General features: G+C 46.1%; 3 protein-coding genes across 6 annotated transcripts; 1 reads left to right on the top strand and 2 right to left on the bottom strand.

Moving 5' to 3' along the window:
• Nucleotides 1-19,059: 19,059 nt before the first annotated feature.
• Nucleotides 19,060-32,537, bottom strand: SMIM11A (small integral membrane protein 11A). Of its 3 annotated transcripts, none has more exons than XM_030202175.1 (3): nt 32,447-32,537; nt 21,674-21,893; nt 19,060-19,242 (listed from the first exon to the last, which is right to left on the bottom strand). In XM_030202175.1, the coding sequence occupies exons 1-2, from the start codon at nt 32,462-32,464 to the stop codon at nt 21,723-21,725; spliced, it is 189 nt and encodes a 62-aa protein (XP_030058035.1). In that variant the 5' UTR covers nt 32,465-32,537; the 3' UTR covers nt 19,060-19,242; nt 21,674-21,722. The 3 variants fall into 3 exon arrangements, with proteins under 3 accessions (XP_030058035.1, XP_030058036.1, XP_030058037.1); XM_030202176.1 differs by having other exon boundaries at nt 21,695-21,893; XM_030202177.1 differs by lacking the exon at nt 32,447-32,537 and adding an exon at nt 25,216-25,348.
• LOC115469481 (UPF0160 protein MYG1, mitochondrial-like) lies at nt 25,475-26,829 on the top strand. Its single transcript, XM_030202174.1, has one exon. It carries the CDS (start codon nt 25,514-25,516, stop codon nt 26,675-26,677), a length of 1,164 nt encoding a protein of 387 aa, XP_030058034.1. The 5' UTR covers nt 25,475-25,513; the 3' UTR covers nt 26,678-26,829.
• A 9,676-nt stretch (nt 32,538-42,213) lies between the features above and the next one.
• KCNE2 (potassium voltage-gated channel subfamily E regulatory subunit 2) lies at nt 42,214-49,694 on the bottom strand. 2 transcript variants are annotated; one of them, XM_030199672.1, is made up of 2 exons: nt 49,615-49,694; nt 42,214-42,661 (listed from the first exon to the last, which is right to left on the bottom strand). In XM_030199672.1, the coding sequence occupies exon 2, from the start codon at nt 42,647-42,649 to the stop codon at nt 42,284-42,286; it is 366 nt and encodes a 121-aa protein (XP_030055532.1). In that variant the 5' UTR covers nt 42,650-42,661; nt 49,615-49,694; the 3' UTR covers nt 42,214-42,283. The 2 variants fall into 2 exon arrangements, with proteins under 2 accessions (XP_030055532.1, XP_030055531.1); XM_030199671.1 differs by having other exon boundaries at nt 49,560-49,688.
• Nucleotides 49,695-71,549: the final 21,855 nt, after the last annotated feature.

The raw sequence follows: 71,549 nt of genomic DNA, 5'->3' as shown, positions 1-71,549 counted from the left end.
TGTGGCTAGTGAGGATCCCCAGCCGAAGACTCCTGTCATCTCCCTCACCCTGGGAGGGGTCGCTTAACTGCACTCCCCAAACACCCCCCTAGTATCTTTTAAATCCATCATTTCTTCGTCAGCAGTGACTCATACCACTGCTTGCGCCAGAACCAAGCCTTTCCTCTGATGCAACTTCCTCTTCACAGGACCAGGAACAGGAAGTTGCATCAAAGGGAAGACTTTGGACTGCCGCCAGATACTGGCTAGTGAACCACCTGTGCAGGACAGAGCACTAAGGCAGAAACCAGGCAAGATGGCTGGAGCTGGAGACAAGTAGAACTGGGTCTGGGGATAGGCAGGGCTGAAACTAGAGCTGAAGCAGTGGCGTTCCTAGGTCAGCTGCCACCCAGGGTGGATTGCCACTGCGCGCCCCCTCCAAGTACATCACCTCCACCCCCCCCCCCCGGCGCATTGCTCTTACTTCCTGGGGGTGCTGGGAACAGTCATGTGGCTGTTGGCTCCACCAGTTCCCTGCCCCAGAACAGGAAGTAACATCAGAGGTAACAGGGAACCTGCGGAGCCGCGCAGTTGCTCACTGCCCCCCCCCCCCCCCCGCAGCGTGCACCCAGGGCGGACCACCCCCACTGCCCCACCCTTGATACGCCACTGAGCTGAAGATGAGCAGGGCTGGAACTGAAGCTGAGGTCAGGAAAAGCACGTCAAATCCGAATAGGAGAAACACAAGACCAGGCATGCACAACTCGGCAAGGAACCTTGTTGCAAAGACAATGCATGAGAGTCCCATGCTTCCTTTTAAAGGCCCTCGCTAATGATATCACAACCTCTGGTGGCTTGGAATGCACTGAAGAACACAGCAAGGGCACCAGAGAGAGGTTAGAATACTGGGACATTACAGCGAGGCTTGGAGAACAAGGAAACAGGCAGCACAGGCATCAACGCAGGAAGGAGGTAGTCCGGAGAAGCTGCGGTGCCTAACAACCGGAAGGAAAGGTGAGTCTGGACGTGGGCGCATGCCATGGCTGTGGACAATGGTGAAATTTTTACTGGATTAAACAATGGTTTTTGACCAGCTTTTTAGAGGTTAAAACCTACTTTCCTTTGGTCAGGGATATACTGTCAGAAGGATATACTGTCCTGACTAAAGGATGGAGGTTTTGACTTCCACAAGCATCCCAAAATGCATTGATTTACATCTTTATTGGATATCACCTTAACTTTCTTTTTTTTTTTTTTTTTTAATTTTGTTATCCTTTCAATGTGGACATGATTACTGCACTACTTTGCCAGTGTCAAAAAGAAATTGTAATTCAAAAGCCCTTTGACCTTGGTGCTCTTTTTTTCAGATTTTTTTTTTGTTACATTTGTACCCCGTGCTTTCTCACTCATGGCAGGCTCAATGCAGCTTGCATGGGGCAATGGAGGGTTGTGACTTGCCCAGAGTCACAAGGAGATGCCTGTGCCTGAAGTGGAAATGGAACTCAGTTCCTCAGTTCCTCTGGGCCAAAGTCCAGCCCTGGGTGCACGCTGCAGGGGGGGGGGGGCAGTGAGCAACTGCGTGGCTCCGCAGGTTCCCTGTTACCTCTGATGTTACTTCCTCTTCTGGGGCAGGGAACTGGTGGAGCCAACAGCCACATGACTGTTCCCAGCACCCCCAGGAGGTAAGAGCAATGCGCCGGGGGTGGAGGTGATGTGCTCGGAGGGGGCGTGCAGTGGCAATCCACCCTGGGTGGCAGCTGACCTAGGAACGCCACTGCTTCAGCTCTAGTTTCAGCCCTGCCTAACCACTAGGCCACTCCTCCACTCCATAATTTGACCCCTAGTTCAGGTACTTTCTTCCCTTTCTCCATCAACGTTTCTCTCTGTGAGCATAGTAGCTGTCTTTGCTAATTTTTAATTGAGATTCACATTGGTGATCAGGGTGGCATGGGCCCATTGTTGCTTCAGGCCCACCCAGTCTAGAGGCCTCCAAGGAATCTCATTGGCGTGCCTCATCCCTCTCTTTAAACCACCCCTCCGCCCTCCCCATCTTCCTTTGAGCCGCGCTTCCTACCTGCACCAGCTGTGCTGCAGTGAGCGCAGGCTTTCCTCTACCGCATCCCGCCCTCGCTGACGTCACTTCCTGTTTCATCACCACCAGCGCAGCGCGGGGACAGGGAGGAAGTGGATGGACGCGGAGCATAGAGGGAAGCGTGCAGAGCTGGACTCGCTGCCGGGATGACTTGGAGGTAGACCGGGAAGGAAGAGAGGAGCAGATGCCGGGCGGAGGAAAAGTTAAAACAAATAAACCTGTAGGAGGCGAGGGGGGTTGCAGCCGAAGTGGCAGAGCTGAGAAATCTCCCCATGGAGAGGGGCGAGGAGAGGAGGAGACATGTCAGTGGCATCATATCCCTACCAGTCTCTTATGCTCTCTCACTCACCATGAGGCAGCCATGGCATAATTATATATATAAGAAATCATATTAAGGGTTAATTCTGTTAAAATCTGGGGTTTAAAAGTGGTGTTTGAATTCTAGCTTTTATTTGCAAGCAGAATGAAGGAATGCCAGATGGTTCATATTATTTGAAAGTCTTGCCGGGCTGGGTCAGAAAGGTCAGAAAGACCCTTGTGAGGGATGGATTGCTAAATGCTGGCACAGCTGTAAACTATTATGAATGAACAAAGGAATGAGCCAGACATGCTGAAGTTTAAAAGGCTGAAATACTATTTCAGAAGTTCTTGATATGTAGATTTTGTTATAAGGAAATAGTTAGATTCTAAATAATTCTAGATATTCCTGATGTTTAGATATGTCTTATAAGAATGCTTACTTTAGAATATGTTGTATTCTGTGTAAATTAATAATTCTGTGTAGGATGTTTGTTCAACTCTGTGTTACTTTTAAAATGATCCTTTGTCTGCTGTTTAAGGCTGCAGTGAGGAGATCAACATGTGTTTTGAATTAACTATGGTCTTAGCTAGTTCCTGTGTATGGAGCTGATAGGTGAAAAATGTCAGGACTAGTCAGCTCTCTTCTCCTTGATTAATTATAGGTAAAATGCAGAAATGGTCTTGGAAGCAATAGCCTGATATGTATGCTATTAAGTAAGACTGACTTTTGACCTCTTTAATGAATGCCAGAGTTTAGTTAATAGGTAGTATGAAGCTGATTAGGAATATGAGAATAACCAATGTTAGATGGGGCCTCTTAGTCTCTAAGGGAATCCAGTTTAAGCTATAGATGAGACATCAATCATAATGAGAAATGTAAGAGACTGGAGACCAAATGTCTGGCATGAGGGGCCCCAGGTCACAGGTCAGTTTAGGATGTCTGGAACCTATGTAACTGATATTTCAAAAGTAATGATTGGTTGAGGCAAGGTAGCCAATCAGTTTCTTAACCAATTGGGAGTAAAGGGGGCTAGGCTAGGAGGAGGGCTTAGGACCCTATTTAAGTGGGAGCAGAAGCAGTTTACGTCAGAAGGAGCTCAGAAGAAAGAGAAGGACAGAAGGAGCTCAGAAGAAAGAGAAGGACAGAAGGAACAGACAGAAGAAGGAGAAGACAGCATAAGAAGAGAAGCAGCTGAGACAAAGACACAGAGAGCTGAGAGAAAGACACAAAGAGCTAAGAGAAGAGAAGAGAGCTAGAACTGATGTCCTGCTTTGTTTGCTGGCAATAAAGAAGATTTCTCTCTCATACTGGTGTGTGCTGTCTGACTCCTGAAGTATCACAAATTCCTATCTCAATTCCTGCAACAATTCTTGGGTGGCAGCGGTGGGATGAATCCTGCATTAATCCCAGCACCCAACTGACTGGAGAACATTTCGCCGGGTATGTATTCTGTATTTTGTATTGTAATCCTAGCTAGGAAATTGTAAAACCAGCCCCTCAAGAAAATTGAGGAAGGAGAATCTGATCAATTCTCAGCAAAGGCCCTAGTACCTTCTAGTCGCGGGGACTAGAAGCGAAAACGCTTGAGCTTATCTGTATTTGAGAAATCTGAAATTGTTGGGTGGGATTTTCTGTATGGAATGTGTGATGCGTGAATGCTAACTGAGTGCGGACTTCTTATAGCTGCATTTCCAATTAACGCGAGTTCAATTGGTCAGCAACGGAAGGAAGCGATTGTTGTCTGTCTACCTAGTGTCTCGAGAGTGCGGACCCCTTACTGCACTCTCAAAAATTCCCTCCCTTTTTGTGTGTTGTAACTGTAAGCATTATGGGTGGGACATCATCTAGACAAATTGTTACCCCCCTAGATTGTATGCTTAGAAATTTCAAAAAAGGCTTTTTAATTAATGACTATGGACAGACTTAAGCTCAGGTACTTTAAGAACCTTGTGTGAAGTTGAGTGGCCATCTATGGGAGTGGGGTGGCCCCCTAGTGGCAGCTTAGATATTGAAGTAATCCGGAAGGTCTATAGCATAGTAGTAGGAGAATCAGAATATTCTGAACAACTCCCTTATATAGATTCCTGGGACAGCCTTGTGACTGACCCTCCCTCGTGGTTGAAAACTTATATGGGATCCCCAGTAAAATTCATGTTAGGCCGTGTTCAAAGAAAGATTAGAAAATCTAAACTAGAAGAGGGAAAGAGCCCCAGGAAGCTTACCACCCAATCGGTGGCTTCCGCCCCTACCCTGTCTGAGAAACCCATACTCTCTGATGATCCCTCAGATCTTGAGCCACCACCTTATGGCCCATTGTTGGGGTTCCGTGCCACCCCTAGAGATCCACGCCGCCCAGCCCAAGCCTCTCCAGCACAGGCTTCTCCGGATAGTTCTTCCCCTCCTGTGCCAAACCTGCCACACCCTAGGTTGGACTTTTCACCTGGCCTCTACCCTTCTGTGCCACATCCTCCCCTGTTAACCTCCGAAGACCCACTTTGGGCTCCACTCCCTGACTCCTCAACTCCTGACAGCCCAGCCTCTCCCTCTAGTACCCCTACCCACTCATTAGGGGCCCGGCATCCCTTTCAATGGACTGACTCACCTGTGACCACCTCTCAGTCTATGAGTACCCCTCCCCATCCCTCAGGGGTTCAACACACCTCCACTGAATGGGTTAGACCTGCTGCAATCACCTTTGAGCATGATAGGAGGGTAGCTCCTAGCTCTACCTCAGGTTCCATTCCCACTTCCTCGAGAGTTCTGCCACTTCGTCAGGTAACTACCACTCGACCGGATCCTAATAATCAGGGTCAGGTTATACAGGCACAGGCCTACCAGTATGTACCCTTCACAACCACCGATCTCCTGAATTGGAAGACGCATTACCCCTCTTATACTGAAAAGCCTCAGGCAGTGGTGGACCTAGTGACTAGCATTATGGCCACCCATAACCCAACCTGGACTGATTGTCAACAACTTCTCCTGACCCTCTTCACAACTGAGGAGAGGCGGAAGATTTTGCAAAATGCTGAGGCCATCACGCGAGAGCGTGTTCCCGAGAGGACACAGGACCCAGAGGGATGGGTTAGAGCTCGGTTTCCTCGCGCAGCTCCAGATTGGGATCCAAATGATGGGCAGCACTATGAACTGTTGTCTGGCTATTGCCGGGACTTACTGGAAGGTATGAGGAAAGGCATAAAGAGGCCCATTAATCTGGCAAAGGTCTCTGAAATTCTCCAAGGGGCAACTGAATCCCCTGGGGCCTTTCTAGAGCGACTAATTGAAGCCTACAGAACATACACCCCATTTGACCCTGAAGCCCAAGAAAACCAGAGAATGGTGAATAGCGCATTGGTGGCCCAGAGTATGCCAGATATCCGGAAGAAGTTGCAGCGTCAGGAGGGATTCGCAGGGATGAATACCACCCAGCTAATTGAGATCGCAACCAAGGTTTTCATTAATAGAGATCAGGAGGTGCGCCGAGAGGCTGACCGGAAGATGCAGAAGAAGGCCGACCTTTTAGCGGCAGCCATTACTAATTCCACCCTTAACCGAGGTCGACTTCTAGCTAATGGGAAGCCAAAGTGGGACCCCGGACCACCAGCCAGGGCCCGAGATTCCTTCAATCAATCCCGGCCAAGGGGGAGAATCCCAGACCAAGATTGGAGAGGGATCAGTGTGCCTATTGTAAGGAAAGAGGGCACTGGAAAGATGAATGCCCCCAGAGGCGCCAGGGACTGAGAAGGGGACCAGGAGATCGAGGAAGCCGAGGCCGAGTTCGAGAGGGAAGATATGAGCCTCCTGAATCTGACATCATCGGGATAGCCGAGATGGCAGAATGGGACGAATAGGACAGACCGGGTTCCTATAAACTGGGCTCCCAGGAACCTATGGTCAAGCTAACTATAGGGAGCCGCTCAATTCCATTCATGATTGATACAGGAGCTGAACATTCTGTTGTGACGGAGCGATTAGCGCCTGTGTCTGGAAAAACTGTCCGAGTGGTGGGAGCCACGGGGGTGCAGAACCGGAGGCCCTTCCTGACAACCCGTAGATGCCAATTAGGCTCACACATAGTCACTCATGAATTCCTGTATATGCCAGACTGTCCAATCCCTTTGTTAGGTCGAGACCTGCTGTCCAAGCTTAGGGCCCAAATTTCTTTTGACTCTGATGGCCAGACTTCAGTCTCCTTTCGGCCCCCAGCATCCAGCCCTAAGGGTATATTGAGTTTCTGCTGCCCTCTTGAAGAAGAATGGCGGCTGCATCAGTCACATAGCCAAGTTGACCTACCCCTGGCAGACAGCTTTCAGGTCAGTGGGTATGGGCAGAAGATAATCCCCCAGGGTTGGCCCGAAATATTCCTCCTGTACATGTAGACTTACTTCCAAGTGCCCGGCCAATCCATCTTCGCCAATACCCAATTCCCAGAAAGGCTCTGGAAGGGATTCAAGCACATTTGAATCGTCTGTTATCCCATGGAATTATTCGACCTTGCCAGTCTCCATGGAATACGCCACTATTGCCAGTTCAGAAGCCAGGGACTGAGGACTACCGGCCAGTCCAAGACTTACGAGTGGTCAACAAATCCACTATCTCATTACACCCTGTAGTGCCTAATCCATATGTCCTGCTAGGATTGATACCTTCTGGAGCTACCCATTTCACGACACTAGACCTAAAAGATGCCTTCTTTTGTATTCGGGTGGCCCCCGCCAGTCAATTGCTTTTTGCCTTTCAATGGGAAAACCCAGTAACAGGAAGGAAGCTTCAGTATACATGGACCCGCCTGCCACAGGGGTTCAAGAATTCCCCCACTATTTTTGGGACAGCCCTAGGGCAAGACCTTAAGACTTTTAAATCTGAGCCTTCCAGGCGAGTTTTACTCCAGTATGTAGATGACCTCCTGATTGCAGCAGTGACTCAGGAAGAGTGTTTTGAGGCTACTAGAGAATTGCTGGAGCTACTCTTGGATGCAGGCTATAAGGTCTCACGCTCAAAGGCCCAACTCTGTCAGTCAGAAGTGAAGTATCTGGGCTTCTGTATTTCCCAGGGAAGTCGGAGACTGGATGCTAGTAGGAAGCAAGCGGTAGCTGCAATCCCCCAACCCAAGTCCAGAAGAGAAGTTAGGGAATTTCTGGGAGCAGCTGGATTCTGCAGAATTTGGATTCCAAATTTTGCATTGATGGCGAAACCCCTTTACCAAGCCACAAAGGGGGGTGAAAAGGAACCATTTGAATGGGGACCTACTGCTCAACAATCCTTCATTGCCATAAAGAAAGCCCTACTCCAAGCCCCTGCGTTAGGCCTTCCTGATGTGGAGAAACCTTTCTCATTGTATGTCCACGAGCGACAGGGGGTTGCTCTGGGTGTGCTGACCCAGATGATGGGATCCTGGCAGAGGCCTGTTGCATACCTGTCTAAACAGCTGGATGGAGTGGCTAAAGGATGGCCAGCCTGCATGAGGGCCATTGCAGCAACAGCCTTACTGGTCCAGGAAGCTGATAAGTTGACCTTGGGGCAAGAACTGGTTGTTAAAGTCCCCCATGCAGTTCTCACCCTCATGGAGTATAAGGGCAACCACTGGTTTACAAATAACCGTATGGTTAAGTACCAAGCCAGCTTGTGTGAGAATCCACGGATACACCTGGAAACAGTGGCTACATTCAATCCTGCTACTCTTTTGCCAGCATCTGAGGGACCACCGGATCATGACTGTATCCAAACTATGGATGAAGTGTACTCCAGTCGACCAGATCTTAAAGATGTTCCGTGGAGGGACCCAGATGTAATTTATTTCACAGATGGAAGCAGTTATGTGGAGAACTCCAAGCGATTGGCAGGCTATGCTGTGGTGACAGAGGACAAGGTGATAGAAGCAAGAGCCCTGCCCCAAGGAACTTCAGCCCAGAAAGCAGAACTTGTGGCCCTCATACGAGCTCTGGAGCTAGCAGCAGGACTGGTGACTAACATTTATACTGATTCCAAGTATGCTTTCACAACCCTACATGCTCATGGAGCTTTGTATAAGGAAAAGGGACTCATAAATGCTGCAGGCCAACCTGTTAAGTATGGACCTGAAATACTTCAGCTGCTAGAGGCTGTGTGGGCCCCTAAGAAGGTAGCTGTCATTCATTGCAGGGGACACCAAAGAATAGATACTCCAGTGGCCCGAGGGAACCGCCATGCTGATCGGGTGGCCAAGGAAGCTGCTCGAGGACCCCCAGCAAGTACTGTGACCCCCCTGTTCCAAATTCGACTGCAAGAATGGACACCTATATATACCCAAGTGGAAGAGAAATGGGCTCAAGAAGAAGGTGCAGTAAGGAGACCTGATGGCTGGTTACATCTCCCTGATACCAGAGTTCTGGTGCCACGCCACCTAGCTTGGCCTGTAGTGTCTCAAGCTCATGACCTATCACACTTAGGGAAAACAGCACTAGCCCGCCTACTCAGTCGAGTAGTGGTGCTGGAAGGATTGGATAGTCTGGTTGCCACTGCCTCTGCCCGATGTACTCTCTGTGCCCAGAATAATGCTCGTCAGGGACCCCGTATTCCACCAGGAGTTCAGTCTAGAGGTCTAACACCCTTTGAGTCCCTAGTTATAGACTTCACAGAAATGCCCAGGAGTGGTAGGTTCCGATACCTCTTAGTCATGGTCTGTACCTTTTCTGGGTGGGTGGAAGCATATCCTACAGTCACTGAGAAAGCCACAGAAGTAGCTCGAGCTCTCCTTAGGGATGTCATCCCCAGGTATGGACTGCCCCTTGCCATAGGTTCAGATAATGGTCCCGCCTTTGTTGAAGCTACACTTCAGGCCCTGTCCCGCGCATTGCGCATTACCTGGAAATTGCATTGTGCCTATCGTCCCCAGAGTTCAGGGCAGGTTGAGCGGGCAAATAGAACCTTGAAAAATAGCCTAGCAAAGATTTGTCAGGAAACCCAATTGAAATGGCCACAGGCATTGCCACTAGCCCTCTTCCGCCTCCGATGCACCCCAACTAAAGGAACAGCCCTCTCTCCCTTTGAAATTGTGTATGGAAAGCCCCCAGCCATTTTACAGGGAATTAAGGGAGACATAGGGATTTTAGGGTCTGCCCAGGTGCAGGAGCAGGTAGCCCTCTTGGGGAAGATAATTTCTGAGCTTCAGTCTTATGTGAGAGAAATAAACCCTGTCCCCTTCCAGGCTCAGGTACATTCCTTCCTGCCAGGGGATAGAGTTTGGGTGAAAGACTGGAAGCTCCAGCCTTTGGGGCCCCGATGGAAAGGACCTTTTACTGTTTTGCTTTCTACCCCTGCAGCTGTGAAGGTCGCAGGGATAACTCCATGGGTCCATTGGTCTCGAATTAAGTCTGCTGACCAGACTGAGCCCAGCACGGATCAGACGGAGCCTAGACAGTGGAGAGCAGAAAGAGATCCAGCGGAGCCATTGAAGTTGCGCCTGACCCGAACCAAAGAATCTACTAGCTGAAAAGAAGGGTCAACTGCATACTGCAGGAGCGGCTGAACTTCGGCTTCATACTGAGACTCTTTCTTGCCGGATTCTGGCTTTCTTGGAATTTGAGAGCTTGATCCTTGTCAGTTGAGGGTCTATCCCAACTGGTATAAGAACTCAAAGACTGAGAACACTATATTAGAGTAATCTGTGATTAGCACAGACTGTTGAAATATTATTGCTTAATTAGTTTGCTGTATTTGTTTTAGATTAGGAAGAAAGAAAATGTTAGTAGTTTGGATGCTTTTGTTGTTTTCTACTCCTTGCCTCCTTGTTCCTAATACCCCAACTCGCTCCAATCTTTGGTTACACTCAGTCCAGGAACTAATTAGCCAGGCAAAGATTACTTCCCCTTGTATTGTGTGTTCCCGATTTTCTCCTTATACTACAGATGTCCCAGCTGTTCCTGTCCCTGTGCAACTCCCAGCTCTTATACCTCCCTACTTTTCGAGTTCAGGCCCTTGGAGCCAGGATTATACTTGGTGGTCCTTTTATAATGCTACTTCCCCCTCTGACTCTTCTCTAAGGCCAGTTTTTACGTCTCCCTATCCAGCTTCTGGAGTGTTTTGTTTAACAAGAAGCATCTCAACTGTTCTTCCCATTCCCTGTAACTATACTAATGTTCTCCCAGAGAAGGAGGAACCTGTGTGGGTAGTTTCTCCAGGTACTCCTATGTGCCCTATTACCATACCTGTAGATTATGACCAAGGTGATTATCTGGCTCCTAACTATACTACTGAGAAGACTATAGTGTCCCATCCTATTTTCTACTTTCATAAGTCCCCGGGGGATGAAGGGGTTGCATCATATGAGCGGTCTGTTACAATTGGAGATTGGCACCTATGGTGTACAAAGTCTCCATTTCTTCTTCGTTCCCCCTGGGATAGGGGCTCGCATTATGGGCATCCTAATCTCCATCCTGTGCCTACATTTATTGGGAACTTTCGTCGCCCTCTCCTTGGTCATTACTGGCTCTGTGATAATGTCCTCCACATGATTCTTCCCCCCACATATGATTTTTGTGTATTGGTAACCTTGAATTATTTTCCTAAAGTTATTCCTCTTAAGCCACTATCCCCGCACCGCTCTAAGCGAGAGGCTTTGTCCTTACCCTCCTCCGTTGCCACAGAGGATGAGGCGATTGAATTAGCCCTCCAGTATATTAATTCTACTTATCCTCTGACTAAAAAGAGACTTGTAGCCCTTTCTGCCACGGCCTGGATTCCAATTGGAGGCCCGGTAGCGGGTATTACTGAACTAGGTATGGCTACCCGGAGACTTCAATCCCTACTCCATGTTTTAGTTCATGAGCTGAACGTGGTAGTCAATGCATTGCAGGATCAAATTAATGAATTAAGTATAGTTTCTAGATATAACCGTATGGGCCTTGACTATCTCTTTGCAGCTCAGGGTGGCCTCTGCACAGTGTTAAATTCTTCAGAGTGCTGTACTATTGTCATAAATAGGACGCATGTAGTTAGGCATGCCATGGATAAAGTCCTACAGTTGGCCAGTCTTAATGTGGAAGATTACCGAGGAGGATTAGACCTTACCTCCTGGTGGTGGTCATTGACCTCCTGGATACGCCCCTTGTTCATTTCCCTAATAGTCTTAGTTTTAGCAGGGTTGTTGTTTTGTTTCCTGGCCTCATGTGCTTCGGCAGTATGCCGTCGGACCTTAACAAGTAGGGTAATGGTGATTCACAAGTCTATTCCTAATTAGGATCACTATAATCTCCAGAGTTTGAGTTGTGAGACTTATCTCTGCATAAGCTGATTTTAGTCTCAAAGGGGGGAATGAGGCAGCCATGGCATAATTATATATATAAGAAATCATATTAAGGGTTAATTCTGTTAAAATCTGGGGTTTAAAAGTGGTGTTTGAATTCTAGCTTTTATTTTGCAAGCAGAATGAAGGAATGCCAGATGGTTCATATTATTTGAAAGTCTTGCCGGGCTGGGTCAGAAAGGTCAGAAAGACCCTTGTGAGGGATGGATTGCTAAATGCTGGCACAGCTGTAAACTATTATGAATGAACAAAGGAATGAGCCAGACATGCTGAAGTTTAAAAGGCTGAAATACTATTTCAGAAGTTCTTGATATGTAGATTTTGTTATAAGGAAATAGTTAGATTCTAAATAATTCTAGATATTCCTGATGTTTAGATATGTCTTATAAGAATGCTTACTTTAGAATATGTTGTATTCTGTGTAAATTAATAATTCTGTGTAGGATGTTTGTTCAACTCTGTGTTACTTTTAAAATGATCCTTTGTCTGCTGTTTAAGGCTGCAGTGAGGAGATCAACATGTGTTTTGAATTAACTATGGTCTTAGCTAGTTCTGTGTATGGAGCTGATAGGTGAAAAAGGTCAGGACTAGTCAGCTCTCTTCTCCTTGATTAATTATAGGTAAAATGCAGAAATGGTCTTGGAAGCAATAGCCTGATATGTATGCTATTAAGTAAGACTGACTTTTGACCTCTTTAATGAATGCCAGAGTTTAGTTAATAGGTAGTATGAAGCTGATTAGGAATATGAGAATAACCAATGTTAGATGGGGCCTCTTAGTCTCTAAGGGAATCCAGTTTAAGCTATAGATGAGACATCAATCATAATGAGAAATGTAAGAGACTGGAGACCAAATGTCTGGCATGAGGGGCCCCAGGTCACAGGTCAGTTTAGGATGTCTGGAACCTATGTAACTGATATTTCAAAAGTAATGATTGGTTGAGGCAAGGTAGCCAATCAGTTTCTTAACCAATTGGGAGTAAAGGGGGCTAGGCTAGGAGGAGGGCTTAGGACCCTATTTAAGTGGGAGCAGAAGCAGTTTACGTCAGAAGGAGCTCAGAAGAAAGAGAAAGAAAGGAAGGAGCTCAGAAGAAAGAGAAGGACAGAAGGAACAGACAGAAGAAGGAGAAGACAGCATAAGAAGAGAAGCAGCTGAGACAAAGACACAGAGAGCTGAGAGAAAGACACAAAGAGCTAAGAGAAGAGAAGAGAGCTAGAACTGATGTCCTGCTTTGTTTGCTGGCAAATAAAGAAGATTTCTCTCTCATACTGGTGTGTGCTGTCTGACTCCTGAAGTATCACAAATTCCTATCTCAATTCCTGCAACAACCATGTGTCAAATTCTTCCAGCGTGTTTACAGTACATGCAGAGATTCACACATTTCACTGCAGGTGTAAACTTGTTTGTGGCTATTTCTGTGCTTTTGGCTGGATCCGAGAGCCTGGTTTTATAAAGTTGTAGGGGGCACCTATGCTGCATTGATTTTTAAATAGGCATCGGGGTGTGGGGGTGTTTTGTCTAATTACTATTAGAATTTTGAAAGCTCTTCTTGAGCATGAATTTAAGTCTAACGCAAATTATGAAAGAGGGGAACGGATTGATCCATGCATTGCGTATGACGTTGAATAATATGGTGCAGCTAGTCGACTCGTCCTGTGATTTCCTGCTATAACGGTAGCTCCACGGAAAGGAATGGGTGAGAGGGAAATCTAAAGATAATTTAACAAAACTTATTCTTGCATGTGTTAATTTATAAAGAATGAATTTTGCTATGTTGTCTTATCAGGTTTTATGCATTTGGCTACTGTTTTATTGGTTAAGGTTTGTTTCATTTTAGAATGCCCCTTTTTTTTTTTCTGTATGTCAACCTCTGTTGCTTTCCTGGAACCTGTTGAGGTGATTGTGTGTTTAGTTGTCAGGAAGCGGCTGTGAAAGAACACTGCCCCACTTAAGCACAGGATATAATTTCTACAACTGCATGCACTGGTTAAATACAGGCATATCTTTCATTCTGCAGACTTTTGCTGGCTTTTCAAAACACGTGTGTGTACTTCTGTTTTGAGGGGGAAAAACTATGGCTTTACATGTCTTCCTGTTTATTCAGGGTGAACAAAGTTTCTTAAGTTAAAACACGCTTTCAAAACTATGCCCGAAAGTAGAAACTCCTTCCCAACCCTGATCTCAAGGTGCATCCTTAAATAACAGATAAACCGATGCATATGAAATCTTCCACATAGGCAGTTTGGTTAAATGCCATTTCTGTGCATAAAGAACTAATTTACCTAACAAATGCCTATTTGTAAATGTGGAGGAGTGGCCTAGTGGTTAGGGTGGTGGACTTTGGTCCTGGGGAACTGAGTTCGATTCCCAGCACAGGCAGCTCCTTGTGACTCTGGGCAAGTCACTTAACCCTCCATTGCCTGCCGCATTGAGGCTGCCATGAGTGGTACAAATGTAACAAAAATAAATAAAATACCTACAATCAGTGACTGACATGAGAGCCTTACTTGCAGCTCACCTGTATTAACCTTTTTATTTTTACTTCCAGCCCTATCTTCTGAAGGGATGCCGATGGAGGAGTTAAACATGACTATGCAAAGCCCTGCTCTGAGTTGCTTCTACCAGGCAGCTTCCTATAGGCTGAAAAATCAGACAAGTCCCAAGTCCCCAACACAGATCTCACTAGGTGATGGGCTGTATGTCTTTGGGGTGCTTGTTGTATTCATTATCCTGAAGTCCCTGCTCACCATGAATACCATGCTGGAAAACCAAGCAGATGAAGGAGAACACATCACCTTCCATAGTAAGAAAGAGAAAAAGAATATTGCCCCAGACCAGGAAATGGCAAAGGTGTTGGTGATCATCCTAGATGCCAGCTATTCACGATCCTGTCTGACATCCAGCTACGCCCCTAGTTCTGTACCACTGCAAGAAAAGCAGAGTTCTCGTTGTCTTCATCCACACGTGAGCCAAGAAATGCCAAGAAAAGGGAATATCGCAGATCCTAACTTTGGTCCAGATAGTAACTTCACCAACTCTCTTGTCAGACTGCTCAAAAATCTGTGGAAGTTTTGTTACTTTTTAAAATTCTGCAATAGACATATTAGAGTTGTACTAAGACAATTTGTTTTTGTATCACCACAGTTGCATGATCATACAGTGGAATTATTTTTATTTTTCATTTTAAAAGACTTGATTAATTTGGGGGGTGGGGTGGGGGTCACTTGACTTACATAGTAACATAGTAGATGACGGCAGAAAAAGACCTGCACGGTCCATCCAGTCTGCCCAACAAGACAACTCATGTGTGCTACTTTTTGTGTATACCCTACTTTGATTTGTACCTATGCTCTTCAGGGAACAGACTGTATAAGTCTGCCCAGCACTATCCCCGCCTCCCACCACCGGCTCTGGCACAGACCATATAAGTCTGCCCAGCACTATCCCCGCCTCCCAACCTCCAGCCCCGCCTCCCACTATACTTATAAACAAGTATACATCTGTCTTATTGGGGGAGGGGGGAGAATCACCATATGCAGCGTGGCACTTTGTGCACATCCTCTGAATGTAATTGTGGCACTTTTGCTTGAGCTTTCACATTGCATGTTAACGTATCCTCACCTATGACAGTGCATGTTAAAGGAGGGTAGAGGGTCTACATGCTAATGAATTTTTTGCAAATTGTGCCCATTCTCAGGACTGTATCATTCAATAAATAACCTGTATATTAACAGATGTGTTCTTACCTGCTTACTAGTTCCCAGTATACTTCATAAATACTAGGCACAGCTATTTGTTACTCAGTCTCTAAATCCTGGTGTTAGTCGCTGCTATCCCTTCTCGCTTACCTGCTGCTGCCTTCTCAGCTGTCAGAGCTGTGCAGGGACCTATAGTTTGTAAAACCTGCTGGCCCTATGAAGTTCTGAGTGCAGAGAAGACAACAGCTAAGAAGCACTGCTTATGGACTCCTACCAGCTAAAGGGGATCAGGTAGGGAATGAAGGTGGATTTGGGAGGGGCTACCACACAGAGGAAATTAGATTGTAAGCTCTGTCGGGCAGGGACTGCCTCTTCATGTCCAAGTGTACAGCGCTGCGTACGTCTAGTAGCACTATAGAAATAAGTAGTAGGAAGTTGTCCAGGAAGGGAATTGGGGATTTGATATACTGCCTTTCTGTGGTTATAAGCAAAGCTGTTTATATATTATATACAGGTACTTATTTTGTACCTGGGGTAATAGAGGGTTAAGTGACTAGCCCAGAGTCACAAGGAGCTGTAGGGGGAATTAAACCTGGTTCGCAGACTGCTGCACTAACCATTAGCTACTCCTCCATTTGTAGGCTGTCTAGAATGGAGCAGGGATGTAGCCAGACTTTGAGGTGGGAGGGGGCCAGAGCCCTAGATGGGGGGGCATACTTTGGTCGCTGGCAGGGGTCCCCAACCCCTGCCAGCTGAAGCACCGCTGCCACAAATACCTTGGCTGGTGAGGATCCCTAACCCCCGCCAGCTGAAGACTTCGTCCAGTGCTGGTCTCCGGCAACGCCGCACTGCCTGCCCTGCTCTCTCTTCCCCTCACATCGGGCATGCTCAGTTTCACTAAAAGGAGCGTGCCCGATGCGAGGGGAAAAGAGAGCAGGGCAGGCAATGCAGCAGCGGCACCACCGCAGACCAGTGTTGGATGAAATCTTCAGCTGGTGGGGGTTGGGGACAACCGCCAGCCAACCAGGGGCCCAGAACAAATGGGGGGGGGGCAGGCCCCCATGGCCCTACCTAGCTACGCTATTGGAATGGAGAACCACAGGACTGGAGGCAATTTGAGCAATTAAGAGTGGAGAGAAGGGGATGGATGAGAGTGCTGAGTGTGCATCTGGAAAATGCCCCAGAGGTAGGAGGGCCAGCAAGAGCCTCTGGGAATTGCACTGCATGCCAGCTAGCACACACTGTACTTCCCAGTCTTCTAAGGGCACACCCAGCCAGTTAGGTTTTCAGGATTACCCCATCAATTGCATGAAAGATTGGGGTCTCCGGCATGCAAATCTACCTACTACATATCCATTGTAGTAATCCTGAAAATCTCACTGGCCAGATGTGCCTCCAGGAGAGGGTTGAGAAGCACTGATCTGGATAGGCAGGGTAGATGGCCTCCAAAGCAGAGTGGGGCTCCCCAAACCTGGCCTAAGGACCCTACAGCCAGTCAAGTTTTTAGGTTATCCACAATAAGCATATATGAGGTAAACCTGTATATGTACATGCCCTGTTCGTTGTGGATACCTGGCAGTTGACTGGCTATAAGATCCCAGGACAGGTTTGGGAAGCCTTGAACTAGGGCATACAAAAAGGACTGGCTTGAGGAACACCTGCAGACCAACTGCTAAACAGAATAACATGAAGCCACAGAAAGAAATGTTAAATGGGTTGGCTATAACCTTCCCTGTTACACTTGGGGACTCATTTTGAAAGCACTTAGACTTACAAAGTTCTATAGGTTACTATGAGGCTCATTTTCAAAGCACTTAGCCTCCCAAAGTTCCATAGAAACCTATGGAACTTAGCCTCCCAAAGTGCTTTGAAAATATGCCTCTATGTAAATTTGTAAGTCTAAGTGCTTTGAAAATATGTCTCTTAGTCTGAGTAGATGGCAGCCAAGGTTCCTTCAAATGGCAGCTGTGGCTGCTGAAGCCACCAGGCTTTGCCTACATCCTCCTCCCCCTCTCCTCCGAGTTCCATGCACCCCTACCTCCCTCTCCTCCCCTCCGAGTTACAGGCCCCCCTCCCTTTTCAGTTGCAGGATGACCCTCCCCTCCAAGTTCCACGGCCCCGCGCCTCCCTCCCTCTCTGTCCCCTCCAAGTGTAAGCACGACCTGTCCTCTGGCAGCCCCTCGCCTTCCTGCGGGCTGGCTGTAATTAAAAAAATTCTTACCTCGGGGTCCGGCGTCTGCAGTGAAGGTGAGCGACGCTTCAAACTGCCTTCCCATGTGTCTCAGTTCTGCCTCTGGTCCTGCCCTCATTTTCTGTTTCCAGAAGGGCGGGACCAGAGGCACAGCTGAGACAGATGGGAAGGCAGTCTGAAGCGCCGCTCGCCTTCACTGCTGACGCTGGACCCCGAGGTAAGAATTTTTAAATTATAGCCGGCATGCAGGAAGGCGAGGGACTGCCGGAGGACAGTTCGTGCTTGCACTTGGCGGGGCAGGGAGGGAATTCAGAAGACGGGGGGGCGTAGAACTCGGCGGGGGGAGGGGCATCGTGGAACTCGAAGGGGAGGGAGGGGGTCCTGAAACTCTTACGGGTGGGGTGCCTGGAACTCAGAGTGAGTGAGGGAGGGGGGCTATAACTGAGGAGAGAGAGGGAGGTAGGGGGGGCATGGAACCTTGCTAGCGCCAGTTTCATTTCTTTCGGAAATGGGCCTCTTTTACTAGTATTTTTATATTAGTTTTATCAAACATATAAATGGCGAGTGACCATACTCACTCGCAAATGCGCAGTAGAGACTTCCCTGTCTGTCCCGCCCCCGCGTCAATACGTGATGACGGGAGGGGCGAGACAGAGAGGGAAACTGTGCCGCCGAGGTTGCTACCCCCCCCCCCCCCACTCTGAGTCGCCGCTGCCGCCACCCCTCCACCCGGCCCGGGCCCTCTCTTCCCTTCTAAACTTACACATCCATTCACCGAACGCAGCAACGCACATCAGCTGAGCTGCCCCTTCCTTCTCTGCCTGTGTCCCGCCCTTGCTGACGTTACGTCACAGGAGGGCGGGGCCACAGGCAGAGAAGGAAGGGCCCACGGCAGCTCAGCTGATGTGCCTTGCTGTGTTCGGCAAATGGATGTGTAAGTTCAGAAGCGAAGAGAGGGCCCGGGCCGGGTGGAGGGGTGGCGGCAGCGGCGACTCCGAGGGGGGGGAGCGGTGGCGACCTCGCGGGGGGGGGGGGGGGGGGGAGGAAAACTCCAATAGCAGCCCGTTTTTACAGGCTCAACAGCTAGTTTTCTTATATACCACCTGGCAACCTGAAAGTTATTGAAATGGTATACAGTAGGCATTTTTCTGTCCCCAAAGGGTTCACAATCTAAGTTTGTACCTGAGGCAATGGCATTTAAATAACTTATCCGAGATCACAAAAGAGCTGTACTGCAATTTGAAGTATGCTCCCCTGCTCTAACCATCCAGCTGCTACTCCAAATATTTCCCTACCCCAGAACGTTTAAGTGCTGTATTTGTCTCCAAGGACACACTTCTTGTGCTAAACATTAAGTCGTCCTTTCCATCCAAACACTGCACATGGGTGGAGAGGGAAGATATGTTACATGGAAAAAGATGAACTTTTCCACCTGCCATCTATAAACAATGAGGCCTGGAATAGGAGCGCAGTTCTGAGCAGTATGTACATGTGAAATTAAAAAAAGAAACATTATTAAATAAAGCAGCTTTTATTATATAAATACAGAAATCTTCAGGGTGGTAAAAAAAAAAAAGTATGCATCCAGAACATGTACAGTATTTATATGCAGCAGCTTAACCACCTTCTCTCCCAGCAATCGGATTTCAAGTAAGTCTTCTTGAACTGTCATCCACGCTTGTGGTCCTGGTGAAATGCCTAGAGAGAGGAAGAAGAGGAGAATGTGTAGGTTGGATACTACAAGAGTACTGGAACCCTAAGCAAACATTCAACCTCAAGCCACCCTTTCAAGCCCGAGCCTGTCCATAACCCCTCTCCCACCCCATGATTTTGATAATTAACCTCAACAATCATCATAATCTCAATACTATCAAACATATAAACGGCGAGTGACCGTACTCACCGCAAATGCGCAGTAGAGACCTTCTCTGCCCCGCCCCCACGTCAATACGTGATGACGGGGGGAGGGGGGCGGGACAGAGAGGGAAACTGCGAGGGAGGGAGGGAACCGCTGACGTCGCTACCGCTCCCCCCCCAAGGTAGCCGCTACCGCCCCCCCCCCCGGAGTCGCCACCGCCCCCCTTCACCCGGCCCGGGCCCTCTCTTCGTTATTCAACTTACAGCAGCGCCGAAACAGCAGCAAGCAGCTCAGCTTCAGCTCCCGTCGGCCTTCCTTCCCTGCCTGTGCCCCGCCCTCGCCGACGTGACGTCACACGAGGGCGAGGCACAGGCAGTGAAGGAAGGCCAACGGGAGCTGCTGCTTGCTGCTGTTTTGGCGCTGCTGTAAGTTGAATAACGAAGAGAGGGCCCGGGCCGGGTGAAGGGGGGGAGGGAGGGGGAAGGAAAACCCCAATACCAGCCCGTTTTTACGGGCTCAACTGCTAGTAAAAAATAATTGAACAGCACCAGGGTTATTTCCAGAAGTCATTTGTCTGGGTAAATGGGCTATTTGAAAACTGTCTGTACTTCTGAAGCGTCTTTGAGTGTGTGTGTGGCTCTCAGGACCTGTTGCTTTGCTTTAGCTGCAGCTGTTCTTTTAGAGCCCCCAGAAGCTGCTGCCCTAGGCAACACCTAGTCTTGCCTAATGATTAGGACAGGGACTGGCACTTTTTTTAAATTCATCCTTATTGACTGAGAAGTGATTTTGTTCTTGCTAAACGTGAAGTTGAACAATACTCACAAAACATACTGTATGATTTTATCTTGTTGCTTAGCTTTAAAAATTCTCAAGCAACAGAATAGCAGGCAAGTCCATAGCAAAAGGTATATATGGAGGAAGGGAATCTAAATCTCAGTTTAATATTTTTTTTAAAATCTATACATTCAACTAAAGCATCCATGGCCTATCACAGTGGTTCTTAAGCCAGTCCTCAGGACACACCCAGCCTGTAGTTTGCATAGGAAGGAGGTGATGCATGAAAAAAAGTGGAGGAGTGGCCTGGGGAACTGAGTTCGATTCCCAGCACAGGCAGCTCCTTGTGACTCTGGGCAAGTCACTTAACCCTCCATTGCCTGCCACATTGAGCCTGCCATGAGCGGGAAAAGCATGGGGTACAAATGTAACAAAACAAAAAGCTCTTCATGCATATTCATTGTAGATATCCTGAAAACCTGGCTGGGTGTGCCCAGAAGACTCATCTGAAAAGCATTGGCCTATCATATTCTTAATGATCTTAACACACCAGATTGTTTTTGCTTACAAACCTTCCTGATAACGGCACAGATTTGAATTTCAAAAAACAATCTTAAAATTACTTATCTGGCATGCATTCAAGCACTGGCCAACTATGAAGTCTTTATACACTGAAATTCTTCATTAATACACTGGGACCTTCAACCCTAGGCCTCAAACCAGTGTCCTTTTCAGGGGATTTTGAATTTCGCACACTTATTTTCATATACCATCTCTTGTATGCAATTCCTCGTACCCATATTCATTATAGAAATCCAGACTAATCTGAGGCCCTGGAGGACCCCTGCGCTAATAAACCTTAATTAGAACTACAGAAAGACACCACAGGGGGCACGGGAGGTTGATATACCACCTTTCTGTGGTTACAATCAAGGCAGTTTACATATTATATATAGGTACTTATTTTGTACCTGCGGCAATGGAGGATTACGTGACTTGCCCAGGGTTACAATGAGAACTGAACCCAGTTCCCCAGATTCTCAGGCTACTGCATTAACCATTAGACAACTCCTCCAAGAAGGGCCATTGCCTGGAGCACCATGCCATCCATTAAGTCAGTCTATGAGCATGTGCAACTGGAAGCAAAAGGGAACACTGAATGCAATCCTTAGCTAGAGTGGCATTTAGCACAACAATTGTTCTGTGTGACCACACAACTAAGTGGAAAGGACGGACTAAGGTAGTCCAGGTTTTACTCCTTGACACCCACGGAGATGCAGTCCTGATTTTCTTAAGGAAATGAGAACGTTGTTTCCAGCTGCGCAACTGTATAAAACCAGGAATGGTATCAGCCTCTTCCTTTTTGACACAGTGCAGTGTTACCCTATGGAAAACTGTCATTTGTATTTGTAAATTTCAGTCATGGCCTGGGGATTCACCTGAGAACAAGGCAATCCAAATTGCAAGAAATCAGCATTTTACTTAAGGTTTATTTACCGCCATTTAAAAGATATTCACCCAAGGAGGTCAACTTGCAAGCTGCCTCTCATTCCTCCTTTTTCTCTGCCTCTTTGTTTAACTTCGCCGCCTCAAGTTCCTGTTTCAGCTTTGCTTCAATCTTTTTGCTTTGGTACATTTTGACTCCAGCGAAGGCCAGGCAAAGAATTAATGTTTTTGCTGCTAGGATGTACAGCAACAGCGGGAAGTTCTCCAAAGCCTGAAACGTGAGTTAAAAGCTGCATGAGAGGTCCAAAATGCAAAACTATTGGAGAGCAAATTTAGTGCAGGAGTCCCATGGCTACCACAACCTCACAATCCTCAGCATTCGATATAGGTCACCCAAAGCTGAACAGGCAAATTTGGGCACGCAGACCAGGTGCATGACCAAATTAATGCGTTAGCAAGGTATCAATTAATAGTTGGAGTCAACTGGCATCAATTTTGATTTGCTTAGTCGCTATTCTATAACATCCGTGCCTAAATATCAAAGGAGTATCAGCGGATTGGGGGCGTTCCCAGAAGTTAGGCATGATTCTACAGAAGTGTGTCATGCTATGGCGTAAATCCAGCGCCCAACATTAGTCACGAGACAGAATACTAGTTTAACACGGATCGTTAGGACACCATTTACTGAATCCGGCCCAATGAGCCTAACTCAAAGACTTTACATTTAACCAGGTTATATCTGTGTTGCATGATCACTAGGGGTGTGCATTCCTCTGTGCACCTTAAAAAAAACTTAGCATGCACTAATATGACTTAGCATGCACAATCGTCAATCAGGGAATTTTTACTAACTAAAAACACACCTGAAAAGTGAGCAAAATAGGTTAGCCAAATTTGTCTTCCTTGTGCACATCCCTAATGATCACATATCATTAGTCTATTCTGTACACCAAGGGGTAGCCCTTGGGGGAGGGAGGGGAGGTGCAGAAGGATGTGGGACCATACGCAGAGACTCACTGCAGGGCCTTGTTTGCATAAGTCAGTAAGGGTTAAAAAGCAGATCAGAAAAGCGGGACCAGGTACAGAAAAAAACCTAAAACAGAGTCACAATGTTTGACGCCCTGTATAAACCCACAGAAGATACAGTACTGCCCTGCATAAATTACAGAGCTAATATATTAAAAACCAGAATGCCTTATGAGTCTGTTGCATTCAGTTACTATTTTAAATAAAAACTATTTAATGTTATGTAGAGTTTTAGATTTTGTTTCATATTTCCCTTATGAATCTGATGATTGACCCTTTATCTGTACAAAGCCACTAACCCTCCATTATCACCAGCCAGTATAAATTTGCAGGAAAAGGTCGCCATTTCTGCTTGCCACTTATTAGCTGGTTATGGAGAATCTTCCTAACCTAACAATTTCCATTCCATGAATCTAACCAGCCCAGTCCAGTCATCTGAATTATGTTCCCCAACACCAGAAGCAGACAGACAATACAGTTTGCTAATATCACCCTATATCAGGTAGTATGCAGCTATCGGCTCCACCACTTTCTTCAAATTCACTAGATCTAGTTACTATGACAGCTGGGATCTGACCTCTGAATGGACTGAAATTGGTTCCAATAATCCTGATATGGGGGGGGGGGGGGACACCTGAAGAGGAGAGAACACTGCAGGGGGTCCATATACGTCTTCACCTATTGCAAATGGTTTTGAATAAATGCAGGAAGTTACCATTTCAACTATGTGTACTTGTTTATCAAACTTCATTTGATCTTTTCCTGACTATATGCAATACTTGTTAGAATTACCTTTACGTAATGCTCATCTGACATCAAGAGACTATCTTCTCCTTCACTGTCCGTGTTGTAAAAATCATTGTTACAGATCTATTCATGATGCAAGCTTCACATACCAAGCTATTAGTAAATGGAATTCCCTACCAAAGTCACTCAGATATGTCATTTGACTACTTGAAATTTTGTAAATCGTTGAAAACATTCTTATTAGTGAATTCCTCGCCACTGTTGGTGAATGTTATTCTTTTAGTTAATTTATTTCAAAATGATTCATCTTATTGCTTGGATGTTTTTACCTATTGTTTTGTATTTTCTTTATAATTCTCTTATTGTAATTTGCTTTAAAAGTTTGATGTAAGCCACATTGAACCTAAACTTGTTCTGGACCCTGGGGAAATGGTTGACCAATATCGTTTGAAGTGGAGACTGAAACTTGATCCTTCCGTCCCACATAAGAATACCTTCCTAACTGTGGTGCTGAAATGTATATCTAGACACTCCAAGGATTGCATGGGAAGTAACTTACTTTTGATACAATGGACTGCCCAGCCCAAACTCTGCAAGAGTTCCAGGACACAAAAGATTGATTAATCTGAACCAACAGGGCAGAATCAATCACCCAGGTAGACATGTACCAATATACTCTCCTCATGGAGGCCTGTGGCCACCACTACCATTACCTTGGAGAAGGTCCTTCAAGCTGTTGTCAGCAAGAGCAAAGCTGTGAACGAAATATGCCTTTCTAGCACCATGAACTGCTGCTTTTGGTGATCTTTCAAGAGGTCTATAAACTTCCCCTGCCTGCCTGCAACCATAACTGAGCACGCCCAGAAGAAGGGAACCAAGAACATACCCTCCTTCTTGAGAAGCACAAAGTAAATGGATATCTTCTCCCTTTTCTCCTAGTGGTACTGGTGACATTACACTTAGCTGAAGAGCCTGTTCAGGGTGGACTAAATCACCCCCTACTTCACACAAGTCAGAGCATGAGATTCCAAGAAGCATCTACCATAAGGTGAACTTGCTCCAGAGCACAGCCATGCCAAACTATGTCCCACACCCAACAATCTGAAGTAATGCAGGTAAAGCTGCTTTGAAGAGTGGACTTCCTAATTCCTCACTATGAGCCATGGGAGGGCTGCGGCCCTCCTGTGAAACTGCCCTTTCCTCTATGTCTTGCTCCATGAGAAGAAGCAGAAAAGGAGATACCGGTCTCACAAGTATGCAGCAGCAAAAAGGAAGAAGGAATGAGGCACCAGTAGACACAGATTCAAATAGTATACTTAGTATACTTAGTATACAGGTGATTTATTGAATGTATTCAAATCCACATGTCGACATGGCCATGTTTAGGCGATGTGCTGGGCTCGTTTTGGTTGAAAGACTCCTGACACAAGCACAGTTGCCGAAACACAGCTGTGTCAAGTCCTCTCAATATGTGGATTTGACTACATTCAACAAACCTTCCGCATTTTTATACTATTTGAATCCGTTTCTACTGGTGCCTCACTCCGTGAAGAGGACTGATTCCTGCTTTAGAAGCAGAATCACTAAGTTATGGGCCTACTTTGATAACTCTGTGAAAATCCCTGTACTTAGGCTTAATAAGGTCTGGGGCCCACCATGCTCTTTGCAACCTGTCCTCCAGAAGTCCAGGGGCTTAGAATTTCTAGAACTTTGATTGCTTCCTCAAGTCCCCTCCAGCCAGTTTCCCTTGATCATTTACTCAAACACTCCTTCAAGGCTGAGTCTCAACCAGAGCAATTATCAGGCTATCACCGACCTACCATATCCTTGGTTGAGAACCAGATGATATTGTACAATGTATCCACAGGAAAAAAACCAATTCAGCCTCTAAGTGTGCTGGCTCCCTAGGATCAGATTCTGATTCCTCCTGAAGGTTGCCTAGGACTAGGTCCAACTGGATCCAACACAACTTTGCAAGACAGCTTGTGTTACGCTACGTCTACGTACGTTGCGTACGTCTAGCAGCGCTTTAGAAACGATAAGTAGAAGCAGTGTCGTACGCAGACGTTACGTTACGTCGCTCGGCGGTATCTCCCTTCCACGCGCTTACAGCTCCTTATGTTCCGCGGTTTGCAGGGTCTGGCTGGGGTTGCTGTCTCTTGTTTCCCCCGTTCTCGGCTTCCTGCTGTCTTCGCCAACCCCCGCTCACGTGCCACAGCTGCCCTGGAAAGCGAGCCGCAGGCGAAGCGCTCCAGGCGCGGCGAGGAGCTGCAAAAGAGCATGCGGCCTAGGAGGATCGGCACCCACAACGGCACCTTTCACTGCGACGAGGTACTGGCCTGCTTCCTGCTGCGGAGGCTGCCCCGGTACCAGGATGCAGAGATCGTACGGAGTCGGGATCCCAAGCTGCTGGCCGAGTGCGACGTGGTGGTGGATGTAGGGGGCGAGTATGAGCCGCAGAAACACAGATACGACCACCATCAGAGGTCTTTTGCAGAAACCATGAACAGCCTGAGGCCAGACAAACCTTGGCAAACCAAGCTAAGCAGCGCTGGACTGATCTACGTGCACTTTGGCACAGAAATCCTCGCCAGCCTCCTAGGCACAGATGAGAAGGATCCGCGGATTTCCATGCTGTATGACAAGCTGTATGAGAATTTGATAGAGGAAATTGATGCCATCGACAATGGGATCTCCCAGTGGGATGGAGAGCCTCGCTACGCCATTAGCACCAACCTCAGTGCCCGGGTGGGCCACCTGAACCCCCGCTGGAATGACAAGGAGCAGGACACAGAGGCGGGGTTCAGGAGTGCAATGCAATTGGTTGGCGGAGAGTTCCTGGACCGCCTTGATTTCTATCGGAACTCCTGGCTGCCAGCTCGCTCCCTGGTGGAAGAAGCTGTTCGTAAGCGCTTTGAGGTTGACAGCGGCGGCGAGATAGTGATCTTTGCACAGGGAGGCTGCCCTTGGAAGGAACACATTTTCCATTTGGAGCAGGAGCTGGGCGTAGAGAAACCCGTCAAGTTTGTGTTGTACACGGATCAGAACAGCCAGTGGCGGGTTCAGTGTGTGCCTGTGACGCGCAACACCTTCCAGAATCGGTTGCCCCTGCCTGAGAAGTGGCGTGGGCTTCGGGAGGAGGAGCTTTCCAAGACCTGTGGGATCCCCGGCTGCATCTTTGTCCATGCCAGCGGCTTTATTGGAGGGAACCAAACGAGAGAAGGAGCTCTGCAGATGGCTCAGAAAACTCTGGCTGCACAGGAGACTACCAATGAAAAGTGATCCCAGAGAGCTTTTTTTTTTTTTTTTAATTTCCATTAAATATTTTTTATAACTGTCTGAATTTTTCTGTATAATTTGTCATATGCTGTCATAGTTCTCTGTATAGCCCATACCTTGGCTAGATAATTCCTGTGTCTTTTCAGTTTGTTTGATTATGTTTATGTAGTATCTGTTACAAGAGCTCAGCATTGCTGAAGTACCAGCTGTGTCGGGGTCATTGTTTCTTCCTTTAGTTATAATCAGTGGTGTGTTGGTAAATGTTTAAACAGGCTTTCTCCCCGGTCCACCTCTGCGCCCCCCCCCCCCCCCCCCCCCCCCCCCCCCCAAATTGCAGAGCTGGCTATAGCCGGGGAGAGAGCCTAGGGGGTGGGGGCAATGCATTACTCCAGGAAAAAAAATTTTTTAATGATCCCAGGTTCCAATCTAATTCATGTTTAATGTGGGATAAAATGCCATAAATAAGTAAATTAAATATAAACGTTTAACATTGAGCACCTTTTTCTCAAAGTGAACATACTCCAAACACTATAATGAAAATAAAATGATTTTTTTTCTACCTTTGTTGTCTGGTGACTTTGTTTTTCTGATCATGCTGGTCCAGCATCTGATTCTGCTGCTATCTGTCCTCTTAACTCCGTTTCCAGGGCTTCCTTTCCATTTATTTCTTCTTCATTTTTTGCCCTACATCCGTAAGTAAAAGCTGGGTCCTCCGCAGACTTGACTGTCCAGTGGATCCAGCTTCTGCCTATTTTCTTCATCCATGTGCAGTTTTTCTCCTCTTCCTTTTCCCTCATCTCCTTCCTCACTATTCCCTCCCCTCCATCCATGTCCAGCATTTCTTCTCTCTCCCTTCCCTATCCTCCATCCATGTCCAGCAACCCTCCTCTCCCCTGCCCTCCTCTCCATCCACCCATGTCCAACAACCCTCCTCTCCCCCCTGCCATCCCCTCCAGCCACCCATGTCCAGCAACTCTCCTCTCCCCTGCCCTCCATCCATACCCATTGATTCTCTTCTCTCCCCTGCCCCCCTCCAGCCACCCATACCCAGCGATTCTTTTCTCTCCCCAGCCACCCATACCCAGCGATTCTCTTCTCTCCCCTGCCCCCCATCCAGCCACCCGTACCCAGCGATTCTCCTCGTTCCCCTTATTACCTCCGTCGAAGTGGCCGCATTATTGAAAGCCCTGCCCATCTCTAGCCTTCCCTTCGAGTTTGTTCCCTCAGAGTCCCGCCCTCACAGAAAGAGGAAATGATGTCAGAAGGCGGGACTCTGAGGGAATGAACTCACGAAGGGAAGGCTAGAGATGGGCAGGGCTTTCAATGACACGGCCGGACGGAGGTAATAAAAAAGATTTAACCCCCCCCCCCCCCCCAGGGTGGCGCAAGCAAACGAGGGCAGTGGCGGGAGGTGAGGTAAATGGGCTAAGCATGGCTTGTGGTGCCCTCCTGCCATGCTTACCTCGTTTACCGGAGCCAGCTCGCCCTGCAGAACAACCGGCTCGCAAGATGTTAAAAAATTTAACAATCTGCTCTAGCACACCACTGGTTATAATCCTTTAGGATACTCCTACCTCATCAGTGCATTCTGTTATCAAATGACTGGTGCTGTTATATATCATGAACTCATCTTATCCAGGAGTTTGGGTGTGTTCCAGTGGGTGGGTTGTGTTGTGGCCTGCAGTGGAGCACGTGTTAGGCATGCCGAGGAGACCTCTGCTCTTAGTGATCCTCCTTACCTACCTTTTGTGTGATCATTTTGTTTAGCCCCTTGCTTTGAATGCTAGGCCAACAGGAGTAAAAGGAGAAATGTATGCAGCTTTTTTGGCTAAGAAAGTATGTCTTCTACAGAGCAGAGATTATTCAGTGGTGATAAAGAGAATGTATTAACTCATCTCGGGGGGGGGGGGGGGGGGGCAGAAGGCTTACAGGTACAGGTGAAAATGTCACCTCTGGAAAGCATGTGGATTACAGCTGCCAGTAAACTGTATTTAATTCCCACTGCAGCACCTTGTGCCTCTGGACAAGTCATTTAACTTTCCATTGTCCCGGGTACAAAAGCTTAGATTATGAGCCTACCAGTGTCCGAGAAAGTATGTGTATAATAAGCTTTGATTGTAACACAGAAATGTGATATATCAAAGTCCTTTACCCTCACAGAATTTCATCCACTTTCTCTGTTAATGTGTAGTGCCAGAGCCGGTGGTGGGAGGCGGGGCTGGTGGTTGGGAGGCGGGGATAGTGCTGGGCAGACATACGGTCTGTGCCAGAGCCGGTGGTTGGGAGGCGGGGCTGGTGGTTGGGAGGCGGGGAATAGTGCTGGGCAGACTTATATGGTCTGTGCCCTGAAGAGCACAGGTACAAATCAAAGTAGGGTATATACAAAAAGTAGCACATATGAGTTGTCTTATTGGGCAGACTGGATGGACCGTGCAGGTCTTTTTCTGCCGTCATCTACTATGTTATGTTAATGTGTAGTGATTTTTTTTTTATCATCTGTGTCTGACTTGGAGGAGAGAGGGGAAGGGTGCTTTGAATGCTACAGTACCCAAATTTTTACTATATTGAAGCCTGAGCCATGTAAAAAAACAAAACAAAAAAAAAGCCCAGATATAATATATACCACTCATTAAACTCACATACTATGTGAATTAGAACTTTTATCCAATTCAAAAGTCCAAATTCCTTCTGAAAGAACCAAGTTTTTAATGTATTTTTAAATGTAGAGTAGTATCTCTAAAATTGCAAGGAATTCTGTAATTTAGGCCCTATCTCTGCAATGGCCTGCAGCTTAGTAGAATTAGCTTTTGCGATGAATGCAGCTGCCTGGAGCACTCATACACCTGAAGTAATTCTTAAAGCTAGAATGGGCTGTTCAGAAACAAAGGTGATTACCAAATCTAGCCTTGAAGTATAAAAGCATGGATCAATACATCCATCTCCTTATAAAGGGTACACATACTGCCACCTCCCAAAGGACACTCTTTTGATATTATCTGACCATTCAAGGACAAATTGTCCAATCTAACACCCAAGTTATTCACTACCTCCTTTTCAACAAGGGAAGAACCATTGATGGATGCCAATACAGGACAGGGAAGATGTTCTGCCTCTTACTAATAACAACAAAGAGAAAAGCGGAGTTTACTGGGGTGGAAGAAGAAATAACCACAGACATCACATGAGGTAGAAAGAGATAATTTAGGGGTTGACCTGATGTAGCTGTGTCAGGGATCCTATCATAAAACATAATCAGTAAATGTGAATAACATAAAAAATTAAAACATGAATGCATAGCAATATAGCGGGATGCAAAGAACAACTCATTATGAAACTACAAACCGCCCAAAACATAGTAGCCAGGCTTATATTTGGTAAAACGCGATTCAAAAGCGCCAAACCCCTCAGAGAAAAACTACATTGGCTACCAATCAAAGAACGTATTGCTTTCAAAATCTGCACCCTGGTCCATAAAATTATCTACGGTGAAGCCCCCGGGATATATGACAGACCTCATAGATCTACCAACAAGAAATGCAACCAGATCAACACAAACTTACCTAAATCTCCACTACCCAATCTGCAAAGGTCTCAAATACAAATCTACTTATGGATCCAATTTCTCCTACATAAGCACACAACTGTGGAACGCACTACCAAAAGCCGTGAAAACAACGTACGACCACCTAAACTTCCGGAAATCACTAAAAACCTACCTGTTCAAAAACTACTACTACTATTAAACATTTCTATAGCGCTACTAGACTTACGAAGCGCTGTACAAATCAACATGAAAAAGACAGTCCCTGCTCAACAGAACTTACAATCTAAATTGGACAGACGAACAGACAGCTAGGGGTGGGGAAATTGCAGTGGTAGGGGTGATAAGTGAGGGTGTTGAGTAAGAGAGTCATGGTTAGGAGTCGAAAGCAGTAGGAGTTCAAAAAGGCATACCCCGCCAATACTACTACTACTTAACATTTCTAGAGCGCTACTAGGGTTACGCAGCGCTGTACAAAATAAACAAAGAAGGACGGTCCCTGCTCAAAGGAGCTTACAATCTAAAGAACGAAATGTCAAGTTGTGCAGTCTAGATTTCCTGGGTAGAGGTGTAGAGGCTAGGTGCCGAAGGCGACATTGAAGAGGTGGGCTTTAAGCAGAGATTTGAAGATGGGGAGGGAGGGGGCCTGACGTATGGGCTCGGGGAGTTTGTTCCACGCTTGGGGTGAGGCGAGGCAGAAAGGGCGGAGCCTGGAGTTGGCAGTGGTGGAGAAGGGTACTGAAAGGAGGGATTTGTCTTGAGAGCGGAGGTTACGGGTAGGAACGTAAGGGGAGATGAGGGTTGAGAGGTAAGGAGGGGCTGCAGATCGAGTACATTTGTAGGTTAGTAGCAGAAGCTTGAATTGAATGCGGTACCTGATCGGAAGCCAATGAAGTGACTTGAGGAGAGGGGTGATGTGAGTGTATCGGTTCAGGCGGAAGATAAGACGTGCAGCAGAGTTCTGAACGGACTCCAAGTGCCTATACTCCACAACTCAACGAAACCAAAGCCTGTAACAGACTATATATAACTCTTCCCCTTGTAATTCCCCAGTGTGTCTAAAACACATGAACCTTATCCGACCACATTAACTCCTTGTATCTGTTTCTATGCCAGGATGCACTCGGCAGGGCTGGGCGCCGCCATTTTCCAGGTGGCACCGATGGAAGAGCCCAACTGCAGGTAGGGGGGTGGGGAAGGGCTGCTAGACCACCAGGTGCAGGGAATTTACCCACAGCCCACTGGGCCACCAGGGACATCGGTAGGATGCTTGGGGGGGGCTGGAGGCCCACCGGCTCTCCAGCCCCCTGAACCTGTGCCGGGGGGTGGGGGTTGGGGGGCCGGACCTCCAGCCCCCGTTTCACTTGGCTCGGGAGGGAGTAGTTGGGATCTGGTGGTCCCATGGACCTCCAGCCCCTGTGTTTTGACAGGTCAGGGCTTTTGACAGCCCAGACCTAACATAGTAACATATGTTACTGTCAAACAAGTGCAGGAGGATTGTGCCTGAGCACATGCTCAGTCACAATCCTCCTGCATTTCTACCCCATGATCATAAAGAATTGCATGCTTAAATTTGAATGCAATTATCTCTGATCATAGGTGCGGTAAAGCCCTGCACTGTTCCTGCACTATTTTTAGAGCGCTGTTTGGACGCTAAACTGAGGACTGTGAGTTGGTGAACGAATGGAACTTTTAATATGGGACCTGTAAAGACAACGCTGGGAATGCACCCAATAGTAAAGTTCCTCATTAAGAGGAACTGTAAATTTTAGCACAATTTAGTAAAAGGCTCCTTTTGTATATCTACTAACATTTTCTTCGCTGTCTCCCTGTCCTAATTCCTTCCCGGAGCCATCAGTCAAACTTACACAGAGCACAGAGACTTTTTAAAAACACTCCATTCAGAGAGCAAAAATACAAAGTACGGATAGACCAGCAATCTGCAGAATGTGAAAGCAGACAGCAAATATTGGGGTCCGGTTAAAACGTGGATCCTGTAGATCCAGCGGATATTGTATGTGGGGTACAAATGTCATAAATAAATAAATAAACAAAACACGTGTACGCCGCCCACTGTCACACTCTCTTAGACAAACCACTGCCCTCATAACCAATCTTCCTCCTACATCAAGCAAAGTAAACCCTTATAAATAAATCCGAAGAAGCACATGACACACGGACAACGTAAACAGAAAGGAAGAACAAGGACATAAACACTCCGTCACCCTCACCTTCCAATTCAACGCCATCCTGTTTCTTTAAGATTACATCACAATTACACCTGACCCCACCTCCAGCCTAGGGGGAGGAAGTAGGTGAAGGAAAACAGCCAATCCGTTGGGCCCTTACCGCCCTTTCTGGCGCACGTGCTGGTAAGGTTAACCAATAAAAAAAAGTGGAGTGGACCTATCCAGCCCAGCACCCAATAGAGACCGGTATGTTTGATTGACGGACAGCAGCAGCAGGATCCAGGATCCAGTGGTCTAGAACATAGAGAGAGAGAGGCGAAAACTTCGAAGAATCAAAATCATACACTTCGCTGTCCCTCACTCTTTTTTTTTTTTTTAACTTCTTGCTGTTCTTGGTGTTTTTCTTAAAAGTGTCCCCCCACCACCATCTTTGCGGCCGGGGAGCAAATTGCCATATGATTCGTTATGTAGTGGCACCAACACACCAAAGTAGGTTGAAGAAAACAAAAGACGGGGTGTTCGTATCTAGTCCATTGTATGGGTTGAAGCCAATAGGTGGAGCTTGACGCCATTTTAGTACACCGAAAACAATAGTAAAAGATGATTAGAAATAAGAGACTGCTTATTCCTGGTCCATCTGTAACAATTCTAAAGCTGTTCCTTAAAAGGTAGAGGATAAAAGATTTTGTTTTTGTTTCTTACTTACATAGTAACATAGTAGATGACGGCAGAAAAAGACCTGCACGGTCCATCCAGTCTTCTTTGACGGCTTTTTAGTTTATTTGAAAGCTTCCCATATGTATATCTCTGGCTGTCTTCAAATCTAAGCTTAAAAAAAAAAAAAAAAGCCCACCTTTTTGATGCTGCTTTTAACTCCTAACCCTTACTCACTTGTTCAGAACCCTTATTTTATCATCCTCGCTTTAATATTGCCTTATCTCTTGTTTGTCTGTCCTAATTAGATTGTAAGCTCTGTCGAGCAGCGATTGTCTCTTCATGTTCAAGTGTACAGCGCTGCGTACGGCTAGTAGCGCTTTAGAAATGATTAGTAGTAGTAGTAATATCAGGAAATAAAAATTGAATATCACTAAAACAACTAAAAAATTATTATAGCTGGTAGAAACAACAGTTATAACCTCTATTCTGTGCTCATTTTTCTACACTGTTCTATACAGTACAAATAGCCTGTTTCTTGATCGGTTCATCTTAACTGTTGTACTCTGCCTTGGGAAGCCTGGTGTTATAAAGATTAAATATATTACAATTAAATGGAAGTAAAATTAAGCTCTCATTTTCACTGCATCTCATTTGTAGAAGTTTACATTTTAGACATACAAATGGATTATTCTGTTTTGAACATGTTTCAGGGCAAGTGGTTTTATAAGTCAAAATAAAAATAGTTTTGTTTCATGCAGCTCTCTTTTGTTTAAACTGCTAAATGGGATTTTATTTATTTAGATTTTGCTCACACCTTTTTCAGTAGTAGCTCAAGGTGGGTTACATTCAGATACTCTGGCTATTTCTCTGTGCCAGGAGGGCTCACAATCTAAGCTTGTACCTGAGGCAATGGAGGGTTAAGTGACTTGCCCAAGATCACAAGGAGCAGCAGCGGGACCTCTGGACTGCAAGACCGGTGCTCTAACCACTAGGCCACTCCTCCACTAATGCAGTCCTTTGATTTTCTTATATTTTGTTCTTGCGGTGACATACTGTGCCAAAACTGAAAACTCGTATCTGGTTGATAATGAAACGAGCTCATCCACTTTTCATCCTAAAAGTGCTGCTATACATAAAGGGAGGGATTTAGTAAATGGCACCCAAAGTTACCTGCCGGTAAAGACAGCTTTTGGTGCTGCAGTTGCACCTCCTGAAACCTAGTGTAAATGCTGCTGTTCAACTATTGGAAGTTGGGCATTTAAATGACCTTATTCCATAACCACACCTAATTTCTGAGGATGCTCTTTTTTTTAAGGGGATGGGATTTGATTTCTGTGGTTATGATCAAAGCGGTTTACATATTATATACAGGTACTTGTACCTGAGGCAATGGAAGGTTAAGTGACTTGCCCAGAGTCACAAGGAGCTGCAATGGGAATCGAACCTGGTTCTCAGGCCACTGCACTACCATTAGGCTACTCCGTTCAATCATGCTCCTCCCATGGCCATGCCTGTCTTGAGTTGCACACTATGAAATTTAGACACCTGTCTAAGACTTGATTGTAGAGCAGATCTGCATGCAACTCCTAAGTTTTGCAAATTAAGGGCTCCTTTTACTAAGCAGTGGTAAGCAAAACGCAGGCTTACCGCTCGCTATACAGGAAGTATCGCCAGGCTACCGCAGCACCCTTACCGTGTGTACCCGGCGGTAATCGGGCAGTGCTGCATGCTTCCTGGTTACTGTCGAGTTAACGCAGGAGCCCTTACCGCCACCTCAGTAAGGGCTCAAGGTGGTGGTAAGGGCTCTCCCCCCCCCCCCCCCCCCCCCCAGAAATGGTCACGCAGCAAGTGCTTTACTTGCCACCCGGCCATTTCCTGTAAGAAAACGAGACTTCCCTTTTACCAGCAGTAGTAAAAGGGGGCCTCGGCACACGTGTAAAACGCGTCGACCCCAGCGCCCAATTAGTTTGCACGTAGATTTGGGATCTATGCCCAAATTTGAGCAACCTATATAGAACCTGGGAACAGTTAGCAGCACTAACAGAAGCTTTGTGTTGTGACTGTCACTGCCACTGTCCATTTCGTTTTTCCAGGTAGCTGTTGAAAATTGCCACTATACAGATAATATTACTGCTCCTCTTTCTGTGCCCCTATACTATATGGATACTGACAGAGTGCTCAGACATAATTTCAGCCCATCAATATTCATTTAGAGGCTGAAAATAGACATAGCAAAGTTATACATTCACCGGTTGCTGATGAATATATTGTAATGCTGTTTGAAAATCTACCTGTTTTGTGTTTAATAAAAAGGTATAAGCTTTTTATTCACTAAAAATAAAAAGGTGTGAAAATGGAATTCATAAAATATAGGTCAAAATGAACGAAGACCTGGGAAGAAAACTGAAAGTGGAAATAGAGCGGGTACGTTGAAAAATTCACTACTGCTGCTTTAAGAGACCATATACTGCATAGAAATTTATGTAAACAATTATTCTTTTGGTTTCAAGGTTATGATATAATATAACAACTAGCTAATATTTCATATTTGTCTTCCTAGCTGTAGATAAGGCAAAGAAATATGAGTTAATCTGCCTCCCCTCTAATACGCTTTTATTTGTTACATTGAAAACAACCAAGGAAGTGCTGATAGTGGAAAGGTGAAAATCCTGAAGGTCGTAGATGGTTGCAGGACTTCATTGCTTCACTATTCTTAGGTGAATATCAGGCTTATTTTCTAAAGAGAAGGGTGCCCATCTTTCGACACAAATCGCAAGATGGGCGTCCTCCCAGGGTCACCCAAATCGGCATAATCGAAAGCCGATTTTGGGCATCCTCAGCTGCTTTCCGTCGCGGGGACGACCCTGGGGGGGGGGGGTGTCGGAAGCATAGCGAAGGCGGGACTGGGGCGTGCTTAACACATGGGTGTCCTCGGCCGATAATGGAAAAAAGAAGGGCGTCCCTGACGAGCACTTGGCCGACTTTACTTGGTCCATTTTTTCTTTCGACCAAGCCTCAAAAAGGTGCCCAAACTGACCAGATGACCACCAGAGGGAATTGGGGATGACCTCCCCTTACTCCCCCAGTGGTCAATAACCCCCTCCCACCCTAAAAAAAAACTTTACAAATATTTTTTGCCAAACTGAAATGTCATACCCAGCTCCCTGACAGCAGTATGCAGGTTCCTGGAGCAGTTTTAGTGGGTGCAGTGCACTTCAGGCAGGCGGGCCCAGGCCCATCTCCCCCCCCAACCTGTTACACTTGTGGTGGTAAATGTGAGCCCTTCAAAACCCACCACAAACCCACTGTACCCACATGTAGGTGCCCCCTTCCCCCCTTAGGGCTGTGGTAGTGTTGTACAGTTGTGAGTAGTGGGTTTTGGGGGGCTCAGCACCCAAGGTAAGGGAGCTGTGCACCTGGGATCAATTTCTGAAGTCCACTGCAGTGCCCCCTAGGGTGCCCGGTTGGTGTCCTGGCATGTCAGGGGACCAGTGCACTACGAATGCTGGATCCTCCCACGACCAAGTGGCTTGGATTTGGTTGTTTCTGAGATGGGCGTCCTCGGTTTCCATTATCGCTGAAAACCAGGGTGACCATCTCTAAGGACGACCATCTCTAAGGTGGACCTAAATGGTGAGATTTGGGCGTCCCCGACCGTATTATCGAAAATAAAGATGGCCGCCCATCTTGTTTCGATAATACGGGTTTCCCCGCCCCTTCACAAGGACGCCCTCAGGAAAACACGGGCACCCCGTTCGATTATGCCCCTCATCGCGTCTTACTTAGATGGAACAAAACTTTGGCCTTGTTTTCTGGAACAAACCCGATTTTCAACTGTTGTTCAAAAAATGTTAGGACCTTTTTCATTTAGAAAATAGTAAGGCAGATTTTAGAAAGGATTTATTTTTATTTATTAGGATTTATTTACCGCCTTTTTGAAGGAATTCACTCAAGGCGGTGTACAGTAAGAATGTAGAAATTGGAATGAAGACATCCATGTTGGGACATGTCAATTTCTGATAGTATTTTTAAAAAGAATCTGCCAACATAGAGCCTTTTCTAAAATACATTCGAGAACAGACATTTATGTGCCAGATACGTGAAGCAACAGCCTTCATTTTGCAATTGCCAATGTCTCAAATATCACTGGGGTCAACACAGCAACATACAAGTGCATGACTACCATTTTAGAAATGTACATGTCTGTTTCCCGAAGCTGTCGCAGCGCCTGATATACTTCACCAGTATCAATTGGGGGGAGGGGGGGGGGAAATACTGGGAAGTTAAGAGGGCAAACTCCCCTATTCCTTCCATTAGTGCTCTGCACAAAACCAGTGCCTTTTCCTTACCCAGCTGTACATCCCAACATTGATTTTGGCAGATCTAAACTTGCATTTACCCTTCTGAGACGGAGAATGTATGTGCATTTTTAGCCCTGCCCCAAACATGACCATACCATACCCCTTTGCTATATGCACATATCACAATTTGGGTGTGTATATCCTGGCTTATGCACATTCCGATCATGAATAGGGCTTCTAAAATAAATGCCAGTGTGACAAAAATAAATAAAAAAAGCACATGTATATCATTCCTTTCAAAGCACAATATATAATTTTTTTTACCAACTTCAGCCTGTATATAATATGTAAATAATATGATTTGGTTGTGTCACAGAAAGGCATTATGTTACATTTCCCAATTCTTATATTCCACCTGTACCATTAAGTTCAAGGCAGATTCCATATAAACAAACCATAGACACAATTCTGGTAACATGCAAAAACACATGAAACTTAAAATCTAAACAATACTAAAATGATCCTGGGTAAACAAAATGTAACCTTCGATTCTGCTAAGAAGAGACTACGTACTTCCTAAATACTACTACTACTACTTAACATTTCTAGAGCACTACTAGGGTTACGCAGCGCTGTACAAATTAACAAAGAAGGACGGTCCCTGCTCAAAGGAGCTTACAATCTAAAGAATGAAACGTCAAGTTGGGGCAGTCTACATTTCCTGAGTAGAGGTGTAGTGGTTAGGTGCCGAAGGCGGCATTGAAGAGGTGGGCTTTGAGCAACGATTTGAAGATGGGCAGGGAGGGGGCCTGGCGTATGGGTTCAGGGAGTCCGTTATTTCCTAATCCTAATTTGCTAATTATCTAATAGATATAGGCAATACATTCCACATTTATGTTGCCTGATAAGAAAATGACCCTTTGCAGAATACTAGCTTAGCACGGATCTTGCAACTAACGTTGGGTGCTGGATTTACGCCTACTGAAACCTGTTGTTTCAGGTGCGGAAATTACATTATTCCATAACATCATGCCTACCTTTAGGGGACGCCCTGTTCCGCTCGTACTCGTCCCATAGCTATGTCCCTTTTCAGTTGCATGCTATGAAATTTAGATGTGGCTGTTTTAGACTAGTGACTAGGGCTGATTCACGTACAAATCCAAATTGTTGTCACTTAACTGCCCTGGGCGCTCAAATTTGGGTGATGTATGCAGAATCTAGGGGCTAGTGTCCACGAGTCCATATTCTATTCCAGTCTGTTTCATTAAACTTAAATAAAGTTCTTTATTCCATTTTAAAAATAAGTTTTGAGAGTGTGGCACAGGTCCCCTTCCTTATCCAGCAGGGCTGCTGAGAGGGGGAAAAATTCCCTGGGCCCGGCCTCCAAGGGGGGGCCTGGTGCGGTGGCGGTAGTGGTGGTGCCAGCAGCCCAGCAAGCCTCTTCCTGCCAGTGCCTGCCTAGCCTGCATCCTCCTTCTGGGTCTGTCTCTCTCCTGCGAGCTAGGACCCAGATGATTGCATCAACGCAATATCGTGTTAATGCAATCATCTGGGTCCTGGCACACAGAAGCAGGAGATGACAGACCAAGAAGGTTGGATGAAACCTCCTTGCAACAGACCATTGGAGGAGGAGGAGCGGTCAGACTGAGACACAACCTGTAAAGGGGCCAGCGTGCATGCCCAGAATGAGTCTGTCTGGAGGGTCTGTCGGATATGAGGTTGGATAATCGAGTGTACTGTAAATAATATTTTCACAGGAAAATGTGGTTATGAAGATATACCTCAACAGTACAGTACAGTGCTATTATACAAATTAATACCCCCAAAATAGACCTTTTAATTTAAAAAAATATTCAAGGAAGTGCCTATTATTTGCCCAAGTTGTTTTGTTTCAGTAATCGGGGATGGCCTGTGGGTGATACAGAGGTATTAATGGCCATGTGCAGAGGCAATCGGCAGAGACTGAAAAGCAAAACCAAAAAGTGTGGATCGTGTTTGAAAAACAGTCACACAGTGGTAGCATCTATACTGTTCTCATACTGTGTTTTTCCAGTGGAGTATTCAACATTAGCTAAGCTAGTCCAACGTTCAAAGAGGAGATCCAATCTCTTAATTTTCAACTGTTCAATACTATTTACTGCATATGGATAGTTGAAACAGGAGGGTGGCAAAATATGTCTGTCTGGATTAATTGTTTCAAATCAAAAACCACCAACAAGAAGTTGATGAACCTGTGAAAAGATAATGGACGGCAGCTTGTGTGACCTTGTTGCTGTGCTGAACACAGGAGAAATTTTGCAGATCTCTATATATAAAAGGCACCACCAACGTTCTAAATGAAGCCTCCAGCCAGAAGTGTGAAGGGGGAGAGATATCCGGTTTCCCCATGAGTGTCTGCCCCGCCCTCGTTCTCTCTGTAACACAAACAGTGAAGAAAAACACAGCAAAGCACGAAATCAAATCGCTCCCTCTGTAACAGTGAAGGACTCAGAGGGGGGGAGGGGAGAGAGGGCAGAAGCCCTCACTATCTCTCTAACACAAACACAGCACAGCAAGAAACTTAACACTGAAGGACTCGACTCCGAGGGGGGAGGGGACAGACAGCACAGGGGAAGGGAGAGAGGGCAGGGACACACACACTCCCACATGCACACAGAAGAAAACCTTGCTAGCCCCCGTTTCATTTGCATCAGAAACGGGGCTTTTTTACTAGTAGAAAATAAATCAAAAGTTTTAGGAGTGTTTCTTGACTCTAGGATGACTCTAGAAGATCAAGTTAATGCCCTGACTAAAAAATATTATTTTCCAACTATGACAACTAAGGGCTTTCTGGTGTTCTTTAAGTCCTCAAAGTTTTAGAAGTGTTGCTGGTACAGTTTTGTTGCCTTATTTGGATTACTGCAATTCATTATGTAGGAGAATTGAGGTAAATAATACAATTATTTGAAAATACCACAGCCAGATTGATATTTAAAGAGACCATGATTGGCTGCTAGTAAATTCTAGAATAGAGTTTAAAATAGCTTGTATGGCCTATAAATCATTGACAGGCCAAAACTCGGGCGGAGTGGTAAATTATTGCGTGCTTCTGAATAATCGTATTGATCCCCGTTCTGCTCAAGATCTGTCTTTGGCTTTTCCAACTTCAAGAGGGGTCAGATTGTTCTAGTTATTTTTTTTTCAATCTTTCAGATATTTAAGTACAAAAATATGAATTACCTTGCCCATTCAGATTAGAAGATCTAGTTCTTTCCTGCTGTTTTGTAAAAAGAAAAAAAATTATGTATTCTCTGTAAATGGTATGGAATAGTTTATAGAATATTCTTTTTGACGTAAGTTGTAGTATACGCAGTTTATGAGAGGTCTTTCATTTATTGTTATCCGTGTTGAAAAATGTGGAATATAAGACATTTTATAGTATAGTATAGTTCTCTTTCTTGTTTGAGTACCTATGTAATCAGTTTCAGGTTTTGCTCAGTTTTCTGAACGTTTTCTCTTGTTTTTTTTTGTGGTGGGGGTGGGGTGGGGGTTGAGGGAAGAGAATTTTGCCTGGCAGTTTCATTCTGTTCCTTCAGGCTTCCAGCTCAATTGAAGCTGGCCTCTGTTGGTATACAGTGCCATGAGCCCTAATTCCAATCTGGGGTTTCCTTCTATTTTTATAACCACCCACCCCCCCCCCCCCCCCCCCAGGTACTTATTCTTTGCAATGGCAGTCTGTAGTCAAGTACCACAAACTTGGCCTCCTCCTGGAATACAATATACACACCACCTCCTCTCTTACCACTGTTGAACAATGGCTGAGACTACCTCGGTGGTAGATGTGTGGAATGGCCTCCTGATGGAGGTTGTGGAGACAAAGACTGTGTGTCAGAATTTAAGAAAGCGTGGGACAGGCATGTGGGATCCCTTAGGAAAAGGAGGAGTTAATGGCTACTGAGGAAGGGCAGGCTGGATGTTATCTGCCGTCATGTTTCTGTGTTTCCCCACGGCCGCGAATGTTGCCTTTGCAGCTCGGTCACTAGACTAGCCCAGTACATTTTCTGTCTGCTTCAATTTAGAAAAATTGTGCTTTTAGCAAGAAGCTTCTGCATTTGGTGTAGAAAATTCACAGCCCAATCAATTGTGCCAGCTTTTCTTTTGAAAAATATTTCTTCTGTGTTTATTTTAGGTTGTATTTCTAAAGCAGGAATCAAGCTTGTTCTTGTCCTGCTGCAGGGCCAGTCAAACCCAGTAAGCAGGGTAAGCTCCGCAGGGGGCGCCTGCCTTCAAGGGCGCTGTGCCGCCCTATCGCGCCGCCCTTGGGGGTTTAAATCTTTTATTTACCTCCAATCCAGCGGCCGCATCATTTCAAAGCCCTGCCCATCTCTAGCCTTCCCTCCCTTCATGAGTTCGTTCCCGCAGAGTCCCGCCTTCTGACATCATTTCCTCGAGGGCGGGACTCTGAAGGAACGAACTCACAAAGGGAAGGAAGGCTAGAGACGGGCAGGGCTTTTGAAATGACGCGGCCGCTGGGACGGAGGTAAATTCAAAAAGACTTAAACCATGCAGGGTGGCAAGAAGAAGAAAAAGGGGGATGTTGGGGGGAGAAGAGGGCGGGCAGGTGGCCATAAATGGGAGGGGGATGGGAGCGAAGGATAATCGCTGGACAGGGGCAGGGTGGGAGAAGAGAGAAAGGAGATACTGGGGGGAGGGGCGCCAACTCATAGTCTACAGAGGGCACCAGAGACCCTAGGACCGGCCCTGTCCTGCTGTCTTGATCCCACTCATTAACTGATCATATTTAGCAACTGCAGTAACTAACAGATTAATTGAAAAGGAGATAGATAAACTCTGCTGCAAGAGTGAGTGATAAAGGCGTTTAATAGAACAAGCAAGCATGATAAATATATTACAATAGCTTACAGTTCTTTGTAAGAGAAGCTTAAGATGAAGCAGTCCTTCTGAAGTCTTGCACTGCAGGATTTTGATGGACTGTGCACTCCATGTTCAGAATTTGATTCTCTTTTTCAGCCCAGTCGTTGACAATGTATTTATGGTAAGGGTCCTCTGAGTGTTCTTGCCTCTTTGATTTCACCGTACTGACTAGAATGGCCACAATGATGAAAGAGAATATTCCAATCATCACCATCAAGTACAGGATTACATAATCAAAGTTCTCGCTGTTCATCCTAGCTTGCAGCTCATTATTTTCTGTCGTCATGTTTCTGCGCCATTTATTCATGTAGTCAATAAAGATGTTGTTAAAGGTTTCTACCAGCATCTGGGTGAAGTTCCCTGCGCTTGCCATATCTGCATGAAGCTGTCATGTGAGAACAAAAAGGAGAAGTCAGTTTTTGTCAAGAAGAGTGGCGTAGCCAAGGGTGGGCCCGGGTGGGCCTAGGCCCACCCACGTTGGGCTCAGGCCCACCCAGTAGCAGCACACCTATGATGTGGCTGACAGGGATCCCCAAGCCCCGCCAGCCAAAAACTCCCAACAACTCTCCCTCCTGCATACCTTGTAAATAGCAGACCTTTTCCTGCAGTGAGCAGTGACCAATACATACTGCTCACAGCGGCCCCACAGCCTTTCCTCTGATGTATTCCCGCTTATGTGGAAACAGGAAATTGTATCAGAGGGAAGGCTGTGGGGCCAACATAAGCAGTGTGTATTAGTTGCTGCTTGCTACCTGTGAAAATCTGCTATTTAAAAGGTATGCAGGAGAGGGGGGGGGGTTGTTTGAGAGACCATATGGCATGCAGGTGAGAGAGAGAGAGACCAAATCACTTGCGGGACAAGGCAGAGTTCTTCTGCCCACCCATCTTGGGCCTAGGCCCACCCAAAATTGGGTGTCTGGCTACGCCCCTGGTCAAGAATTTCAGGTTTTCTCCTAGCCTCTACACAGAAGGTCCTAGATAGTACTGGACTTGAGAGGATCTGCAAAAGTCTCCTTTTCTTCCCTTTTATTGGTTTCCTACTTGAGGAGAACTAGTCACTACTAGGTCAAGGTGTCATGAGCCTTTGCTAACAACTATGCAAGATAAGCTGCCTAATGGTTAATCCAGCTGTCACAGGAATTGTCCGTAATGAAGGGACCACTGACCGTAATCATCACCTGTACTAGATATATGTATACCCAAGTTTGGCCAGTGGGTGTTGCTCTTTTGCAAGGGTTAGGAATCAGGAATTTCTTCCTACTGGGACAGCCTATGGAGTATAAAATGCAGCCCATAGCAGTCTTCTGAGCCATCAGCTGAGTATACTGTGGTAAATGTATTGTGTATTCTTTTCAGAACCCCACTCATAAACTATTAATTGCAAAAAAATTGTATCTTGCTTCCGTCCCTCCTTAAATCTGAGCCTAAATTTATCAACTAGCTTCATACCAAGATGAGTCATAAATAGAAATTAGAGGGACTGGACCAATGCCTCAGGGGTGAGGGTGGGGGAAGGTGGAGAAGAGAACAGCAAAGAAAATCCTAGTCTTGAGGTTACAGCAGCTCCTGTTGAACAAGGTGTACATATGTGCGCCGAGTTCCATAGGGTACCACAATTTCTGGCCCCTGTGCCATGACTGCCTTTTTGATAGTAAGGCTGAACAGGAAAGGAAGGAGGTATAGATGGGAAATTATTGTGGGTGAATTAAGTTTTATAGCACTGTAACTCCTAGTCTGGATGAATCAAGCCCAAAGGAGCTGGAAGAAGCTGCCAAACAAGAAGCTAAAATAAAAGCAAGTGCTAAAAGGAGGTAAGGTAGTGTATTGTATTGAGATCTGGTTACTTACTGCACATTTATTAATTTGCTTCTAGAAATTATTGTAATTTGTGTTATATTCTGTACATTATTATGGATGTTTGGCCTGATACTATCCATAAAAAGTGGGCAAAAATCCACAGGCAGTCAAGTTATGCGTTTACCAGCTGTTGATGACCATAAGTTACTGAATTATTGCAGTGGGATAAACACAAAGGAATCCTGTTTAGAAGGAATGGATCTACGGAATCTTAGCGGACATTGAGTGGCAATGCCGGTAATTGGGAAGCAAAACCAATGCTGGGCAGACTTCTACGATCTGTGCTCTGATCGTAACTGAATAGATATGGATGGGCTGGAGTATAATTTTAAGGGGCTTCGACGTTAGCTTCAAAACGTTTAGTACAAGAACAGTACTGGGCAGACTTCTACGGTCTGTGCCCTGAGAAAGGCAAGGACAAATCAAACTCAGGTATACATATAAAGTATCACATACCATGTAAAATGAGTTTTTCTTGTTGGGCAGACTGGATGGACCGTTCAGGTCTTTAGTTGCCATCATTTACTATGTTACCATGTTTTATTCACTTTATTGTTTGTTTGTAAGCCACATTGCACTCGAGTCTATTTCGGGCTAATGTGGGGTATAAATGTCAGAATGAATGAATAAATAAATAAATATTGTGATAGAATCTGTTGCCAGAGGACATAGTCTATGGTAGGGCGCCCAAGAGTTTTGCACAGGTTCCTGGAAGAAAAGTCTATTTAAAAAAAAAACGTATTCAGCAGATAGACTTGGGAGAACCATTGTTTGTTTGTCCATGGAAATGAACCATGAGAAATACTTTTGGGCATCTGTTAGGTACTTTGGGACCCTTTTACTAAGGTGGATAGGCACCTACATGCTTACAACGCGTGTCAAATTAGAACTACCACCTGGCTACTGTGTGCCCCGGGCGGTAATTCTAATTTTGACGCACGTCCAAAACACACAGTGAAAAATAATTTATATTTTCTACCGTGTGACGCTAAACAGGCAGTAGTCGGCAGTGTACACGCGCTGATGATTACCGCCCTGTTAATGCGTGAGACCTTACCGCTAAGTCAAAGGGTGGTGGTAAGGTCTCAGGCCCAAAATGGAGGCATGCTGATTTTAATTTTGCCGCACATTCATTTTCAGCCAAAAAAAAAAAGGCCTGTTTTGCAGGCACACTGAAAAATGGTCCTGCGCGCGTCCAATACACACGTCTACATCAGCGCAAGCCATTTTTCAGCGTGCCTTAGTAAAAGGGCCCCAAGTGAGCCAAACCGGCCACTGTCACAGAGGGAATCCTGGGTTCAGTGGACCGTGGTCTGACTCTGTGGTGCTCATTTTCAAAGCACATAGACTCACAAAGTTTCGTAGTAACATATGCAACTTTGTTAAGTCTTATGTGCTTTGAAAATGAGCCTCAGTGTATCTTTTCCTATGTTCTTATGAGCTGCAGCTGAGATCATCTGTGTACTGAGCTCATTGCCTCATCTCTCCTCATCTGGAGGGGAGAGGGGCAGTTTCCTCCTCTGGGAGCTGAATCGGAACCAGATTTGGGATCTGGCGTAATGAGCCTTAGTTTGTAGTTACCTGAAGGATTTCCTCCTTATTTCATATGGTTTATTATATTTGATATACTGTCTATAAACAATTATCCCTTCCTGCTTATTTAACTTAGCCATTGTAGCCACAGTGCTCAGCTGAGAGCCATATAGAAGGTTTATTTCTGGTGCCCTGCAACTTGGGGCCCTAAATCCAACCATTAGGTTTACTCATTGCTAGGGTTACCATATGTCCAGTTTTACCCGGACATGTCGTCTTTTTGAGGACTCTGTGGGGTGGGTTTTGCCAGCCTACCAGTTTGTCTTGGATTGCGGACGGAAGGGCAGGCTGGGGGGCGGGCAGGCCTCAGGGTGTCCTGTCCTCCTGTACCTTATTGTCGGGCCCTGGAGGTGTAATGGCCTCTTTGGAGCAAGAAAGAGGCCCCTCTTTCCTGCCTGGCGCGGCTGTAGACCTCTCACTCACGGTACCGCTTCAAAGTGGCTGCCGAGAGTTCAAGCGGTGGCCTCACGAGACTTTTGCAGAAGTCTTGCTAGGACACTGCTTGAACTCTCGGCAGCCATTTTGAAGTGGTGCCAGGAGCGAGAGGTCTGAGGCAGCGCCGGGCAGGAAAAAGAGAGCTCTTTTCTACCCCAAAGAGCCCACTAGACCACCAGGGCATGACAGTAATAAGGCAGGGGAGGGGAGGGGATGTGAATGGAGTCGTGTGGGTGGAGGGAGAGAGCTGTAAAAAAAAAAAAGGTGGGTGGAGGGAGGCTGGAAAAATTGGGGAGGGAACATACAAGGTGGGGGAGAGAGAGAATCTGGCTTTCTTGGGGGGGGGTCAAGGTGACACTGAGGAGGGGCATAATCGAAAGGGGCGCCCAAGTTTTCCTGAGGACGTCCTCGCAGGATGTCCCGGCAAAGGGGCGGGGAAACCCGTATTATCGAAACAAGATGGACATCCATCTTTTGTTTCGATAATACAGTCTGGGACGTCCAAATCTTGAAATTTAGGTCATCCCTAGAGATAGTCGTCCTTAGACTTGGTTGTTTCTGATTTTCGACCATAATGGAAACTAAGGTCGCCCATCTCAGAAACGACCAAATGCAAGCCCTTTGGTCGTGGGAGGAGCCAGCATTCATAGTGCACTGGTCCCCCTGGCATGCCAGGACACCAACCGGGCACCCTAGGGGGCACTGCAGTGGACTTCAGAAAAAGCTCCCAGGTACATAGCTCCCTTACCTTGTGTGCTGAGCCCCCCCAAACCCACTCCCCTCAACTGTACACCACTACCATAGCCCTTATGGGTGAAGGGGGGCACCTAGATGTGGGTACAGTTTCTGTTGGGTTTTGAAGGGCTCACATTTACCACCACAAGTGTAACAGGTGAGAGGGGGGTGTGCCTGGGTCCACCTGCCTGAAGTGCACTGCACCCACTAAAACTGCTCCAGGGACCTGTATACTGCTGTCATGGATCTGGGTATGATATTTGAGGCTGGTATAGAGGCTGGCAAATAATATTTTTAAAATTTTTTTGAGGGTGGGAGGGGTTAGTGACCACTGGGGGAGTGAGGGGAGGTCATCCCCGATTCCCTCCAGTGGTCATCTGGTCAGTTTGGGTACCTTTTTGTGGCTTGGTCGTAAGAAAAAAAGGACCAGGCAAAGCTGTCCAAGTGTTCATCAAAAATGGCCTTTGTTTTTCCATTAAGGGGCGAGGACACCCATGTGTTAGGCATGCCCAAGTCCCGCCTTCGCTATGCCTCCGACACGCCCCCCGGGAACTTTGGTCGTCCCCGCTACGGAAAGCAGTTGGGGACGCCCTATATCGGCTTTCGATTATGCCGATTTGGGCGACCCTGTGAGAAGGACGCCCATCTTGCGATTTGTGTCGAAAGATGGGCGTCCTTCTCTTTCGAAAATAAGCCTGACTGTGGTGCAGGGGTGTGGTGTGGTGGGGGTGTGACAGAGGCAGGGCAGGGGTGTGACAGGGGACGTGGCTGAATTATATTTTGTGTCCTCTTTTTTTTGTCACGGCAAATATGGTAACCCTACTCATTGCACAGTGCTTTTGACTCCCCCTCCCCAGGGTTGTGAGCGCTGCCTTTGCAGCATCCTCAGCTCCAGCCAGCCTAGGGGCAGAAGACCTGAGCAAGGAATCAAACCCAAATCACTCTACAGGCCAATGCTTAGCACTGCCACTGAGACACCAATAACATGAGAATGGACCTAGTGAAGCTTGAATAATAGTCCAGAATTTGGCAGCTAAGATTTAATGCTAAAAAATGCAACATAAGTTTGAAGATGAAACCACATTGGAGAAGTGGAGACATAGATCATAGGTTACTTCAGGAAGAACAAAAATTTATTTTAAATTAAATACAGTAGCACCAAATGAGCTAAATATGGAATTAGATTTTTCATTTTTTCGTAAGTTAAGGGCCCTGTTTACTAAGGTGCATTAGCGTTTTTAACGTGCCTACAATTAGCGTGTGCAGTAACCGTGTAGGCGCCTATAGGGATATTGTAGGCACGTATACACTTAACGCACATACATGGTTAATGCGCGTTAATGTCAACACGCCTATAGCTCGGCTTAGTAAACAGGGCCCTAAAAGTGACAGGTACAGTTTTTAAAGGGAATGACATGCATCTGATTTTTAACAATGTAACGATTATATATGAATCTGGAGTATTATTGGATAACTAGTAAAACAGGCCCGTTTCTGACACAAATGAAACGGGCGCTACTACTACTACTACTACTACTATTTAGCATTTCTATAGCGCTACAAAGCATACGCAGCGCTGCACAAACATAGAAGAAAGACAGTCCCTGCTCAAAGAGCTTACAATCTAGTAGACAAAAATACTAGCAAGGTCTTCCTAGCGGTAAGGACTCATGCGCTACCTGTGCGGCTACCATGCGGCACATGCCAACGTGGCCGTGCTGCCGATTACCGCCGGGAACATGCCAAATTCAGAGTTACCTCCAGGCACATGCGCTACCCTGGCGATAGTGCTGACTTGGTGCCTGCTACCCATTCGTTAGCCCTCCCTCAGCTTAGTAAAAGGGCCCCTGAATGTGTCTCAACATACTGACTAATATTTTTATGCTTATGTTGTTAATTAACATATGTCTGTACTCGTTTTTGGGTTAGTTTTTAACTGGATTCATAATTTATGATATTAATTAATATATTTTTTATTATTTATTTTTATGTGTATTTTTATTGTGGAATAATAAGCCCCTGACGCAGCCTCTGGGAGGCAAAATGTGGCCACATCGGGCAACTGATTTTAATAAAGAGTGTGCATTTCTACTTTCACTCTGGTCTGCGTTGTTCTCCTGTGGATTAAGACTCTTGTGAGACCTCATTTAGAATATTGTGTACAATTCTGGAAACCACCTTCAAAAAGATATAAACAGGATGCAGTTGGTCCAGAGGGCGACTACTAAAATGGTCAGTGGTCTTTGTCATGGAGACAAACTTACAGATCTGAATATGTCTACTTTGGAAGAAAGGCGGGAGAGGGGAGATATGATAGAGATGTTTAAATACCTACCTAGCATAAATTACAGGAGGCGAGTCTCTTTCAAATGAAAGGTGAAAGGGGGGAGGGGTAGACTCAGAAATAACCTGAGGAAATACTTCTTCATTGAAAGGGTGGTGATTTGTGGAATGGCCTCCCGGTGGAAGTGGTAGAGACGGAAACTATCTGAATTCAAGAGAACTAGGGCCAAGTAGATAGGATCTCTAGGAGAGAGGACTGGATGGTAGATGACATGAATGGGCAGACTGGATAGGACATATGGTCTTTATCAACCTTCATTTTTCTATGTATTTCAAATTCTGAAGTAGGTGATGTTTTATAGATATAAAAAGAAACATACCTGATTGTCTTGCCTCTTAAGTAATGATAGGTGCTGCAGCAGAAGAGAAACCCACCTCTGGATGTTGCTTTCGTCAGGATCTTGGGCATGAGAGGAATCGCTTATAGAGGCTTTATGGGTTCTTGCAGATCATACATGAATCCCAGCTATCTGCTTTGCAAAGTTCTGCATTTATACCAGCTTAGTTTATCTTGCATGGAAAGTTAAATATTGGCATTCATCCAGTTTATATCTTGATGCACTCTGAAGTACATTTGGTGTTCTTGGCTGAATGTGACTCAAATTGTTTTCTTCAGGTGTTTTTTTTTTTGTGGGGGGGGGGGGGGGGGGGGGGGGGGGGGGGGGGGGAGCGTGACTAACAATGCAGTGTTCGTAGTGTCTTCATTGCTGAACCTCACTCCATGAAAAATATTAGTGTCAGGGGCAGCTCAACACAATCTGTTGCCTGAGGCAAGAGATGGGATGGCACCCTAACCCTTCCCCTGCCCCCACACTCAAAAAGGCTTCTTCTTTGCTCCAGTGAAGAGACAGTCCCCTCCCTCAGAACACTGGCTATGCAGTTGCTCCAAGAAAAAAAGAAAGCAATTTATATTCCCAGACTATATAGTTGTTAAAAAAAAAAAACAACAACTTTACAATGCAGTTTATATTCAGCAATAAAATCTGGTGCTTGTACGTGCAGAGCTGCCCCAACCTTGTGCCTTCCCCCTCAGGTGCACCTCTAAGCCCTACTCCTCCACAATCCAGCATCTCCCTTTCCCTTCCCTATGCCCCATCCTGTGTTCAGCATCTCACTTTTTCTACTGCCCTCACGTGTCCAGCATTGCCTTTTCCCTACCTCCAAGTGTCTAGCATCTCCATTTCTCTACCCCCCCCCCCATGTCCAGCATAACCCTTTCCTACCCCCACCACCAACCTAGTATGCAGCATCTCCCTACCAGTAGGAATATAAGAGGGTGCCCTCAGTGTTGCTGCCGCAACCAGCATCACCACTCTCCATCAGACCAGCCCTCAAACAGAGCAAGAATGGCAAATGGGGGGGGGGGGGGGGCCTTGAGCAGGCATGCAGAGAGCTGACAGATTATCCAGTTCCATGAGAGAGAGATTTTTGTTCCAGTTCAGGTTTTCTGATAACCTCACCATGATGCATTATGGGACCTGTAGCACTGGTTTCAATGGATGGAATCATGGACTACAAATACCACACTGCAGTGTGGAATCTAAGTTCAAAACCAGTACTCCCTCCTGGAACTGGCAATCTTGGCAGCTCTGGACATGCAACTTCCTGTTTGGAGGGGATGGGGTGCAGCAGGCCTTGATCATACGTGTCTGCTCAAGGTACTGTGCCAGCCACTCTTGGTTTGTTTTAGGAGCTGAGCAGGGCTGAGTGGAGGGCAAAGGCATCAGTTCCACCTCCAGATTTGCGCTGCTCTTGGCCAGGGGTTCTCAACCCAGGACGCATCTAGCCAGTCAGGTTTTCAGCATACATACCCACAATGAATATGCACAACATAAATTTGCATAGAATGGAGGGAGTGCCTGCAAATTTATCTCGTGCATATTCATTGTGAGCATCCTGAAAACTTGACTGTCTGGGTGTGTCCCAAGGACTGGGTTGAGAACCCCTGCTCTAGGCGGATACGACGTGGGGCATAATCGAACGCCCATCTCCATGGGTGTCTATCTCTGAGAACGGGTACGTGAAGGGGCGGGACAAACCATATTTTCGAAAAAATGTGCGTCCATCTTTTTTCTGATAATACGGTTTGTGCCAGCCAAATGCATCGGATTTGTGCGGATTTGAGCTGGGCGGTATTGTTTTTCAGTGATAATGGAAACCAAAGGCGCCCAGCTCAAAAACGACCAATCCAAGGCATTGGGTCATGGGAGGGGCCAGGATTCCTAGTGCACTGGTCCCCCTCACATGCCAGGACACCAACCGGGCACCCAGGGAGCACTTGTAACAATTAAAAAAACAAAGTTAACTACCTCTGAAGTCCATAGCTCCCTTCCCTTGGGTGCTGAGCCCCCCAAAACCCACTCCCCACAACTCTACACCATTAGCATAGCACTTATGGCTGAAGGGGGGCACCTAGATGTGGGTACAGTGGGTTTTGAGGGCGGTTTGGAGGGCTCCCATTTACCATCACAAGTGTAACAGGTGGGGGGGGGGGGGTGGGCCTGGGTCTACCTGCCTGAAGTCCACTGCACCCACTAACAACTGCTCCAGGGACCTGCATACTGCTGTGATGGAGCTGGGTATGACATTTGAGGCTGGCATACAGGCTGTAAAAAAAAGTTTTTAAAGTTGTTTTTTTGGGTGGGAGGGGGTTAGTGACCACTTGGGGAGTCAGGGGTGGTCATCCCTGATTCCCTCCGGTGGTCATCTGGTCATTTAGGGCACTTTTTTGGGACTTGTTCGTGAAGAAAAAGGGTCCAAAAAAAGTGACCCAAATTCGTGCTAAAAACGCCTTTCTTTTTTCGATTATCGGCCGAGGACACCCATCTCTCCTCGGCTGATAAACACACCCCAGTCCACCTTCACAACGCCTCTGACACGCCCCCGTCAACTTTGGCCGTTTCCACGACAGATTGCAGTTGAAGACGCCCAAAACTGGCTTTCGGTTATACCGATTTGGGCGCCCACGGGAGAAAGACGCCCATCTCCTGATTTGGGTCGAAATATGGGCGTCTTTCTCTTTCGAAAATAAGGCGGGTAGTCTGCCTAGTGCAGTGGTTCTCAAACCTGGTTCTGGAGGCAGGATATCCACAATATTCATGAGAGAGATTTGCATGCAGTGGAGGCAGTGTATGCAAATAGATCTCATGCATATTCATTGGGGAAACCCTTAAAGCACAACTGGGTTGTGGCCTTCGAGGACCAACATTGCCCACCCCTGCTCTGTGATCTCAGATTGATTCAACCCAATCTGCATACTCATGCACATTCATGCTTAAAAACACACTAATATGTACATATTCTCTCACTACCAACATGCATAGCTTTGCAAGCATGTATGGTTATCTACTCACATTCTTGCTGCTGAGCACACACAAACACTCATACACTCTTCTGTATGCCGTGTTGACATGCCATCCTGAAAGCTTCCAACCATTCTCTCCATAGCCAGTGTAAAGAAATTCGAACTTTTCATTTTGCTAAAGAAATGCAAACTGGACAAACAAGGGTGAGTTTCCACTAGGCAGACCACCCCCCCCTTCTCCACTCCCAATCCCCCAGCCAGCCAAATTCACTGTTTTGGAGGGGAGTTCCTAGGATTAGCAATGACCTCACATGGGGAAACACCTCCCTCTTGTGGAGGACAGCTGGTTATCCAAATGCCTGGGGCAACCAGTGGGTTAAATCCATGCTGTGTACAAGGATACACACATCCCCAAATCTTTTTTTTGTTGTTGTTGTTGTATCTTATCTTGTCCTTTGAAATTTGTCTCATTGCACTTTGGTATTTGCTTTCATGATTATTTTCTTATTTCAAATCATATCTTGCCGACAGTGTCTTCATACATATGAGTCTGTGCCAAATACAATTGACAGATACAGATGTGTCACCGAGCTAATGCACACTTTAAACACATGTCATGCGTTGCTTGTATTGGGCCCATATGTATTAGGACAGGGATATTTACAGAAGCATTAGCCATACTGTGGGAAAATACTTCTGAAAACAGGACTATTAATCAGAGGTTGTATTTAAAAGTGTCCACACTGTGGCACTGATGTACTGTGTTTAATTACTGTACATGAACTATTGGGAAATGCTAACTCAACCCCTCCATTGCCTGAGGTACAAACTTAGGGGTCCTTTTACTAAGCAGCAGCAGTATTTATTTACTTATTTATTTTATTTATTATTTATTTATTTATTACATTTGAAAGGTATTAATCCGCAAACTAATCTTTTCCGGAGATGGGAAGGTGGTAGAACGAGAGGACATGAAATGAGATCGAAGGGGGGCAGACTCAGAAAAGATGTCAGGAAGTATTTTTTCACGGAGAGGGTGGTGGATGCTTGGAATGCCCTGCCGCGGGAGGTGGTGGAAATGAAAACGGTAACGGAATTCAAACATGCATGGGATAAGCATAAAGGAATCCTGTGCCGAAGGAATGGATCCTCAGGAGCTTAGTCAAGATCGGGAGGCGGGGCTGGTGGTTGGGAGGCGGGGATAGGGCTGGGCAGACTTGTACGGTCTGTGCCAGAGCCAGTGGTTGGGAGGCGGGGCTGGTGGTTGGAAGGCGGGGATAGTGCTGGGCAGACTTATAAGGTCTGTGCCCTGAAGAGCACAGGTACAAATCAAAGTAGGGTTTACACAAAAAGCAGCAAATATGAGTTATCTTGTTGGGCAGACTGGATGGACCGTGCAGGTCTTTTTCTGCCGTCATCTACTATGTTACTATGTACCCCGCGCTTTCCCGCTCATCGCAGGCTCAATGCAGCTTACATAGTATCAAGAGAATACAATCAATAGTAACAGAATCAACAAAGGGGGTATGTGATAGGACAAATGAACAAGGAGTAAATGGGATAGAAGAGGTATGAGAAAAAGGATTGGGATAGGTAAGGCGGTGGAGCGATTAAGGAGAAGATGGAAAGAGCATGGAGGGTAAGAAGGTTGGTAGGAGATGTTTCTGAGTCATTGTAGATAGTGGTTATTTGAACTGGTAGATAGATTTATGAAATTTACGTCCCACATTAAACATAAATTAGGTTGAAACCTGGGAGGATTTAGAATCTGTTTTTTTTTCCTATGCCTGGATCAAAAGAGAGAGATGATTTTGTGGGAATTTGCTCTTTTTGTTTTGTGGAATGCAGTGGGATATTTTAGATACACACTTAATATGCTTAATATTACTGCCACCAGGCCAGGCCCCCTGCATTGAAATCACAGCGCCTCTCACCTCCGTGTGAAAGCGCTGCAGGCAGCAGCAGATCGCCTCCCTGTGTCCCGCCCTCGCGGAAGTTACGTCAGACGAGGGCAGGACACAAGGAGGGAAGGAGGCCCGAAGGGAGGCGATCTGCTGCTGCCTGCAGCGCTTTCACACGGAGGTGAGAGGCGCTGTGATTTCAATGCAGGGGGCCCGGTGGCAGACAGTCAACGACGGAGGGCGGGTGTGAGGCCCCCCTTGGAGGCCCAGGCCGGGGGAATTTTGTCCCCTCCCTGCCCCTCCCTCTCGGCAGCCCTGACCACTTTTAGAATTGCTACCTGACCAGAAAATGCTGCACTGAAAACTGATTTAATCAAAGGAACAAGAACTTTGTGTCCAGAAAAATACAACTTGTTTTGTTGAGCAAGGACAACTAAAACCCAGCTAGGGGGGGTTTCAAACATCTGATTCTAATTTCTGCCAGAGTATATTTGTGCCAGAGCTTTACTGGATCAAACTTAATTTGCAGCAAAACATATATCAAATGACCGTGACCACCACATTCTGCTTCCCATGGACTGGCTATTTTAAACAAACTGGAGTGACATTTGGCAACAAAAGTAAGCATTTAGAATCCGGAAGGAGAGTCACTTTATTTAAACAATGCAAATATTGAGTTGCCACATGCAGTGGCATTCCTAGGGGGGCGGACAACCGGGGGCGGCGCCCCGCCCCCTTGGGTGCAGCACCCACCCCCCGATGCAGCACGGACCCCCCCCCCGGGTGCACGCCGCTGGGGGGGAGTGCCACAGCGCACGCCTGCTCAGAGTTCCCTGACTTCGCGCGTTCGCTGCAGCTCCCGCTGACCCGGAACAGGAAGTAACCTGTTCCAGGGCAGAGGGAACTGCAGCGAACGCGCGAAGTCAGCGAACTCAGTGCAGGCGTGCACCGCGGCACTCCCCAGCGGCGTGCACCCGGGGCGGACCACTCCCACCCCCCCCCCTTGGTATGCCACTGGCCACATGACATATTACAGTACAGAACAATTAATGTTTTATTAACTTCATTTCTGCTAGAGTGCCTAGAAATGTTTCTCCACTTCAGATTCTCCATCATTCCTTTTCTTCCTAAATCCTCTATTTTCTGCCTTGCAAATGAAAGGACAGTGCATGCAGTTCATTCCTGAAAAAAACAGCCCATCTCTCTGCCCACTTATTCTGCCCTGTGGTATTATCTATTTATTTATTTATTTATTTATTAGGATTTTGTAAACAATTGTCACAAATTGAATGCAGCGAAAAACAGGTTCAGGCTTTCTAAAGTAAACTAGGCCTCTAAAATCATAGCATCTCTCAGTCCTGATACTTCACTGAAGAAATGTGACAGCCTGCTTAACCTTGGCAGAGTTACAAAGTTGGCAAGGGTTGTGTATAGCTGGACATAGGCATACTGAGAAACTATAAAACTAATTGGGCCAGGTGAAGAAAAGTTCAATTTAAGGGTAAGCGAAGTTTGGAGATAGGAGAGCTGAAACTTGGTCATAATTGGATAAGTGATAAGCAAACTTGCTAAGGTTGAAACTTGGTCCTAATTGGATGAAAGATAAGAAAAGTTAGAACTTGGGCATAATTGGATATATGTGCCAATTACGACGAAAGTGCAGGTGGGAAAGTGAAATGCTCATAGGGATCTATAGGACCAAAATTGTATAAAAGGTCTGCTACCTAAGCAGTGTTTTAGAGAGCGAAGAGAGAGAAGCAGTGGCGTAGCAGGGGGGGGGGGCTGCCACCCGGGGCGAGGCGGTTCGCCGTTGCACCCCCCCCCGGGTGCAGCACGATGACACCCCCCTCCCCGACCAGCTCCCGCACCCTACCTTTAAAAAGAATATCGGGAGGCGCAGCGCCTCGCGCCTGCCCTGCACGTAAAAGAAATGTGGACCGTCGGGCCTTCTCTCGCTCTGTCTGTCCCGCCCTTGCGGAAATAGGAAGTTCTGTCAGTGGAGGGCGGGACAGATAGAGCGAGGGAAGACCCGACGGTCCACATTTCTTTTACGTGCAGGGCAGGCGCGAGGTGCTGCGCCTCCCGATATTCTTTTTAAAGTTAGGTAGGGTGCGGGAGCTGGTCAGGGGGGGGTGTCGATTCGCCAAGGGGGGGAGCTGGCAGAGAGCACCCCCCCCTGAGCTGACACCCGGGGCGGACCGCCCCTCCTGCCCCCCCTCCTTGCTACGCCACTGGAGAGAAACCAGCAACCTTTGAAGGCACATGTCATCAGTCATGAAGTGTTGTTCTACCATGTGAATGTCTGAACTGCTGGTACTATCTTTGGGTAAGATGCTTTTGCTAATAAACTATCTTATTATATCTTTTGAATACTGGGTTTCCTCCTAATTATTGAATTTGCTACTGCCTAGACTGTAAATCTGACAGAGCAGATACAAGGTTAGAGTAATTAAGTATCTAGAGGGGATGTGCAGTTCTATCCAGGATAGTAGAGAGAGCCCTTGGCTTCCGCTGCCCAAACGGGTGAGGCAGACCTAATAATAAATAAACAATTTATTTACCGCCTCTTTGAAGGAATTCACTCAAGGCGGTGTACAGTAAAAATAGATCAAACATGAGCCGGAAGCAATTAGAGCAGTAAAAATATTCGAACAACAATACAAAGTACGGCATGGACTAGGGAAAATGCCCTGCTTATTTCTAGGAGAAGCAGCATTCAATCTGTTGTACATTTTTGGAATCTTGACACCCATGTGTGATATGCATTGGCCATTGTTGGAAACAGGATACTTTGGTCTGTCCTACTATGGAAAATCTGATGGTCTTCTGAAACCTCAGGGGAAAATGTTAGGCATCCCAATCTGCCTGATATTGAGGGCAAAGTATGGTAGGGTAAGCTCAGTGCTAAAAGAGGTCCAACCCTGCAGCGTCTGACTAGTACTGCCATTGTAGAGAGGCAGAAGAACACGCATGCCATCAGCTGCCTGCTGCTGTCCCACCATTGTTGTCCCCTGAATAGTATGGGTGGCCAGTAATTGTTCTACATGCTTGGCCAAGCTATGTGGATCCCAAGCATGCATGCATGCCTCTGGGCCAAGGGAACATCCCAAACCTTCTAACTGCCATATATAGCCATACATTAGCAACAAACACCCATATATAGCAATAAGTCCTTCTATACAGCTGTGGGAGAGTAGGGAGCATATATAACTGATGACAGATGAGTGCTATCACTCATCAGTGTGGTTCAGAGAAACATGGATGAGAGGTGGGGAGGTCCTGGTAAGTAGACTGTTGTCCTAGGACTCTGAACACATGGTGAAATCTGTACTGCTCTGTCCCCACAGAAAATTTGATGTGAGGAGGGAGCTGGAAGGGTTACAGACATCACCGCGGAGATCCAGACCAAGGTATTGGCCTGCTTATCCGACATTGCTGCATGGATGTCCAACCGCCACCTGAAACTGAACATGGCCAAGACCGAGCTTATCGTCTTTCCACCAAAACCCACTTCTCCTATTCCTCCTCTCTCAATCTCAGTTGATAACACCCTCATCCTCCCCGTCTCATCCGCCCGCAACCTCGGAGTCATCTTCGACTCCTCCCTCTCCTTCTCTGCGCATATCCAGCAGACAGCCAAGACCTGTCGCTTCTTCCTCTTTAACATCAGCAAAATTCACCCTTTCCTCTCTGAGCACACCACCTGAACTCTCATCCACGCTCTCATTACCTCTCACCTTGACTACTGCAACCTACTGCTCACTGGCCTCCCACTTAACCATCTATCCCCCCTTCAATCCGTTCAGAACTCTTTTGCACATCACTTCACTGGCTTCCGATCAGATACCGCATACAGTTCAAGCTTCTCCTTCTCACCTACAAATGCACTCAGTCTGCAGCCCCTCATTACCTCTCTACCCTCATCTCCCCTTACGTTCCCGCCCGAAACCTCCGCTCACAGGACAAATCCCTCCTCTCAGTACCCTTCTCCACCACTGCCAACTCCAGGCTCCGCCCATTCTGCCTCGCCTCACCTTATGCTTGGAATAAACTTCCTGAGCCCTTACACCAAGCCCCCTCCCTACCCATCTTCAAATCCTTGCTCAAAGCCCACCTCTTCAATGTTGCTTTCAGCACCTAACCTTTATACCTTTCAGGAAATCTAGACTGCCCCAATTTGACTGCCTCTACTTGACTGACTGTACATTTGTCCTTTAGATTGTAAACTCTTTGAGCAGGGACTGTCCTTCCATGTTAAATTGTACAGCCCTGCGTAACCCTAGTAGCGCTTTAGAAATGTTAAGTAGTAGTAGTAGTAGTAAGGTCCACCACTTCAGACACCAGCACCCTGACCTCTTCCAGCAGATCAGGCAGGAGGTGGCTGCAGAAAGAGGCATAAGACAGCTCATCTATGTTTTCTAAAGCCAGCATTGTTATGGGTTTGTGTTGAGGACTCTACACTTGTCTTGTCTTTAGATTGTTTAAATTGTCTTTAGATTGTACACCTGTCTTTTAGATTGTAAGCTCCTTGAGCAGGGACTGTCCTTCCATGTTAAATTGTACAGCGCTGCGTAACCCTAGTAGCGCTTTAGAAATGTTAAGTAGTAGTAGTAGTAGTAAGGTCCACCACTTCAGACACCAGCACCCTGACCTCTTCCAGCAGATCAGGCAGGAGGTGGCTGCAGAAAGAGGCATAAGACAGCTCATCTATGTTTTCTAAAGCCAGCATTGTTATGGGTTTGTGTTGAGGACTCTACACTTGTCTTGTCTTTAGATTGTTTAGATTGTCTTTAGATTGTTCACCTGTCTTTAGATTGTACACTTGTCTTTTAGATTGTACACTTGTCTTTTAGATTGTTCACCTGTCTTTTAGATTGTACACTTGTCTTTAGATTGTACACTTGTCTTTAGATTGTTTAGATTGTCTTTTAGATTGTACACCTGTCTTTTAGATTGTAAGCTCCTTGAGCAGGGACTGTCCTTCCATGTTAAATTGTACAGCGCTGCGTAACCCTAGTAGCGCTTTAGAAATGTTAAGTAGTAGTAGTAGGTCTGTGGAGGGGAATGTGCAACTGCATGTCCTCTAGAGAAAAATGCCAGGGTCAGGGTCCACAGATGTCTCAGCTGTGTTGGGGATGTGTGGTATTGGGGATCCAAAAAAAAAACAGAAAACATGCCACCCTGAATACATTTGTGCACATCTTTGGTGCATCCATATTTCTGGTTATGTCGTTAGCCAGGGTGAGCTGCTTTTAAGATTTTGTCACACGTCCATTTTCGGGGGGGGGGGGGGGGGGAGGGATTTTTTACAGGTGCACTGAAAAATGATTCTGCATGCACCCAAAACCTGCACCTACACTACCGCAAGCCATTTTTCAGTGCGCCTTTGTAAAAGGACCCCTTATTGTATTCATGTTTATTCTTGGTTATTTTACTAGTGTTATGCCGTTAACAAAATTATAAGTTTTATGTTAAACTATACCTGCTGTACATCGTCTTGGGTGAATCTCTTCATAAAGGTGGTTAATAAATCCCAATAAAATAAATAAATAAATAAAGTTCCAGCACTGAACGCCTTATCTGGATATTCCACGTTGGCCACTATCCAGAATAATAATAATAATAATAATAATAATAGTGGCACTGAATAGATGGTGATACTGAATATCCAGATATTTTTGACCACTGCAACCAGCGATTATAAAAAACGCTGGCTGTGGCATCAAGATATTGACCTGTATGTTTTTCAGTGCTAGACATGGAGGGGCATAATCGAACGGAAACGTCTATCTCCATGGGCGTTTATCTCCGAGAACGGGTCCGTGAAGGGGCGGATCGAACCGTATTTTCGAAAAAAATAGACGTCCATGTTTTATTCGACAATTTGTGAGCTGGGCGTTTTTGTTTTTCAGCGATAATGGAAAATGAAAGCGCCCAGCTCAAAAACGAATAAATCCAAGGCATTTGTTCGTGGGAGGGGCCAGGAGTCGTAGTGCACTGGTCCCCCTCACATGTCAGGACACCAACCGGGCACCCTAGGGGGCACTTTTACAAAAACAAAAAAAAAGGTAAAAGAGCTCCCAGGTGCATAGCACCCTTCCCTTGTGTGTTGAGCCCCCCAAATCCCCCTCAAAACCCACTGCCCACAAGTCTACACCATTACTATAGCCCTAAGGGGTGAAGGGGGGCACCTACATGTGGGTACAGTGGGTTTGGGGGGGTTGGACGACTAAGCCTTAAGCAGCACAATTGTAACAGGTAGGGGGGGATGGGCCTGGGTCCACCTGCCTGAAGTCCACTGCACCCCCTAACAACTGCTCCAGGGACCTGCATACTGCTGCCAGGGAGGTGGGTATGACATTTGAGGGTGAAAATAAAAAGTTGTGAAACATCATTTTTTTTGTGGTGGGAGGGGGTTAGTGACCACTGGGGGAGTCAGGGGAGGTCATCCCCGATTCCCTCTGGGGGTAATCTGGTCATTTAGGGCACTTTTTGGGGCCTTATTCGTGAAAAAACAGGGTCCAGGAAAAGTGCCCTAAATTCTAGCTACAAACGCATACTTTTTTTCCATTATCGGCGAAAGGCGCCCATCTCTCCTCGGCCGATAACCACGCCCCAGTTCCACCTTCGCCACGCCTCCGACACGCCCCCATCAACTTTGTACGCTTCCGCGATGGAGTGCAGTTGAAAACGTCCAAAATCGGCTTTCCATTATACCGATTTATTCGTTTTTGTGAGATAAACGTCTATCTCCCGATTTGGGTCGAAATCTAGGCGTTTTTCTCTTTCAATTATAAGGTGGATAGTTTTCAAGAAGTGTGTTCTAGTTCAGAGCTCCCCCTGGTGGCCACAGGCAAAATAATATGGATAGGTAGAGAACCAGGTGTAAGTATCGATTTTACCAAGCTACGGTAAAAGGGGGCCTGCGCTGGTATCAGCATGTGTTTTTGATGTGCGCTGAAGCCCCTTTTACTGCAGTGGGTAAAAGGCTGTCTTTTTTTTTTTTTTAAAGAAATGGCCGTGCGGCAAGTAACCCAGCAGTAGTACCGGATTAGCAAGTGGTAAACGTTGGGCTTACCGCTGCTTCATAAAAGACCCCCTTAAGAAAATATTGACCATACTTAGACATGAGGCCAGTGCTGGTCTTGTAGAATTTTGGCATTATGCCAATATCTGACAGGTCGCTATGACAAACTCCAGTGCAATTTTGTTGAAGTTGGTGGTGCAGCACCAGGTTGCTTTGGCAACCAAGAACATGCAGGAGGATGGCCATGCCTTACCTGAACTATATGAGCCGTAAATAACCCATAAAAGGTTTGCTGACCTGCTGCCATAGGATCTTATAAATCGTAAGTCTAGCCCATTAACTGCTGCATGAATGTTGGTGAGCTGAACACAGTGGCCTAGTGGTTAGGGTGGTGGACTTTGGTCCTGGGAAACTGAGTTCAATTCCCACTTCAGGCACAGGCAGCTCCTTGTGACTCTGGGCAAGTCACTTAACCCTCCATTGCCGCATTGAGCCTGCCATGAGTGGGAAAGTGCGGGGTACAAATGTAACAAAAAAAAAAAAAAAAACTAACACTGAGATTTGTAAAATTGCCCCTGTATCATTGAACAGAAAATAATAACTATGAAGTCAATTGATTAAATGCACTGGATGTGGATAAGTTACCAGTTCTTCTTTCCTGGGGAGTAAATTGCTTGAGGAACCGGCTAAACCAACATAGAAGTGTAAAGCTTGGACAATGTGGGGTCTCTTCATGCCGGATCTCACTGCCAACCCCATATCATCATTCCAGCTTTTCCTACAAGATTTATTGAGGGGGGGGGGATCACAACATTCGCAAACAAATTGCCTTACATTTGTATTGCTTGAGAATTACTTTCTTTACATTCAAAATATGCTGTTTCTAATAATGATTTCTAGTACCTGTTGTTAACTGCTATTGAGTATTGACTCATGGCAGCCCTCTGGATAGTTGCCCTGAACAGTATTCGGTCTTCAGTCGGGTGGCTAATCACTGATGAATGATATCCATAGCTACTGTTAATATATCGATCCATGGCATTGCTGGTCTTCCTCTTATGTGTTGACCTTTAACTTGGTCAAACATAATGTCTTTCTCGAATGATCTTTCTCTTCACATGAAATGTCTAAAGTCTTGACATTTGAGCTTCCGATTGATTTGTTTTTCAGGCAGTCTATGATATATGCTGATTCTTCTCCAGCACCATAATATGAAGGCATTGATTGTCTTCCTGTCTTGCTTCTTCACTGTCCAGCTTTCACATCCATATGACTTTATTGAAAATACTATGGCTTGGATAAGTTGAATCTTGGTATGCAGAGATGCATCTCCGTCCTTGAAGATCTTGTCTAGGTCCTTCTTGGCCATTCTGCCATGAGCAATATATCACTGGATTTCTTGACTGCTTGATTATTGATCGAAGCAGGTTGAAGTTATCTACTATTTCTATTACTTCTCTGTCAAGAATGAAATTGTTGATTTTTCCAATTGTCAGGATCTTTGTCTTTTTCGTGTTATGGTGCAGGCCTATTTTGAGAATGTTTCTTGATCTTGATAACCAGTCATCTTCACTTTCAGCCAGTAACATGATATCATCTGCATGGGTTTCTTTCTACAGTCCTTTCTCAAATGATTTATTCTGCATATAGATTGAACAGGTAAGAGGAAAGTATATAGCTTTGTCATACACCTTTGCTGATTTAAAACTATTCTGTCTGTCCTTGTTCCGTTCAAACTGTTATTTCTTGATCAGTGTAAAGTTTGTGCATGAGAACTATCAGGTGTTCTGGTATACCAGGGGTTCTCAACCCAGTCCTTGAGACATTCCTAGCTAGTCAGATCTTCAGGATACCCACAACAAATATTCATGAGATAAATTTGCATACAATGGAGGTAGGGCTTGCAAATATCTCTCATGAATATTCATTGTGGGTATCCTGAAAACCTGACTGGCAAGGTGCGTCCCAAGGACTGGGTTGAGAATCCCTGTGCTGTGCTATGCAAGCAATGATCAACACAAGCCCTGTGGGTGCCACAGGCAACAGTCTTGTGTGAAGAGCTGACATTCGAAGTTAGAGGAGATACACATTTAAGAGGATTGCAGGAGCTATCTGTACTAGATTATAGAATAGAGGTGTGCAAGGAAAAGCTTTTGTTTTCTTTAGTTTCCTGTGTTTGTAGTGTATGACCGAGAAGTTTTCATGATTTATGCAGTCAAAAGTGTTGCTATAGTCAATGAAAATTACAAACATCAGCTGAAGGACCTTACAGTTCTATAAAAATACCTCACAATTGATTTATATCAAATCTCCCATCTTGTAAGTATAGGATGCCATGTTCTGGGTCATACACTGGAAACCACACGGGAAACTAAAGAAAACAAAAACGTTTTTCCTTGCACACCAAGCTGCGTTAAAAAGGGCCCTATGCTAGCGGCAGTGGGGGCCCCTTTTGCTATGCGCCGCGGTCCTTTTTACCACAGTGGGTAAAAAGGCCAAAAAAAATGGCATGGCCATGTGGTGAGATTTCACTTACCGCATGGCCATGTGGAGGGGAGCACTTAACTCCACCCACTGAGGTGGCGTTAAGGACTCCCACGTTAACCCGGCGGTAACCAGGTAGCTTGCGGTGCTGCCTGATTACTGCCAGGTTAGTGCCGCGCTGGAAAATATCTAGCTATTTTCCGTAGTGCTGCAAATGCTGGAAATATTGCCGGCTCCCGTGTTCAGCTGGCGGTAGTTTCAGATTAGCGTGTGATAAGCACCTGTTGGGCTTACGTCACTCTGTAAAAGGGCCCCTAAGTTCCAGGTAGGGAAAAGGGATGGGACTTGATATACTGCTTTTCTGTGGTTACAATCAAAGCTGTTTACATATTATATAGAAGTACTTATTGTGTACCTGGGACAATGAAGGGTTAGGTGACTTGCCCAGAGTGATAAGGAGCTGCGGAAGGAATCAGAACCGGTTCCCCTGTTTCTTAGGCTTCTGCACTAACCATTAGGCTACTCCTCCACTTAAATTGGTTACCTCAGGGCATTAGGCTTTAACGTTTGGGATAACACAAAGCAGGTTGGACATATCCTGGTTGCTGAAAGAAGTTTCCACAAATTTTGGAGCCTCTTTTTGGATTCTAAATTGTTGATTGGATACCTTCACGCTCATGCTCATCCACATTGATATGTCTCCTAGACTTGGATAAGAGCCCACCAATCTGGAGATCAGTTCTTTTGTGGGGGGGGGGGGGGGGTTAATTGCTTGAAATTGTTGCCATACATTCTTTTTTTGTTCCTGCTATGTGCACTGCACGCACGTAGGCCCTTCCGCACCTTTTGTAAAACAGCCCCACTGTTTGCTAAGAGAGCACTCTTTCCTGATAGTACGTGCTGTAATAGTGTGTGCATACGTACACTATCAGGAAAGAGTGTGCACTATCCCCCCGATACTGTATAGCGCACCTTGAGATCCGTGCTGAAATCCAAGTGTTTTCTACAACAACGCGCATAACTTAATTGGCTTAGCAAGCTAATCAGCATTGATAACAGCCAGTGGTGTAGCAAGGGCGGGGTGGTGGGGGCGGTCCGCCCCGGGTGTCAACAGGTGGGGGGTGCTCCATTCACCCCCCCCCGGCGTGGCATGGCAGCCCCCTGGCGTGGACCCCCCCCCTGGCGCAGCGCCTCTCACTCCCCCCCCCATCTGACAGTCCCCACCTGCCTATCAGATGAGCTCCGTGCGCCCGGCACCTTGAATCTGCAGCGCTGATGACCGTAAAAGAAGAAAATTGTCTCGTTGGCTGTTCCCTCACTGTGTCCCGCCCTCGAGGAAATAGGAAGTTACATCAGAGGGCGGGACACAGTGTGAGGGAAGGGCCAACGCCGAGACAATTTTCTTCTTTTACAGTCAGCAGCGCTGCAGATTCGAGGTGCCGGGTGCACGGAGCTCAGCTGGTAGGCAGGTGGGGACTGTTGGTGGGAGGGAGTGAGAGGCACTGCGACGGGGGGTCCACGCCAGGGAGGGTGCCGTGCCACACAGGGGGAGGCGCCGTGTTGCACTGCACCCGGGGGGGGGGGTGTGCGCAGCGGCGATCCACCCCGGGTGTCAGCCAACCACGGAACGCCACTGATAACAGCTCTTAACAAGCAATAATGAGCACTAATTGGCAATAATTAGAATTTACGCACACAACTCGCTAAGTGCATTCTGTAATGCAGTGTGCCTAACTTCTAACGTGCATAGGCAAAAAGGGGCATGTTATGGGTGAGGAAATGGGAGTTTCGTGGATGTTCCAAAATTTACACGCATAGTTATAGAATATGTCTCTCTCTCTCTTTCTCTCTCTCCTTCCTGTAGCCCATTGATCAGATATTCCAGCCAATAGGCTACAGGGGGAGGCGGGAGCAGTAAAGTAACTGGGATCAGTGTTGCCAGGTGGGCGGTTTTACCGCCCAATTGGGCGGTTTTCCGTGACCCGCCACGGGCAATTTTTGCCCGCAGCGGGTTGCGGTTTTTTGGGCTGCTTTTTGGGCTTCAGGGCGGTTTTTTTGGGCGGTTTTTTCGGCTGCGGGGGGCGGGGTTAGTGACGTTTTGGGCGGGGTTAGTGACGTTTTGGGCGGGGCCGATGACGGCGGGGCGGGGTTGATGACGGCGGGGGCGGGGCCGATGACGAGGGAGGCGGGGCCGGTGACAGGAGAGGCGGGGCCGCTGACGGCGGGGCGGAGTTGATGACGGCGGGGGCGGGGTTGATGATGCGGGGGTGGGGGTGTCAGGGGCGGGGTTTGAGTTTGGGCGGGTTGTGGGCTGGATTTAGGCTGGTTTGGGTGGGAAAAAAAATTTCCACCTGGCAACCCTGACTGGGATGCAGAAACACTTCCTTCCTGCCTTCCTTTGCTGTCCTGCAGCATTGGAGATTTCAGCTCTAAATTTAATAAAATATATCTTAAAAATATTGGGGGTGTAAGCACCCATAACACCCACAGAGTTGGTGCCTATGATGCTTTTGCACTTATCTCTATATACATATACAAGAAACCCACAGACAGATGCAGCTACCTCCACAACTCCAGCTTCCATCCTTCACATACAAAAAGATCCATCATTTACAGCCAAGCCACAAGATACCACCGTATCTGCTCTGACCCAGGGGACAGAGACAGACACCTTAAAAGCCTGACTGCATCCTTCAAACAGAAAGGCTACAACCCCAAAATAATCTCCAAGAATATTGCCTCCTCCCTCAAAACACCCAGGGAGAATCTGCTACAGTACAAAGAAAAAAAAGCCACAGACAGAATCCCCCTTGTAGTGACATACAATCCAGAGCTGGAAAAACTGAGGAAAATCATAAGAGATCTACAACCTATACTCCAGGAGGATGAATTACTGAAAGAGATATTCCCATCCCCACCAGTACTGGCCTTCCGACAGCCACCCAACTTAAAACACAAGCTAATCAGAAGTAAACTTCCATCACAGACTGAAAAGGAACAGAAGGGCACACTTCCCTGTAATTTATCCAGTTGCAAACTATGCCAAAATATTTCACAGGACCCCAAAGTCATCCACAAATGAAAGATATTCAACATAAAGGGATCTTTCACTTGCTCATCTTCCAATGTGGTATATATCATTCAGTGTAAAAAATGTAACAAAGGATGCTATATTGGAGAAACAGGCCAGATGCTTAAGACAAGATTCAATTTACATAGACATCATATGAACAATACAGCCAGTAGGGCCCCCACCCCGGTGGGACAGCACTTCACAGAACCAGGACACTGTATCAGTGATTTCACAGTGAGAATACTGAAAGGTAACTTTAAAACCATACAAGAACGTAAGACCTTTGAAGTCAGAATGATTGAATATTTTAACACCCAACAGAAAGGACTTAACAAGGACCTGGGGTTCCTAGCCCATTATAAACCATAAAGCTGTATGTCTCTGTTGATCACCCTCCCCTCACCTACCCACACCCATCCTGTTAGAATATCAATGATATGCTTTGATGTCCCCATGCATACCTCTGACCCACCCCCATCCTCCCACCCTGTCAGACTATCATAGTAATGCTTGAATGTTTTCACTTATATACACTGTCAGCTAGCACATTTGCTTATTTCCAATCTGACGAAGAAGGGCAACCTTCGAAAGCTAATCAAGAAATGTATTAAGTTATGTCCAATAAAAAAGGTATCATATTATTTTCTTTTCCATGTTTTATTTTGTTTGATTTCTATTGATAACCTTAAGAGTGGACTAACACGGCTACCACACTCCTGCACTTATCTCTAGAAAGAGTTATTTTATTTACGAGCTGAATCCACAAAATCTCTAAAGATACTCATATTCTAATTGCTTAAAATGTTTTTTTAATTTTCTTTTCTTAAAAACAAATTGCCCAGCAAGGGACTAAATGCATTCACACATCTATAAATGCTTTATTACTATCTACATTACATAGAAATATTGCTTTTCCATTCAAAGAAGAATCTACAGTTCTTGTATTTATAATTATACCAGCCTGCTGTTTTTCATTAAGTGTTGAAAGCTGGACTCTGATTTTGGCAGTCATGACTGGTGCTAGCTGTAATATGCAAGTGGCCTACTTCTTGCTCAGCAGAATGCCCTATGAATCGTTCTGTAAGACAATCAGCACGGTGCAATGAATTGCCATTTTCCTTTGGAAACTATAATTGTATGACGAGAAACATGTGAAGTTGATACAGAGCCTTCTGCAAAATTAATAGGGCTTATTTGGCAGGATTGTAGCCACGTTTTTGGAAGAATGCTTTCCATGAAAGTGGCTTTAGTGGAGGAGACAGCAGGACCGTTGTATACCCCAAAAATATGAATACAACATGAACAACTGAGAAGGAGATGATTTGGAAAGAGAGGGAACGTACCGTTAACAACGAAAAAAATTCACACAGTTGAGTACTTTAAACAAATGAGAAATAAAAAAAAATCACAGTCTATCTTTAAGGATTTCTTCCCTTCCTTACTGTGGTCTCTGCACAGTAATATTTGTAAATTGTGTGAGTTGAGTGGGAGATGGGGTCTCGGCCTGCATGACGCCTGCAGCCAAGGAGTTCTCTCTGCATGGTGAAGTGTGCCAGTTTGTATTTCCTCCGTTCTGTGTAATTCCAGGTCATTTGTTCAGTTCTTGGAATCATTTGTACATGCCAAATATGATGAAGCTTTGAACCTGCAGTGACCTGCTAAAGCAAGAAACCTGAAAAAGCTGTTTGGATACTTGTGTGGCTTGAATGATTTTGCAAAGTCAGCTGTGAGGGACTCACTAAAAGGAGGATACAGTTCATTCCCTTGAGCCTAACTGAGTATTAATCTGGATAAAAGGAAGTTACAGCGCATTCCCTTGAGGCTATAAAGAACTGAGTATTAATCTGGATAAAAGGAGGATACAGTTCATTCCCTCGAGCCTGTAAAAAACTGACTATTAATCTGGAGTGTTCCCTGGTTGGAGTAAACATGTGAGAACGATTGTTCAAGCCATGGTTCTGTCCACATTGGATTTTAGCAATATTATTCTACTGGATATAGAAGACTATCAAATCTCATGCTTGCAAATACTGCAAAACATGGCAGCAAAGTTAATATCTGGTGGATCAAGGGGCGGGGGGCAGGGCCGGTCCTAGGGTCTCTGGCGCCCCCCTGCAGACCATCAGTTGGCGCCCCCCCCCCAGCTTCTCCTTTCTCTCTTCTCCCACCCTGCCCCTGTCCAGCGATTCTCCTTCGCCCCCATTCCCCTCCCATTTATGGCCATCTGCCCGCCCTCTTCTCCCCTCAACATCCCCCTTTTTCTTATTGCCACCCTGCATGGTTTAAGTCTTTTTTAATTTACCTCCATCCCAGCGGCTGCGTAATTTCAAAGCCCTGCCTGTCTTTAGCCTTCCCTCCCTTCATGAGTTCGTTCCCTCAGAGTCCCGCCCTCGAGGAAATGAGGTCAGAAGGCGGGACTCTGCGGGAACGAACTCACGAAGGGAGGGAAGGCTAGAGACGGGCAGGGCTTTGAAATGATGCGGCCGCTGGAACGGAGGTAAATAAAAAATTTTAACCACCAAGGGCGGCGCGGTATGGCGGCGCAGTGCTGCAACGGCACCCTTGAAGGCAGGTGCCCCCCTGCGGTGCTTACCCCGCTTACCGGGTTTGACTGGCCCTGGGGGGGGGGGGGGGGGGGACAAGATGGCAGCATGAATGAAGCACCGTGCAGTCGCTCCTGCCTTTTTAACTTTATATCTGTAGATGAAAGGGTTTTCCTCTTTTTATTGATGCCTAAGTGGAGAGGGAAACATAGAGATTACCCTGTGGCTACTGTTCCCTTGTGGTAGGGCCTAGGGCCTATAGATCCATTCGCAGTCCCAGGTGGTTCAGGGCTTGTATCTTCGCTGAAGGGAGGGTGGCAATCGCCCCCCTCCTGCTTGTTACTGATATCATTTTCAGCCCTGATGTGCAGATCCTGCTAACAATGCCAGCAGCTAGATGCCAGAGGCATTTTGAGTGGAGAATGCGGTGTTGCAGGAGCGGTGAGGAGAAGAATCCTTGGAAGTGGCTCAATACAGTAAGTCCTCGCTGCCAGTCAGACCTGTGATTATTACTTTAGAGGATGCTCTGGTCCGCCTGGAATCTTCTTTTACTTAAAAAGTTTCAGCTCTTATGGTTCAGAATCAATCTCTTGTTGTTTAAAGCTTCAATGGTTGAGCAAAAATTTTCTACATTGGAGTCTTGTGATACTCAGAACAGTGCTGATATTTTTAAACTTAAAGACAGACAATTTGCAATTGTTAAAGATAGGAAACATAAGAACGTAACCATAGTGGGACAGACCGAAGGTCCATCAAGCCCAGCATCCTGTTTCCAACAGTGGCCAATCCAGGTTACAAGTACTTGTCAAGATCCCAAAACAGTACAATACATTTTATGCTGTTTATCCTAGAAATAAGCAGTGGGTTATTGCTTCAACGTAAGATAGAATTTGGAGAACCAGCGGAGGTTAAAGACATTGCGATTTATTAACTTTCCAAATCAGGCCTCTATTGTGGCATTGGTGACTTTTAAAAAATAACTATCTGAAATTTTGAAGATACCGGAACAATCCTACCCTCTAGTATCTAAGTATTACTTATTACCTTATGTGAAAAAGCCTGGAGACCAACAGTTGGCTGGAGGGATGGATATTCCTTTAGTTAATCTTTAATTTGACTGAGATAATTGAGGACGGTAATATTGGGGCACAAACTGCTATTTTGATTGTTGATTTTGTTTTGCAACCTGATCACGATTGGATATTGAAAATGTATTTTTATCATAGTCAAGAGCTGTTTTTGAATCATAGGATTACTATTTTTCTGATATATCCAGGCAGATGCAATGGAGATGTCAATCCTTTCTTAAACTGTATTCAAGGGTTCTGCAGATAGGGGGTCTTTTTTTGGCTTAACCTTCCCATGCAAGTGAGTAGTGAAATTGCAATCTGTGAAATATGTGTTTTTTGAGCCTGAGCATTTTGAACTCTGTCTTGGATTCTAGGACGGTGGTCATTCCTCCTCCACCGGTGGCTACTACAATGACATCTACTCTGTAAAGCGGTATAATTAAGTACATAAGTAATGCCATACTGGGAAAAGACCAAGGGTCCATCGAGCCCAGCATCCTGTCCACGACAGCGGCCAATCCGGGCCAAGGGCACCTGGCAAGCTTCCCAAACGTACAAACATTCTATACATGTTATTCCTGGAATTGTGGATTTTTCCCAAGTCCATTTAGTAGCGGTTTATGGACTTGTCCTTTAGGAAACCGTCCAACCCCTTTTTAAACTCTGCTAAGCTAACCACCTGGTGTTTTTTCTTTCTTCCTTTTATTTTTATTTATTACATTTGTACCCCACTGTTTCCCACATACAGCAGGTCCAGTGCGGCTTACATAGTAAAAGAAAGCATCTTACATAGTAACATAGTAGATGACGGCAGCGAAAGACCCGTATGGTCCATTAAGTCTGCCCAAACAAGATAAACTCATACGTGCTACTTTATGTGTATATCTGACCTTGATTTGTATCTGCCA

This window comes from Microcaecilia unicolor, chromosome 4 (genome assembly GCF_901765095.1).
Source record: "Microcaecilia unicolor chromosome 4, aMicUni1.1, whole genome shotgun sequence".
NCBI lineage: Eukaryota > Metazoa > Chordata > Amphibia > Gymnophiona > Siphonopidae > Microcaecilia > Microcaecilia unicolor.
Note: the sequence above shows the minus strand (reverse complement) of the source record. Positions and strands in the feature narration are given on the sequence as shown.

What these genes read in the sequence shown, in the direction of transcription:
- LOC115469481 (XM_030202174.1), top strand. Translation starts at nt 25,514, where the DNA reads ATGTTCCGCGGTTTGCAGGGTCTGGCTGGGGTTGCTGTCTCTTGTTTC.
- KCNE2 (XM_030199672.1), bottom strand. Translation starts at nt 42,649, where the DNA reads ATGGCAAGCGCAGGGAACTTCACCCAGATGCTGGTAGAAACCTTTAAC.